The sequence below is a fragment of the Syzygium oleosum genome, unplaced genomic scaffold, assembly GCF_021117445.2.
Source record: "Syzygium oleosum isolate NSW1041296 unplaced genomic scaffold, Sole_v2.1 Sole_v2.42, whole genome shotgun sequence".
Classification (NCBI taxonomy): domain Eukaryota; kingdom Viridiplantae; phylum Streptophyta; class Magnoliopsida; order Myrtales; family Myrtaceae; genus Syzygium; species Syzygium oleosum.
This window is the reverse complement of record NW_026607526.1, coordinates 2,441,994-2,503,114: the sequence shown is the minus strand read 5'-3', so window position 1 is coordinate 2,503,114 and position 61,121 is coordinate 2,441,994. Positions and strand designations below refer to the sequence as shown.

General features: G+C 40.9%; 4 protein-coding genes and 1 pseudogene across 4 annotated transcripts; 3 read left to right on the top strand and 2 right to left on the bottom strand.

The window, feature by feature from the left end:
- The first annotated feature begins 5,054 nt into the window (after window positions 1-5,054).
- LOC115668365 (G-type lectin S-receptor-like serine/threonine-protein kinase LECRK3) lies at window positions 5,055-7,482 on the top strand. The gene has a single exon (XM_030589830.2). The coding sequence runs from the start codon at window positions 5,055-5,057 to the stop codon at window positions 7,437-7,439; it is 2,385 nt and encodes a 794-aa protein (XP_030445690.2). The 3' UTR covers window positions 7,440-7,482.
- Window positions 7,483-12,247: 4,765 nt separating this feature from the next.
- On the top strand, window positions 12,248-15,680 carry LOC130136134 (G-type lectin S-receptor-like serine/threonine-protein kinase LECRK2). Its single transcript, XM_056306209.1, has 2 exons — window positions 12,248-12,370; window positions 12,953-15,680. The coding sequence occupies exon 2, from the start codon at window positions 12,971-12,973 to the stop codon at window positions 15,347-15,349; it is 2,379 nt and encodes a 792-aa protein (XP_056162184.1). The 5' UTR covers window positions 12,248-12,370; window positions 12,953-12,970; the 3' UTR covers window positions 15,350-15,680.
- A 1,621-nt stretch (window positions 15,681-17,301) lies between these two features.
- On the bottom strand, window positions 17,302-22,804 carry LOC130136152 (calmodulin-binding receptor-like cytoplasmic kinase 3). The gene is made up of 7 exons (XM_056306260.1): window positions 21,533-22,804; window positions 21,158-21,406; window positions 20,746-21,050; window positions 19,881-20,046; window positions 19,720-19,809; window positions 18,325-18,623; window positions 17,302-17,816 (listed from the first exon to the last, which is right to left on the bottom strand). Exons 1-7 carry the CDS (start codon window positions 21,792-21,794, stop codon window positions 17,574-17,576), a joined length of 1,614 nt encoding a protein of 537 aa, XP_056162235.1. The 5' UTR covers window positions 21,795-22,804; the 3' UTR covers window positions 17,302-17,573.
- An 11,133-nt stretch (window positions 22,805-33,937) lies between these two features.
- On the top strand, window positions 33,938-37,004 carry LOC130136103 (heptahelical transmembrane protein 1-like). Its single transcript, XM_056306173.1, has 4 exons — window positions 33,938-34,386; window positions 34,564-34,656; window positions 35,906-35,960; window positions 36,054-37,004. Exons 1-4 carry the CDS (start codon window positions 34,070-34,072, stop codon window positions 36,735-36,737), a joined length of 1,149 nt encoding a protein of 382 aa, XP_056162148.1. The 5' UTR covers window positions 33,938-34,069; the 3' UTR covers window positions 36,738-37,004.
- A 17,586-nt stretch (window positions 37,005-54,590) lies between these two features.
- LOC130136133 (receptor-like protein 15) lies at window positions 54,591-60,394 on the bottom strand (annotated as a pseudogene).
- Between the last annotated feature and the right edge of the window lie 727 nt (window positions 60,395-61,121).

The window sequence follows — 61,121 nt, the reverse complement described above, 5'->3', positions numbered from 1 at the left end:
AAATTTAAAATTTTTTTAAAATAAAATATAATAATAATATAATAATAACGGGTCGGGTCGGCGAATCCAGGTCGGTCGAATCCGACCCGGGTCAACGAATCCGACCCAGGGCGTTGACGCGGGTCGGGTCTGTTGAGCCGGGTTGGTCGGGACTGACCCGGGTCAACGGATCCGACCCCGGGCGTTGACTCGGGTCGGATCGGTGATCCGGGTCGGGTTGACCCGTGTGCACGTATACACGGGTATCTTTGGCGAGCCAAATTGGCCTCTCGCCGGTGACCCGTGCCACCGCCGACCGAAAACCACCCCAGGGGATCACCAACAAGCTTCGCCACCCACCTAGGTCACCGTCCAACCGCCTGCTTGCCAGCCGGCAACCAAAACAAAACCGGCCTTATTGAAGCATTTCGTCGAACACCTGGCGTGTAGAGACAAAAAAAAGGAGATTTCGACCTGTTCCGGCGACTTGGTTGGCTCCGGCGGCCTAGCTTACCTTTGGCGACGACACACGGGCTACGGGGAACGACGGTATGGGCTGGGATTCGCACAAAATGGCCGGCGCGAGTTCCAGTCAAACCACGCCAAAAAAACAAGGGAAAACATAGCAGTCGGGACCCGGGAGAAGCTCACCGGTCGACGGCGCATCTAGGGGGTTTCCGGCTGGTCGAGGGGCGTTGGCGAGGCGACGGGCTTCCTTCTCACGGCCTAAGGACTCTTGGTTTACTCTCTCTCTCTCTCTCTCTCTCTCTCTCTCTCTCTCTCTCTCTCTCTCTCTCTCTCTCTATTCTCTCTTCTCTCTCTGTTCTCTCTCTCTGTTTTTCTCTCTCTGGCCGACCGGGCCTCTCTCTCTCTTCGGCTTTTATAGGCGACGACGACGGTGCCCCCCTGCTCCATTATGTCTGCATGACGACGGCTTGCACGGGCCTACTTTGTCCCGTGACTTTCGCGACCATTAGGCCGGTGCAGATGGGGGGCCATTCTGACGCTGAAGAAGAGAGGAAGAAGGGGGAGAGGAGGCCAGGTTTTCGGGGAGGATGGGACTGGCCATTAATGCCAGTCCCGTTGGCGTGCTTCATCGGCCATCATCTGACGTGATGGGGACAGCGCGGCCGCGCTCGTCCGTTCGTTGGTCTGGACGTCAGAAACAGAGGAGAACAGGGGCGGAAAAAGAGACGGTCGGCGAGGGGAAGAAGGAAGGAAGGGGCTGGGCCGGGCCAGGCCCAGCCCGCGCGGGGAGAAAAGGAAGAAAGAAAAGAAAAGCAGACCGGGCCCGTGCGGGGGAAGAAAAAAGAAAAAGAAAAGGGCCGGGCCCGTGCGGGGAAAAGAAGAGAAAAAAGGAAAGGGCCGAGTCGACCTGGCCCCGACCCGGCCCAACTCGATTTTTTTTTTAAATTTGAAATTTTTTTTAAAGTTATAATAGATCCTATTAATATAAATGTGCCTAATTTCTATATGCAATGCATTTAAATAGAAATATTTTTTTTGTTTTAGGAATTAAAAAAAATTAACTCCTAAATTTTGTGCAATTAATTTTTGGGCAAATTAAAATAGGTGTCAACACAATAAATCTCCGTGCACGGTACTTTTCTAAAAATGAATAATAAATTTAAGTCCCGATGGCAATATCATATGATGGTGGTCCAACCGACTGATGGTAATTTACAGACAATGTTAGCAATTTACACACATTAAATGCAAGAGTAAGATATCAATTGTCTTAGGAATATATCACTTAAAATGACAACTTAGCGGTAAATTTAATAACTTATTGACCTAGATCCGCCTTTAAGATAATAAGTTACCAGCAGAAAAAGGAACTTACCAACTTCAAGAAAATATAATTTACCACTCAAAATAAAAATTTAGCAGTGAAATTAGTAACTAATAACTTTAAGTTCATGGACCATTTTTATCATTTTTCTTAAATTGAAAAATACCTGACAATCAATTGATGGATGTTGGATTTGAGAACAGTATTATTCTCTCAATGGTAAATTATAAATAGTTCAACTGGATAAAAAAAGGGGTTAATTCTAAAAAAAAGCACAAATTTTATTTCGAGCGACAATTCTGACATGAATTTTTTTTATCTCATAAAAAAACACTAAGGCTGTGTTCATTTGGCAGAAAATATTTTCCGGAAAAATATTTTCCGGGTTTTCCGGTGTTCGAGGATGGAAAATAACTTCCTGGGGAAAATGTTTTCCACTAATGAAAAAAATCCTTCTACAAACTAGGGAAAATGATTTCCTCTTTTGAGAAAGAGGAAATCATTTTCCCTTCTTTCTTGTTTGCCCTCAAGCCCTCTCGCCCTTGCCTCCTCTCGCGTCGCTCTCTGTTTCCCATCTTTCTCAGGCCTTCTTCTTCTTCTACCTCAGCCAGTCGGCGGCCGGCGACCGGCGAGCTCGGCCTCGCCGATGACCTCGGGCGAGGTTCGCCGACGTCCAGCGACCTGGGCGAGGTTCGCCGACGTCCGGCGACCTTGGGCGAGGCTCGACCTCGCCCAGGTCGCCGCCGGATCTGGCGACCTCGGGCGAGGATCGACCTCACCCAGGTCACCGGATCTGGCGAGGCCCCAGCTCGCACGGCCGGCGAGCTCGGGCCTCGCCAGATCCGGCGACTTGGGCTAGGTCGAGCTCGCCCGAGGTCGCCGACCGGGTGAGCTGGGGCCTCGCCGGCCTGTGGCAACGCTCGAGCTCGCCTCTGGCCGGTCGCCGGACGTCGGCCGTGACTGTGGCCGGCGACTTGCCGGAGAAGAAGAAGGAAAAAGAACACGACCGGCGGCGATAGTTAAGCCAAACGCCGAAAAATATTTTCCGAAACTTTTTCATATTTCAAATAACACCGGAAAATTGTGTTCCGGAAAAACATTTTCTAGGAAAATGATTTCCGGAAAACATTTTCCAAAAGCACAATATTTTCCGCCAAACGAACGGAGCCTAACTTTCACTTAAATCTCAAATTTGGCCCGAACAATTTGAAAATTTCACCTTACAAGGTCAGATTTGGGACTCGAGTAAAAGTTGGTGTTTTTTATTCGGACTAAAAAAAGTTTGTGCCGGGATTGTCACTCAATGTAAAGTTAGTGCTTCTTTTTTTTTTTTTAACTAGCCAATAAAAAAGCTGCCACTCAACTTTTACGGGAACTTGTAACGGTGAACAAGTTCGGCCTTGGTAAAAACAGCTATCTACAATATCGTTTTAAATACATGTTTCCACTTGCACATGGCACAGTTCACATGTTTTGCATCAACAGCAGCATGAAAATCCACGAGAGGAAACGCCATTGCCGGGTGGAAGTAAGCAACAATGTTACAGGTCATGTAGATACAATCGCCAAGCAAATGCCAAATTGTTAAAAGCTTAAGGATCAGTTTTACATATTACTAGGGACGCATGACAGAAACACGATACTTTCGCCCGAAGAAATAACCGAGGGGGAAGCCCAAGTACGAGCTCATTGGCATCTTCAGTTGGACTAATCTTCATTAAAAAAACTTAAACCAACAAGTTATATGCCAATTAGAATATATCAACTCCTCCATATTGTGTCACATGCACGATGTGATACTTCTTTTCACCTAACATCCTCACACGTTCACCTCAACACGTATAATAGATAGCTGAATTCTAACAAATTGTTCGGCGAAACAGGAGCAAATTTCCGCGCAATATAATTTTCAATATGATCAATAAATTCTAAATTTTGTTAGTAAAATCATTTAACTGGCGACTTCTTAGTCAAGCACGCTGATGGTAATGTAACTTACAAATTGACAAAAAAAAACTTAGTACTGATACTAGTAACTTACCACGTAAATCCTTACAAGTTAGTAAATTTCTAATATAGTAACGATTTTGCCATTGGAAAGAAAATCAAGGGGAAATTACTCAAATTTACCAAACATTTGTGGATCCAATCATAATCTTCTCTCGAACTTTGGGATAGTATAGGTTTGCCCCTAAGCTTTCAATTGTTATCTCATGTTACAGCAGTTATTTTTTCGTTATGTTTATTATTAGCATGCGCAATGCACATACCTGTTAAGGGGTAAAATTGTATTTTCATCTCATTTTGAAGGAAACATTTTTGTCACCATTGATTTATGTAGACAATGGAAAAATAAAGAAAATGGAGAAATTAATATCATGAAGAAACAAATTTCAATAATGATATCAAATAAATTTCTTTAAATTTGATGGATATATTAATATAACTAATAAGATATTTTAAGAAAAAGAAACGAAACTAAGTAAAAAGGAAAACGGTCTCAACAACAAAAAAAAGGTCAAATTACAAAGCCGCCTACACATTATGTATTTTTTAACGGTTTATTAACATTTCGACAAAAAAAAAAGGTTTATTAACACAACTGATTGATTTGACAAATCATTTTCTTTCATGAGTTGAGGGCATCATTTCCTTTTTAAATTTTATAAATATTTTTATTAATTAATAAACTTATTGAGCAAACAATTTTTTTTCATTTTACATATTCTGTTATTGAGGCATTTTCTCTTTTTTAAATAGACTTTTTGCAAAGCTCCACCATTGAAGTTATTACATACAAGTGAAATTGGTGACTTACTAATGTATGCTCGCTTTTAGGTTAGTCACTATGAAATTTGGTAGAGTAAAGTTCAATACTAACCTTGTCAACCTATTTAGGAAGTTGCCACTGGAAACAAAATTTTACTGGTGAAAATTAACAAATCACTTGTGAAATTAGTGGCCTGCTTTTCGCTTAGTGGAGTTATATGAAATTTATCAACTTTGATTGGAGTAGTAAATTATTAATTTCAACAGATGGACAACTTGCAAAACATTAGAGCAGTTAGTATATGTCATTATTTTAGACATATGTAAAATAATGTTGATATGGACATCCCGAGTGCGATAGATTTGGTTTAAATGGAGAACGAGTCGTCACCTGTCTTCAACAACGGGACGTGCGGGAGAGACTCGGATAGAATAGAAAATTCTGTAATGAACGCCGGTCTCAATTTAAAGGTTGAAGTAGCTTCACTCAAGGAGCACACAAACTTCATCTGACATGGCTTCGGTAGTACTAGGAATCCTCCTAGTACTAATTCCGCTTCCACTTTCGGCCGAAGGTCAGACCCCCGGCAGCTTAACCTTGGGCTCCTCGTTGACAGCGAATGACAGGAACTCTTCCTGGCTGTCCCCGTCGGGCGAATTCGCTTTCGGGTTCCGGGAAATGGGAAGAGGAGCTCATTTGCTGGCGATATGGTTCGAGAAGATAGAGGATAAAACCATAGTCTGGTCGGCGAACGGCGATAATCTAGCACCCGAAGGTTCGACAGTCCAGTTGACCGCCGACGGCAGACTGGTGCTTGTGGACCCAAAAGGAAGTGAGTTGTGGTCTCCTCTCCCGACCGTCACTGGCGCAGCGTATGCGGCCATGCTCGACACGGGGAACTTTGTCCTGACAAGCCAGAACAACGTCGACTTGTGGGGGACGTTCAGCCAACCGACCGATACGATACTCCCTACGCAGCAGTTGGATCTAGGGACTAAAGTTAGAGCTCACTACTCTGAAGTGAATTACTCCGCTGGGAGATTCCACCTCATACTACAAGACGACGGAAATCTCGTATTCTATGCCACTCCTACCAAGCCGGTCCTGTCAGATGCTTACTGGGCTAGCAACACCCTTGGTACCGCCTTCCGGTTGATATTCAATCAAAGTGGTCAGGTCTACCTCACGGCAATGAATGGAACAGTACTAACTCTCGTCACCTCAGGCACCAACCCGACCAGCGGATTTTACCAAAGAGCGATCCTTGAATATGACGGGGTCTTCAGGCAATATGTCCACCCAAAGACAGCAAATTCGACTTCTGGCTGGGCAGTGGGCTGGTCGATGGTCTCTTCCCCGGTCCCTTCAAATATATGCATGAGGATCACCCAACAAACAGGTGGTGGAGCTTGTGGCTTCAACAGCTACTGTACTCTTGGAGATGATCAAATTCAGAGGCCCCGGTGCCGCTGCCCACCTGGATATACTCTGTTAGATTCGACGAACGAGATGAACGGATGCAGACAGGACTTCGCACCACAGAGTTGTGATGGAAGTAAGCCTGAAACAGACCAGTTCGCTTTGCGTGACATGCTCAATACAGACTGGCCATTGTCTGATTACGAGCTTAGCGAGCCACAAACCGAGGACTGGTGCAGACAGGCTTGCTTGGCTGATTGTTTTTGTGCAGTTGCTATTTTCCGAGACGGAAATTGCTGGAAAAAGAGGATCCCTCTTTCAAATGGTAGGATGGATTCTAGTGTGGGTGGAAAGGCTCTGGTCAAGGTCAGGATACATAACTTGACTTCAAAATCTACAGGAAACGGAAACAAGAATTCTACTCTGATTATCATCGGATCAGTGCTGTTGAGTAGCTCTGTGTTTGTGAACTTGCTTTTACTCCTCATTACCTATTTAATTTATAGAAACTTCCGATCTAGGGATTCTAAGTTTTCACGACCAGTCCAGATCAACCGAGCCACAGGCACACAGACTTTCACTTATCAGGAACTTCAAGAAGCAACAGATGGATTCAAAGAAGAACTAGGTAGGGGTGCTTTTGGAACAGTGTACAAAGGTGTTCTCAGATCCGAGGATACCAACTTTGTGGCAGTAAAAGTGTTGACGATGAGGACCGGAGAAAGCGAAAAGGAGTTTGAAAGAGAAGTGAGTGCAATTGGCCAAACTAACCACAAGAACTTAGTGCAGCTACTTGGATTCTGCAATGAGGGTCAACACCGACTGCTGGTGTATGAATTCATGAGCAACGGCAGTTTGGCCGATTTTCTATTTGGCGCTTCAAGGCCTAGCTGGTACAAAAGAATAGACATTGCCTGTGGTGTTGCACGGGGGCTCTCTTACTTGCATGATGATTGTACCAGGCATATAATTCACTGTGACATTAAGCCGCAAAACATTCTTCTTGATGGCTCTCTCGCTGCAAAAATATCAGACTTCGGATTGGCTAAGCTCTTGATGGTGAACCAAACACGAACCATTACTGGAGTCAGGGGAACCAGAGGTTATTTAGCGCCAGAATGGTTCAGGAATATGCCTATTTCTGGCAAAGTAGACGTTTACAGCTTTGGCATTTTGTTGCTAGAGCTCATCTGCTGCAGAAAGAACTACGAGCTGGAAGCGGAAACTGAAGATCAAATTGTGCTGGTCGACTGGGTGTATGACTGCTACCATGACGGGAACATAGTTGTGCTGGTGGAGAGTGACGAGGAGGCATCAAGTGACATGAGGAGGGTGAGAAGATTTGTGATGACAGCATTGTGGTGCATCCAGGAAGACCCAGCTTTGAGGCCAACCATGAAGAAAATCACTCCGATGTTGGAAGGAGCTGTTGAAGTCTCAGTCCCTCCAGATCCAAGCTCTTTTATCAGTTCATTATGATTTTGCTTATCGAGACAACTAATGTCTGTAATCATGAATAGTATTTGTATTGTCTGCAAGTGCTATTACGCCAGAATAAACTTTTTCGTAATGTCTTCGCACGTATCCAAGAGAGAACGGGTTGACGATTGTCAGCAAAAGGGATTGTCGAGTGATCAAGTAACTGTATCAAATGATGCAGAATCAATCGAGGTGAGGAAAATGATATCAAAGGCTCCAAATGTTCTCGTCAAGTCCAATCTCCCATGATGTAGCAAAAATCACAATCTTCTTAATTGCGATGAAATGTAGTGAAAAGCATGGATGTTAGATAGTGCAAATTCACATGTATTTTTTTTCTAAGGATTAATCCCTAATTTTGTGAAATGTTTTGAAAAGTTTAATAGGTGAATATTTAGGTGTCAACAATGAGTCTCCAAGCAAAAATTCGTGTCTGTCCAGCCCAATCCGTGAGTAAACCAAGCTCCGTTCAAGTTCATCCATCTCTAATCTTCATCACCTTGACGTCCTAAAAGGTATTAGGTTGTGGTCCATTCATCACATATCGAGCATCGTATCGAAGTTTCAAGTCAGAGTATACTTTCGACCAAAAAAAGATAGCCGAGTATGCTAGCTTGCCTTGTCCCAACGTGCGTCCATAAGATTTTTATTAAGTTATTGACTTGATACTTCATTGACCCTCTACAAGCTCTAAATGCTCTATTTTTTATGAGATAAGTGCACAAAAAGTCCTAAAAGCTATTGCAAAAGTGCAATCGAGTTATGAACTTTCATAAAGTGCAATCAAATCTTAAAATTTATCAAATTAGTTCAATCAAGTCCCTCTATTAGCTCTGTCAAAAAAAAAAATGTTCCTCTATTAGCTTCGTCCAATTTGGCTAATATAAACCGCTGGCGTTGCATGTTTTTTTTTTTCTGCCATTTTTTGAAGAAAGAGATGCTGATGAGGTTGCCATGTCAACCATTTCAGAAGAATAAAAGAAATTCAAAGGAAAAATTGATTTTAAGATTTAAAAAAATTAAAATCTGAAAAAAAGGAAAAAAAAAAAAGAAAGAATCAAACATAGGAGAAGCTGAGAAAGACGGTGGTAGTTCCAATTTAGGTGGAGGTAGCTTGGGGGTGCGTATGGTAATATTTTTGTTCCCGGAAATAATTTATGTTCAGGAATAAATTTTTTTATATTTCTATTTTCTTTCTGAGCAGAAAAACGTGTTTGGTAACTGCAGAAAATTTCTATTCACTGAATAGAAAAAGAACAAAAATGCATTTGGTACGACCCTAAAAATTTGTATTCGCGATTTTTTTTTCATTCAATTATAAAAATATCAATGGAGACTTAACAATTCATGTTTGGATAAAACTAGATTAGAAATATAATCAGAATATATTATGATATAGAATTGGATGACCTTAATACAATCATAAAAAAATTACTCCTTATAGACAAATCAAATACCGGGTGACGGTCGAGGAAATTGCAATTTAGGATTTTAGGTTTTAGAGTTTAGGGGTTTGGGGTTTAGGGTTAGGGGTTTGGGGTTTAGGGTTAGGGGTTTGGAGTTTGAGGTTGGGGGTTTAATGTTTAGGTTTTGGGGTTGTGGATTTAGCGAATTAGGGTTTAGGGGTTTAGGATTTAGGAAATTGTTTCTCTAAAATGACATTCTTTCTCTTTTTGTTCCTAGAAACAAAAAAGTTTTTTTTTACTTCTTGTTTTTGTTCCTAATCTATTCCTTAACCGCTTATCTATTCCGGGAGATAGAAAAATTAATTGACGTACACAAAAAAATTTCTTTTCTTTTTCTGTTGTGGGGAACAAAAGAATAGAAAAACAAGAGAAATAGAAATGTTATTAAATAGGCCCTTGGCAGCCACCAACACACTGGCGAGTTGATAAATGCGCTTCTTGAGAATCATTTTTTGTTTGATTTTTCTTTCTTTCTAATTTTTTTATTTCTCTAAAATATTGAAAACAATTATTCATATATTAATTGCAACATAGGACATTTGGCTTTTAATAACTTTTTAATATTGTTTTTTTTCTAAAATGGACGATGTGGCAACCACATCCATCAGCGTTTCTCTCTTTGAACAACAATGAAAAATTATATCAGTTTTTCCCGTTAGCCATATTGGTCGAAAAAAGACTTGATTGCATTATTTTGGCAAGTTTCAGTACGTGATTGTACTTTTTTTTTAATTTTTAATAATTGTATTTTTGCGATAAGTTTTAGCACTTTCGGTGCGCTTATCCTTATTTTTATGAACTCTTGTATGCAAATTTTCATAGAGTATATGTAGAATTATGTTGTTTCGTTATTAACGCAACTGTTCCTCTCCAAGCTGCGCAAGACTCATTGCAGCCTAAGCATCATATCATCACAACAACACGGATCACATCCATCGAGCGCATGTTTAACACGGGACGCCACAGCAAAATTTCCACATACATTCGAGCATCCGCAGCTATGATTGGAACGTTCAATTTCCACGAAGGGAGCCGTGATCGGTTTGATTTCATGGGGGAATGGATCAACTGGGGTCTCTCTGCATTCTTCTCCACCATTTTCAAACTCATAAAGTCTCCTCTAAACCTAAAAGATGTTTGGTCAAAGTCTTCTAACTTCGTCTGTTTTCTCCCCGGGAAATTTCTGGGTCACAGCAAAGCTTGATGGCCCTGCCCAAGCAGACTTTGCCTTGTTCTAAATTGGGTTCGTTTGCGCCGCCGGCCAACAGGTTCCGTGCACGGCACTTCTCGAATGTGACTATAATTTATAAATCTTGTAGGTAATATCATGTGACTTGTTGGTCCAAGTTCCAATCAACCGATGGTAATTTGCAGACCATGTTAGGAATTTGCCAACACTACATGCAAGGGTAAGTTATCACCTTCCTTAGGAATTTATCGCCCAAAATAAAAATAAAAAAAACTTAGCAGCGAACTTAATAACATATCGGTGAAATTAATAACTTATCGACATAGATCAACTTATAATAAGATAGCAAGCTTCTGGCGCCGGCAGAGTAAGGAACTTACCAACTTCAAGTAGAATATAATTTACCACTCGAAATAAAAAACTTGGCGGTAAAATAAAAAGCTTGGCTGTAAAATTAGACCGAAACCGATAAATTACCAGCATGGGTCTCCCTACGAGTTAGTAAGTTACTAACAAAGTAAGAAATTTGCTATTGGAAATAAAACCTCGGTTAGTAACTTACTTTGGAAATAAGTAACTTACCAATGTAGACCAGCTTTTTTTTTTTTTTTTCACCGCTGGAATTTGTCCCAGTGGCCACCCTTCCTACTTGGGAAGGAGGAGGTGGGGAGTTCGAATCCCCACCTTCTTAGGAGGGCTAGGGGTGGGGACGTGTAGTTTCAGACGTAGATTTTGACTCTCACGCACTGCACAAAGTAGGGCAAAAGTCTGAAAGTAAGTTGATAGTTAGAGTATGATAAAAAAAAATGTAGACCCGCTTTTAATATGGTAAGTTACCAACATTTTGAGAGATTTAATAACACCAAACTCAATCTCAAATTGTAAACCTCCGCCATTAAAGTTAGGGTTGATACCACGAAAAACCCCCAAACTGGTATGCTTGTAACAAATTTACCCCAATTTATTTTTTTGATCACCAAAAATCCTAAACTAGTGCACCAGTAATAAAATTACCCCAAACTAATTTTTTGACTACCAAAAATCCCAAACTGGCACACTTGTGACAAATATATCATCTGTTAAATTGGATTAATACCACGAAAAATCATAAACTGGTAAATATGTGACAAACAGATGGGTAAAACCTTAAACTTGTACACTCATCAATTGCCATGTATTATCCAACTTAGCAATTTGATGGTAAAATTTAACGGAAACTAATAGAGGATAAATTTGTCACAAGTGTACCAATTTGAGATTTTTGGTAGTCAAAAAATTAATTTTGAGTAGTCAAAAAATTAATTTTGAGTAAATTTGTCATAAGTGTACCGATTTAGAGTTTTTTGTGATATTAATCCTTAAAGTTAGTAAGTACAAACGAAATTAGCAACATGTCTCCTCGCTTCTAGGGCAGTTAAGTATCACATGAAGTATGAAATTTATTAAAGGTCTTACTCAACAATAAGTTCATTTACCTATTTAGGAGGTTGTCTTTGGGGACAAGATCTTACCAGTACAGTTAAGGACTGTGAAAGTAGTAATTTACCAACTGAAGCTCCCTTTTAGCTCAGTAAGTCACTACCGGTGAAATAGTGAATTATCAACTTCTTTAGAATTTTTTTACAAAGCACATAGCTCTCGATTTTTATACATCCCTCGCCGTAATAATATCTCGTATATCTACTATACTAGATTTTAGGACCGTGAAATCGTATTTTTGTTGATAATTTACCAGTTAATCGACAGGCTCACTTAAACAAATCTAAAACACTCGGTAATCTGCTGCTTGATGTCAACGTGGTAGGATTCATTATCTTGCTGACAAGTGACGGGCTACTTGTTAAATCGAAAAATAGTTGGTAATCTACCAGTAGATATTAGATTTGAGAAAGGTATGCTTTCCTTATAAAATTATTTTGACTGGATAAAGAACTCTGGCAATCAACTTTTACACGACACTTGCAAATGTTCAACTTTGACACGACACTTGCAAATGTGAACGATAATATATAAAAAGAATGGAGAAAAATAATTTGATTAAACAATAAATAGAAAAATAATCAATGATATGAAAAATAATTTTGTTATTAATTTGATGAATGTATAATAAAACTAATAAGGTATTTTAAGAGGAAAAAAAACGCAATTAAGTAAAAAGGAAAATGTCTCAACGACAAGAACGTTGACAGATGGAGCTCTTAATAAAACTTGCTGATTCACACATGAGGCGCTGGTTTTCATCCTTAAGGCTGAAGTAGCTCAACCTCAAGGAGCACCTGAAAGTTTCTACATCGAGCCAGTATGCAATTATGACAAGAGTCTTAAATTGTTGAGTGATCAAGTAACTACATCGATTGCTGCAGTATGTCACTGAAAAATCTTAACTCGCAGGCATTATTGTTATGAATCTCTTAGGAATTCTTTGCAGATCATATCCTGTATGTCACGGAAAAACTAATGTGGCTCCATCACAGCATTTTCATCAACTATTTTGCTTCACCGAAATTGCATTTGACACAGTAGAAGAGTATCTCAACCTGATCTAAGCAAAATAGACCTTATCTGCTAAATTAGACTGATGAGAACCATACGAAACTTGCTGATCCTCAAGTCGTGGATTGGTGCCCTGAAATCCCAATTTCAACAGTTCTGCTGCATTTTTATTCATACAGAACGACTCTCACTTCCTCTAGCTCACCAACTTCTTTGAAATGAGTCAATAAAGCCAACGTCTAGCATAAATAAGATTTGTGCAAATCCATAGTAGGCACATAATAGTCAAAGGTGTTGGTTTGAGAAGATGCATTGCTCTGGGTTAAAATAAAAACCTACCTCGGTTGACTACTTTCAAGGAGCACCTGAAAGTTTCATCTCACATGGCTTCAGTGATGCTCGGAATCCTTCTGCTGCTTGTTACGCTTCCACTTTCCGCCAAAGCTCAGACCAACAGCAACCTAACCTTGGGCTCCTCGTTGACGGCGGATGACCGGAACTCTTCCTGGCTGTCGCCGTCGGGCGAGTTCGCCTTCGGGTTCCGGAGAATGGGACAAAGAGCTCATTTGTTGGCTGTATGGTTCGAGAAAATAGAGGACCAGACCATCGTCTGGTCGGCAAATGGTGATGATCTAGCGCCAGATGGTTCGAAAATCCAGTTGACTGCCGACGGCCGGCTGGTGCTTGCCGACCCAAATGGAAGAGAGTTGTGGTCTCCTAGCCCGACTGTGACCGGTGTAGCGTATGCAGCCATGCTCGACACGGGGAACTTTGTCTTGGTGAGCCAGAACTACGTCAACTTGTGGGAGACGTTCAGCCAGCCGACCGACACAATACTGCCTACGCAACAATTGGATCAAGGGACTACAGTTAACGCTCGCTACTCCGAAATGAATTACTCCACTGGGAGATTCCACTTCATACTACAAGACGACGGAAATCTCGAGTTCTATGCCACTCCTACCCCGTCGGACCCCTCAGATGCTTACTGGGCCAGCAACACCCTGGGTACCGGCTTCCGGTTGATATTCAATCAAAGTGGTATGGTCTACCTCACGGCAATGAATGGAACGGTACTCAATCCCGTCACCTCAGGCACAGTCCCGAACAGCGGATTTTACCAGAGAGCGATCCTTGAATATGATGGGGTCTTCAGGCAATATATCCACCCTAAGACGGCAAATTCAAGTTCTGGCTGGGCAATGGCCTGGTCGATGGTCTCTTCCCCGGTCCCTCCAAATATATGCACGAGCATCTCACAAAATATCGGTCCTGGAGCTTGTGGCTTCAACAGCTACTGTGCTCTTGGAGACGATCAGAGGCCCCGATGCCGTTGCCCACCTGGATATACTCTGTTAGATTCAACGAACGAGATGAACGGATGCAGACAGGACTTCTTACCACAAAGTTGTGACGGAAGTAGGCCGGAAACAGACCAGTTCACTTTCCAATACATGCTCAATACCAACTGGCCACTGTCTGATTACGAGCGTAGTGTGGTGCAAACCGAGGACTGGTGCAGAGAGGCTTGCTTGGTTGATTGTTTTTGCGCAGTTGCTATTTTTGGCGATGGAATTTGCTGGAAAAAGAAGATCCCTCTTTCAAATGGAAGGATGGTTCCTAGTGAGATTGGAAAAGCTCTGATCAAGGTCAGGATAAATAACTCGACTTCAAAATCTACAGGAAACGGAAACAAATATTCGACTCTAATTATCATCGGATCAGTGCTGTTGAGTAGCTCTGTGTTTGTGAACTTGCTTTTACTCCTCATTACCTATTTAATTTATAGAAGCTTCCGATTTAGGGATTATAAGTTGTCACGACTAGTCCAGATCAACCAAGCCACATGCACGCAGACTTTCACTTATCAGGAGCTTCAAGAAGCAACAGATGGATTCAAAGAAGAACTAGGTAGGGGTGCTTTTGGAACAGTGTACAAAGGTGTTCTCGGATCCAAGGAAGCAAACTTTGTGGCAGTAAAAGTGTTGGCGACAAGGACCGGAGAAAGCGAAAAGGAGTTTGAAAGAGAAGTGAATGCAATTGGCCAAACTAACCACAAGAACTTAGTGCAGTTGCATGGATTCTGCAGTGAGGGTCAACACCGACTACTGGTGTATGAATTAATGAGCAACGGCACTTTGGCGGATTTTCTATTTGGCGCTTCAAGGCCCAGCTGGTACAAAAGAATAGAAATTGCCTGTGGTGTTGCGCGGGGGCTCTCTTACTTGCATGACGATTGCACCAGGCATATAATCCACTGTGACATCAAGCCGCAAAATATACTTCTCGATGGCTCTCTCTCTGCAAAAATATCAGACTTCGGATTAGCTAAGCTCTTGATGGGGAACCAAACACGAACCACCACCGGAGTCAGAGGCACCAGAGGTTATTTAGCGCGAGAATGGTTCAGGAATATGCCTATTTCTAGCAAAGTAGACGTTTACAGCTTCGGCATTTTGTTGGTAGAGCTCATCTGTTGCAGAAAGAACTATGAGCCGGAAGCAGAAATTGAAGCTCAAATTGTGCTGGTCGACTGGGTGTATGACTGCTACCACGACGGGAGCGTACTTGAGTTAGTGGAGAGCGATGAGGAGGCATCAAGTGACATAAAGAGGGTGAGAAGATTTGTGATGACAGCATTGTGGTGCATCCAGGAAGACCCGTCTTTGAGGCCGACCATGAAGAAAATCACTCAGATGTTGGAAGGAGCTGTTGAAGTCCCAGTCCCTCCAGATCCAAGTTCTTCTATCAGTTCAAAATGATTTTGCTTATTCAGACAACTGGTGTCTGCAATCAGGAATTGTATTCGTACGGTCTATAAGTGCGACTACGCCAGAATAAACTTTTCCATAATATCTTCAAATGGATCCAGCTTAAAAAAGCTAAATCGTCCTGAAGTTCAATACTCCCTCGCATGTATCCAAGCGAGAAAGGGTTGACGATTGTTGGCAAAAGGGATTGCAGGCGAGCCAGTATGCAATTATGACAAGAGTCTTAAATTGTTGAGTGATCAAGTAACTACATCGATTGCTGCAGTATCTGTCACTGAAAAATCTTAACTCGCAGGCATTATTGTTATGAATCTCTTAGGAATTCTTCGCGGATCATATCCTGTATGTCACAGAAAAACTAATGTGGCTCCATCACAGCATTTTCATCAACTATTTTGCTTCACCGAAATTGCATTTGACACAGTAGAAGAGTATCTCAACCTGATCTAAGCAAAATAGACCTTATCTGCTAAATTAGACTGATGAGAACCATACGAAACTTGCTGATCCTCAAGTCGTGGATTGGTGCCCTGAAATCCCAATTTCAACAGTTCTGCTGCATTTTTATTCATACAGAAAGACTCTCACTTCCTCTAGCTCACCAACTTCTTTGAAATGAGTCAATAAAGCCAACGTCTAGCATAAATAAGATTTGTGCAAATCCATAGTAGGCACACAATAGTCAAAGGTGTCGGTTTGAGAAGATGCATTGCTCTAGGTTAAAATAAAAACCTACCTCGGTTGACTACTTTCGAAAACTATTACTATAGATCAACATCGGAGTTGGCCCAAACCTAGGCCGTGACGCTTCTTCTTGAGTTGAATTGAAGTTTGACTTTTGCAATTCCTTACATAAGGATTTTGAAAATACCGGATCTCCGCCTACACAAGCAAATTGTTGATAAAGCTCCAAAATGAGACCAAAGAAATCACAATCCGCAAATCATGTAGTTTGAAGCACAATCAAACGAACTTTTTTCTTGATTCATCCGTCGAGAAATTGAAGGAAGTGGCGCAAGGCAGATAATATTCTGAGCATACGTAAAACTTTGCAAATGATCTTTGGAGATCTCGTATAAACCACTCAGTGAACCACAGGTAATGCCATTTGATAGCGGGTCCCAACAGGAAAAAACTGGAAAATATACCGAAATAAGACGATGGAAAGATCCCGAAGATCAAAATCCAAAATTCAATTTGCACGAACGGCTAAATACATAGAAAGAATATGTTTTGGTTAAGGTCTTCGACTTTTGTTTATTTCACTTTGGAAAAGTCTGCTGGCGTCAATTCTGTGTAAGCAGACGAATGCCCATCAATGCACCTGGCGAAGCAGAAATTGGCGGGGAATGGAAGCATGGGAAGCTTGGACGGTGAGAGCAATGCGAGCTGCTCAAGGTATAATCCGCCTTCAACGGCCTGAGTGGGCCTTCTCTTCCATGTTTTCCTATGACACTGGCCTGAGGTTGTACAGCATTGTAACAATGATCAATGTACTGCATGTTTCCCTTCGTTTCTTTCTTATATTAATGCGCGCCGGCGTGATTACTGCATCCACCTTTGCGTTCAAAGTAACACCAAACGGTGTATATGTCCTGTCCTATGACACTGGCCCGAGGTTGTACAGCATGATACCAAAAAGTCCTTCAATAGCATAGCATGATTTATCTACTTTCTGTGTTGATATAAGGACGGGTAAAACATATGCCCACAAAACACGTAAGTAGGCTGATGCACATCTATATTGGCTAGTCTTCTGAAATCCATCATTCAGGTTCTTATAAGGGAGAAAAAACTGGAAACTCCAGGTAGCATTTATCTCACTCGTTAACATAATTTTCTTCTCCATAGCATACTGGGGACTAAAGTTGGCACGTGACAACTAGACAAAGGATGAATCAATGAACAATTGATAGGAAGGAAAACAAATGGGGCAAAGAAGGTAGAACGACACAATGACAATGTGCCGCAAGCTACTAACTTTTCCTCGTAGTTTGCTCGGTACTTAATCTGGCAAAGTTCTGTCATAGAACAGTAAATTTTCACAAAAGCAGGTGAACTATTTCTTCCCATGAAATGGCCATACACAATGCAATGAATACATCTATACACGAGTAGCAAATTAAACTACTACTGCTGTCCTTGAGGGGAGAAAACCTGTGAAGATCGTGTGATACTTTAGAAGGGTAAATAAATAAACTGCGCGCCAACTGCTTCATACCAGGCCCACTTGCCCAGATTTCGATCCGTGCCCCCTCCTTGCAGTCCTAACATAGTCTGCCCTGATTGCCCACAACTGCTCGCCAACTGCTTTCATATCAGGCCGATCAGTCCGGATGGGTGCTGCACACTGAATGGCCAACCCAAAGATTCTCACGAGTATCCCTGCATCAACTACTTCTTCCAATCTTGGATCCACAAGGTCGTTGACCTCTCCCTCGTCGAACTTCTTGAAGGCCTGCACAGTCATGTGTCCACTGAATTTTCTGACTAAACTATTAATTCATTCAATTAAGGATAGAAGTTTTAGGTCAATGAAGGTAACTGACAAACTACTCTCAGACATGCATCAAGCTAGCATGATCATTTTTCTGATGTAAACCTGACTATAATGACACAATGATCTCATCTTTTTCTTTTAACAAGTTATGTGATCTAGTTGAAGAAAAGCTTAACAAGGAGCGGCTCATCTAACCAAGCTTGGGTGCAATTCAGCAGTTGGTGAAAACAATGGGAACCACCGGATTTTTTTTTTCTTTTTCATTTTTTCAATCACGAGTCGTCTCATACTATATAGTTATCCCTATAGCTATTACCCATCAACTGGTGCTGTTCTGTATTGATGAAGGTTTCACTGTAATTCAATATCAAAAAAGCATACATGCAATGGAGTCCGAGTTTTCTCACATTATGATGAATATTCTAGTAACTAAACCGTTTGTTTTAAGAAGGTGAGATTAACATACCCATACAAGTGTCACGCGTTCTTCAAAAGGCCGCTTTAGTTCAACAGGACGACGGCCCGTCAGCATTTCAACAAGTAAAACTCCAAACGAGTACACATCACTCTTGGTAGTAAGCTTATAGGTCCTCATATACTCTGGGTCTAGGTAACCAACTGTCCCTTTCACGTTTGTTGAGACATGAGATTCATCTGAATCCACAGCACCAAGCCTTGCAAATCCAAAATCAGCTACCTTAGCCCTCAAGGTCTCCGTCAGAAGGATGTTCGATGATTTTACATCGCGATGGATAATTTGCCTTTCTATTAAGGACAACAGAAGATAAGATTTGATTAGTAAGGAAAAGACAAAAGAATGGTATTAAAGCTACAAGAGCCGCGTGTGGCCAGCAAGGATCACAATGCATGAATCACATGATGGTTATGTCATAGTTTTTCCGTGGACAATGGCTTCCAAGAAAGTGTGAAGAGGAAACAATTGATTTGAAGGCTAAAGATAGTATTAGTAACCATGATAGGATGACATGGAGATTGCAGATCCATGTCAGTCGCAATAAGCAATAGAAGAACAGAAACTATCAGCCCTTTCCCTTCTAGTCCTTGACAGCCTTTTCATCCCTCCAGGTGAAATTCAAATATCAAATGCAGTAGGCTCAAGCTAGGATGCTGTTTCCCTTCCTAATTTGTCCCTATATGCAGCGGCTACAAGTAGAGAAATTATAGCTGGTAAATCCGTAGGTGATGTTTAAATTACTCTTTGCTCTTTCAAATCTGTTTATCGCTGTCTATATGAATTCCATCCTTTTGATATCTGAGACAAATCGAAGAAATTGCTAATTCCAGAGGATGTTTTCTCCACCAGAAATGCTCTTGCAAAGTTCCACAATTGTAAAGGGTGCAGAGGAATTTTATCTGTGAACAAGACTATCAAGAATGGCTGAAGTATTACCCTAAAAGAAAAAGCTTATATTTCCTAATACATGTTCGGATTTTCAAGGAACAGCTCCCGTTCATGACCATTGATCAAGAGAGGCAGTATGTTTATAGCATTTAGCAGCCTCTAAAAGGGAACAGAGTCGAGAATCAATGGAAAAGAAGATTAAAAGATAAACTTGTTGAATATCGCCCTCATGGTTCTGTTCACACACTGACTAACCTGTGAGGATTAAGTCATATTCGTAACTTGCTTGACAATAGCACTCGGTCACTTATGCTCTAACAAAACTACATGTACCCATGCAACCATGCCGACCAACTCGAGTAGAATGAGACATTTTAGATGATTTTTATCATGCGGAATTACTAGAAGAAGGGGTAATAGACGTACGGCTACACTTCTTGATGAAAGATTCAACAAAAAAAAAAATATAGTGTAAGCTCAAAAGAGAAGTTCTATTACCTGCATATAGATGGAGATAAGTCAAGCCGTGAGCAATGTCGATGGCGATTTCAAGTCTTTGATTAAAATCCAGAATCCTACCACGACGTCCTGCAAGGATCGGGCATAAGTATTACCTTCGAAATGAAAAACTAGTCCAAACTCAAGTTTAGAGATCTTACCATCCAAATGTTCCCTTAGAGTACCATTTGGCACATACTCTGTGATGATAAGGCGTTCGTCTCCATTATCAACATACCCAAGCAGCCTCACCAGATTCCGATGATCAATCTTAGCTAGAAGCTCAACTTCACTGCTAAATTCAGTTCGCAAACCCTTAAAATGCTCCTGCAGAAAGTGAGATATTCTCACGTAAATTACAAGTCCATGGTATAATACAACGAAAAACAATTTAGGTTGGCGAACCATCTTTAAACCAGTCTGACAACACTAAATAATGCCATGTCAAACTAGATCATAGCTGAATATATTAAATCTTGGTTTCGGTAAAGAAGGCAAACTCTTCGCTTTCTTCCATAAGAAACTTCCACCCACTCATAAGTCATAAGGACCAACTGTCTCAGTTGGACAGCATTAATATATCTATAACATTAAACAGAACGAAGCGGAGTCATTTTATGCCGCAGGCATACATTTTGTAAGAAACATCCGTCTTTTACTTCATCTTAGGTAAAATCTTAGATGGCAACAAACTGTAACCGAATTCTCTTTTTAGCCCACTAGTTCAACTGCTTATCTTGGGACAATCATACAAACATAAGAACAAGCTCCTCCATTATAACAATCCTCTCAGGAAAAAAACCACCTCTTTCTAAATGATGACATCAAAAGCAAGTATACACAGACCACTTAGTCCTATATCTGCAATTTGGTATTGCAATATCTAGAGTATGGTACCCCACGGGAACTTAAAGCATATAATTTGCTAGTAATTCTTATAGGCGTATGCTCGTGGCTCATCATATTTCACACTGGCAATAATTATGCAGGAGAGGCTATGTTTATTACATGAAAAAAATCACCCACCCTCTTTGCTCTTTTTATGGCAACCACCTGACCATCATCTAGTTGTGCCCTGTAGACAGTCCCAAAGCCTCCTTTCCCTATTCGAAATGAAGGTGAAAAACTGTTTGTTGCTTTAGTGACCTGATTGAAATTGAGATGCAGCGATCCAAGTCTACTCAGTCTTGGAGATGGGGACATTGAAAATCTAGGACTCTGTGGAACCCTCATTGGACTAGGGGGCACCCGAGCTGGACTGCCCAGGAACTTTTCATGGGAATAAACCTTTTCTGAAACAGAGTTCCTGTCGAAGGAGGAAATTGAATCCACTGGGAGGAAAGATGTGTTAGAATCTAAGACTAAGAAAGAAACAAACAAACAATACCAAAGTAAATAACTTTTGGTTCATATACCAATGATGATGTACTGTACTTACTTGAATTCAGGTCCTTTGAAAGCATTGTGTGAGCAGATGGTTTCCTTTTCCCATAGAACCAGGCACAAAGTGAAACACAACAGACAGCAAAAGTTCCCGGGACTACCACGCCAATAATTTTGGAGGTTGATAGAGGTTTATCATTATTGTCAATGCTATCCTCTGTCAAATTACTCTTATGGTTCCCTTCAGATTTGTCCATTGTATGTTTCTGCAAAAGCTTTCTTCCTCGGCCAAGATGCAAACGTGCTGCCAATAGAAAAGGTTTGGAACGATTACGGACATTTTAAGTATAAAGCTTCCGCACTCAATAGACCTCCAAAAATCAAGCCTGTAAACAATGAAATTATACACCATGTGAGTTATAAGTAGTACCTTGCGGAAGGTCGAGTTCACATTGAATTACTCCAGGGTATTCCTCAAAGTCGCAACTGTTTGCGCCGTAGCTTTTGAGGGCCTCGCAGAACACAAATTTGTCGACTACACCCCCATTGATGAAAAACAATTCACGACCTAGATAACTCGAATATGCTATTTGATCAGCACCGCAAACCCTCGACTTAAGAACAAACCCTGAAGCTGATGCTCTGAGAAATTGCACGAACAACAACAGCTGAGTAAATGCCGAAATTGACATCTAGAATTCTTAGGTACCTCCAAAATCTGTCATGGAAGCTAAAACCTTTGGGGAATCACCCAACTTCTCCAATTACCAGCCAAAACACAAAGAACGGAACACGAGAGGACCTGGAGCCATCAGAGCCGATCGAGATCCCCTTTGTATTTGCTTCAGTGTTAAATGCAAACTCTGTGGCCTTCGAAGGTTCTTTAGGTAAGAAATTTCATGCGCTGATGGTCATTCCAACCCACCAAGCACATGAACAAGAGAACCAAGGACCAAAATGAGATGATCGACCCAGAAATTTGTTCAAACCTCACATAGTCAATCCTTGAAAAGTCAGTTCTCGCAACCCAATGTCCCGGGGACCACCCCTACGGTCAAAAGACCAAACCTTTAGCGCATACTTCAGTCTCTTCACCCTTGCAGTCTATGTTTCGAGGCTTCGAAGCTCGATCCGCCTGATCCCCAACTTGAATTTCCCACTCCTCACCTCGAGACTCCAGACAACCCCCACCCCCCAAATACCACGTCGCTTGACTTCACCACCCTGCGCAACAGCTCACTGCTCACTCAGCCAGCACACCCGTAAACTTAAGTATCTCGATCAGCGCAAGCCGAACCCGCCAGAAATCCCGACAAAAAGCACGATCTCATCACGGAAACCGAATCACCACGAACCGGGCGGTCGCGGCTTCCGAAAAAGGATCGACAAACAGAGCCGAAAGCGGATCAGCGAAGACGAGAGTTAAGCCCGGAAACCTGTACTCCACCGGCAAAACCTGCCGGAAGAGACGGAGGCGATGCTCGGCCGGCAACTTCGGCTTGTCGCCTCGCTTCAGCAAATGGAGGGCAGAGAGAGAGAGAGAGAGAGAGAGAGGTGGGGTTGATGTGACCGGCGTAGGTACAAGAAGACGAGGAAGACGACCAAGGTTGTCGAGAAAGGACGTGGGAAATTGGGAGGAAAGGAATCCGCACAGGAGCATGAAGAAGAACTTTCGCTGCTCATACAGCGCAGCGTTTGCGTTGAAGTCGTAGGAGGAGGAGGAGGGAGTGGCATTTCCGTCATTTCGGGCCGGCGGGAGCTTTTGTCGGAAACTGGCGAGCTGGAGGCGTTGACTTCTGACCTCGGGTTTCGGGGGTGGGGGGTGGTCGGGTGGGGCCGGATGATCCCAGGGCCAGAGGTGTCGTCCGGACCAGGCTAATCTCACGTATTTCGATCGAATTATTACGTAATCGCCGAATAATAAATTAAAGAGTCACGAAAAAATGGCACAGACCGTCTCTGCATTAATTCCTAATACTTTAATTTGTTATCCATGAACTAATATTATCCATAAATTAAATTATAAACGCTAAACTTTAACTCAATGTTCAATATGACCATTGATCTTTTAATTTGTTCAATGTGGTCTATAGACTTTTGGTATATATTCAATGTAATCTTTCAACTATATGAAAATGTAATGTTTAATATAATGTTCGAGGATTACGTTGAACATGTATCAAAAGTTCAAGAAATCACATTGAATAAATTAAAACTTTATAGATTATATTGAATACTGAACTAAAGGTCAGGGATTAAAAAGTTTAGAAATCACGTTACACGGTCGGCCAAAGTTTAAGGATTTGCTTACGTTTTTATTCCGAAAGTGATTCAAAGGGCAAAAGAATCTTACGTTTAAAATTCATCTTCTTCTCAGCCGTTCGTCTTCCGCGATGGGCGGTGGTGGATCATCGACGGGATCAAAAGGCTCCCCCTGCCGTCTCTCTCTCTATCCGTCTCTTGGTCTCGGGGGCGCGTGCACGACACGTCGGACGGTGTGAAACGGTTGGCACGTGCCGTGGAAGATTGGAAACAGTTCCCCGCGAACTGCGGGCCCCACAATAGACTAATGTTACCTTCGGGAGAAGAAGCCCGAATAAAAAAAGTCGCATGATATTGTCGGGGCCCACACCCTTCGTTCCGCCTTTTTTGGGTTTCCTAAATCTTCCGCTAAAAATTAAGAAATTAATTATTTAATGGAGAGAAATTGCTCGCAAAAATAAACTTTGGGTTGTGACTGTAAACTCTACTTCGCATGTCCCCAAAAGGTTTAGCTGCCGCCTTTCAACGATTAAAATAAAAATAAAATAACAATCGATCGGCACGCTCGTTTAGCCCGATCCGATTTATCCAGATATCATCTATTGGTTCTTTTCTTTTCGATAAGACTTGATCGGATAACAATCTTAGCACCGATTAATTTGCAGCATTTTCAGAAGAAACTGAAATTAAGAAAGTGCAAAGATCAAGTTAAAGATTTTCATTTAAGGATTGCGATATTTAATCACTCCGCAGCATATATTAAAAATTGATTTCGCGTATTTTATTATAAAATATGGCCGGAAGGCATAATTTTTCTCTCTCTCTTTTTTGTTCTGTCGGCATTTAAGGGTTTCTCGTGATGACGTAATATGTAAGTTGCATACGAACGACCGACACTACACATAAAAGCAATACAAATACGTAAATTTTTTTTATTATAAAAGCTCAATAAAATCTATGGTGGGTAGATTATTCATCATATTAAAATCCAGAAGTTAGTGGGTAGTTCTCAACCATGGCGGTGCGAGGACAAACCTTCATACAATTAGAAATGGTGCTGCAATCATCGTCAGGGTTAGGTGAGATTAGGCCTAGGGATAATCGGTCGAATTGAAAGTCAGTCGAATTTGGACTCTAGGGATAATCAAAACACAAATAGAAAGTGATGGGTTTCATCAACGCGTTTGTTGTCAATTGCAAAACCTTGGGCAAGGATTTGACAATAACGCTACACGAGGAATTGCATCGATATTAATATGTGTTTGGTTAATATTTGAGGTAGACAAGTAACCTCTTAAAAATAATGACTTGATGCGAGTTTTGCATCGATAACTAGTCATGTAAAGATATTATGATCTCGAGTCATCGGGCTGTGCCAGCCATTGCTTTGTTGTTGACAAGCGTAGAGAAAAAAAAAAGTACATTTGAGATGGTTTCCTACACATCGTGACAATGAATCTTCGAGAGGCGTCGATATGTCATGCCCCAAACGCATGTTCACCGTAAGATCCTCCAACTAGCATTACAGAGGCCGATGGTCGGTCAGGGGTTCAAGAAACAAAGAGAGTATGTGTACGAGTTGCATATGCAGCAACGAGAAGAAGGGAAGACATACGTTGAAGTCGAATTTTTTTGATATACTCCATTAAATAACTTTCTCATTTTTGCAAAGATATCTGAAAAAAAAAACTTTAATGGAACGGTATTCCGCGAAACTCAATCTTTTTAGAATTACATATTTCTCACACCAGCTGATTGGAAGTAATACTTGGCCTATCAAATTACCAATCATAAAAAAAAAAAAAATTGAGGTTGTTCAGTTGACTTCGGGTTAAAAAAGAATGTTAAAAGAAATGCCGACTCTAATCTTGATCATGATCATTTTCATGATCCAAGAGAACGGCCCAAAAACCTCCATTCTAGGGAGTAAGTAAGCAAGGCTTGGGCCTTTCACAATTCGACTAAGACGTAAAAGCTAAGACTCAAACCATCTGGATGTTGTCTGGCCCATCAAGAGTTTCATAGAATAGCTATCAAATTGAATCTTGCATAGTTCACACCAAAATCTTCCGTTTCACCTTTTGATCTTCTATGTTGTCAGCTTTTTGTAAATGGTTAATACCACGAAAAACCCTAAACTGATACACCTGTGACAATTTTACTCCGAACTAATTTTTTGACCACCAAAAATTTCAAATTGGTACACCTGTGATAAATTTACCGCGAACTATTTTTTTTATCACAAAAAACCCCACACTGGTACACTTGTGATAATTTTACCTCAAACTAATTTTTTGACCACAAAAAATCCCAAACTAGTACACCTGTAACAATTTTATCCCAAACTAATTTTTTGACCACTAAAAATCCAAAACTGGTACATTTGTGATAAATTTACCATCTGTTAGTGTCCATTAAATTTGATTAATATCATGAAAAATCACAAATTGACAAACTTGTGATAAACAGAGGGGTAAAACCTCAAACTGGTACACACGTCAACTACCACATGTCATCAAATTTAGCAATTCGATAGTAAAATTTAATGGAAACTAGCGGAGGGTAAATTTATCACAAGTGTACCAATTTGGGATTTTTAGTGGTCAAAAAATTAGTTCGGGATAAAATTATTATACGTGTACCAGTGTGGGATTTTTGGTTGTCAAAAAAATAGTTCAGGGTAAAATTATTATAGGTGTACCAGTGTGGGATTTTTTATTGTCAAAAAAATAGTTCGGGGTAAAATTGTCACAGGTGTACCAGTTTGGGGTTTTTTGTGGTAAAAAAAATAGTTTATGGTAAATTTATCACAGGTACACCAGTTTGAGATTTTTTGTGATATTAACCATTTTGTAAAAGTTCATATGCATTGGGTTTTACTGTCATATACCCTATTTACGCGTCCTGGCACCACATGACAGTGACATGTAGAGAAACAAGTCGATCATATATTGGTTTTCGAAATTCAAACGCAAAATCTGTTACTAGGACTGTTGTATAGGTGATGCGATCGATCAATTACACCACACCTCACTTGGGTAATCGATACACTTCTAAGATATACTCCCTGCTACCAAAGGGCCGGGCCACTCGTTGCGTTGCTGAAAATGTACTCTACAGGAAACTTCCTTGCACATACCTTTGGTGTTCAATTATTGTACGAGAGGGGTTTAGATGCACATTTAAGCCTGTAAAGTGAATCTAGATCGAAGACCAAAGCTGTGGTGGAGAACGCACCGGATACAAACTGAAACATTCTTTGGTAGTGTATAATTTGAAGGTACGCCTTAATTTGATAAAGATGGAGTCATGTACATTGCATTCTGGTATTAAAACGGTCGCGATTATTCTCTTAAGCACAATATTCTTCCACTAGTAAAAGATGAGCTCGTTTAGATGAAATGAAATATTTAATGAAATGAAGTATGTGTAAGATTTATGAAAATATTTCAAACACTATTTTAGAAGATGGATGAAACTTTAAAATGCTTTCGGAACATGATGTTTTTGTCTGCGGTAGTCAATTGTCACGTTCGAATTAATTACAGCTTAATTTAGAATGATGTAACAGTATCTTGTGATATTATTAGCAAGAGGTGATTGACTTGAATGGACGTTAAAATCGTATTTTGAGAATACTAAACAGATTATCCTACTTAGGAAGGGTCCTATAAGGCAAATATCACGGGTCTCTCATCCAATTCTCGTTTACTTATCTTGTGTGCGGACTTAAAATCTGTAGCTATATCTATTTATATATTTAAGTCTAAAGCCCATTTTGTCTCACTTTTAGCTTTTCAAATTTAACCTTGCACCATCTACACTATCTTTTGAAGGATATTAAAGCTCTCCTTTTTGGTTTCCACCTTAACTTATTTCTCTCCTCAATTAACTATCATCAAAAGTCAAGACTGTAAAACTACCGAAAATAGAGAAGTACCCACTACTTTTTAAATCGAGAAAAAACTATCTACTACTTAAAACAAATATTACACGCGTTTCCAAAATGCACGTGGCGCGAGTCGATTCTAATCCCCAGAAAGTCAAAATAATATTTTGTTAAAACACAAAATTAGGTCGAAAATTTCAAACTAATACATGAGATGGCCTAACTTTTTTTTTTTAAACTGAACATAGCCTCCGATAGTCCAGCAATCAAGAGTGTTTTCGAAACGATGACGTGAATCCGATATGGAAAAGCAAATAAATTTGATTTGGCTGCACGTCAACCTTAAATTAAAAAGAGCATAAAAAAAAACTGGAAAAGTAGCTGTTTTATCTATCTTTGCATGCTAAAAAGGAAATTCTGTCGAAGTCTTTTGCAACAGTGAAGTGCAACATCGAGAAACCAATTCAGTCTGGGAAAGTTGTTAGCATCAGGTGAAAGCGTAATCAATTTGCATGGCCCCGACATCAGATCTGGTAGATGATGCTTTCCTAGACGATTCACGATCTTCACAACAACTTCGTGTTTTAATGAGTAAACTTTCCCGTGTGGGGAACTCCAAACAGATTGACCGAGGCGTGACGATGCTGTACCATATTTCGTGCTTCGTTTGTTATTTCCAGTTTCTCTGTGATGCTTGTCAATCTGTGTTTCCATGATCTCGAGGAATCGGTTTGATTCAGTGCTTGATTTAGATGCAATGAGTTTTGTGTCCTGAACACAATGTGCTCTACTCATAGGAATGTTAATTAGGGCTTTGCCCGTATCCTTGTGGGTGGAGTCTTATCCAATGCACGTGGATTGGCAATTTGTGTGCTTTCGTATGGAGTAATCGATCCACGAGGTTCGGATACCAAGTTTTGACAGAATGTGTGGTTTGGTTGGTAGTTGAACATTTGCCACGACATCACATCACAAATGTACTCAACCTGTTTAGTTCGCATGTAACGGGTAAGACTCCATTCATAGAGTGGTAGACATGTCTTATCCTGTGCACGTGTCTTATTCAAATATACTCAACTGGTGGGTGAAGCCTTATCCTATGCACATGGATTGGAATCTATTTGCTTCCATACGGAGTGATCGATCCACAAGGTTCGAATACCAAGTTTTGAAAGAATGTGTGGTTTGGACGGCAGTTGAACATTTGTTACAATATCACATCACAAATGTTCGCATGTAGCGGGTAAGACTCCATTCATAGAGTGGTGGACGTGTCTTCAAGTTTAACTCTAAGTGAGAGACGCTGTGATGCGATTGTGAAATTAGCAACATTCAAGCTAACTGCTCTGATCATTCAACCAATCTCTGGAGGCTGATTTTGATCACAGGAAAGCCATCTTAAGTAAGTTATGTTATAGGGATTCGAAGAGATGAAATTTTCAAGTTAAGGTGTATCGATGATTTTGTCTTAAATACAGTGATTTCGTGATACAAGTTAGTCAGATTTCGATAGAAATTCTATTCCCAAGATACAAAGACCTTGCCTTAAAGAGTTGCTAACATAATATATGTATGTATGTATGTACGTACGTACGTACGTAATTTTATGCCTATCACCTATGTGGTTTCATTCCAACGGAGAAAACCGATTCCTACACCAACGGCGATAAACGAACTATAGATAAAGAGTAAATCAAATGGTACAACCGCCACAAAAAGACCAACCGGGACCAAGTTTATTAAATTAATTAATTTTCTATAGAAATTCACGACATTCCCCTCCATTTCCAAGAAAAATAACTACACCGCGAATTATTGACAATTAATACAATGGACGACCCATACGTGGATATCCTCGAACCTATGTTGAAACAAAATTTTAACAGTTGAGAGGACCAACGTTGATCTCTAACTACTAATCCGATTTTGCTCATATTGCACAAGACTTGTCGGATCTTTCAAGACTCTGCGTTGTGAGCACTAATCGGGGTTTAACGAAAAGCTTTAGAGCGGTACCATGGCTCATCGGAAACGACCCTGGCTTCCACACTCGCGAAGGCGAATCCTTTCAAGGCGGATCCCATCTTATTGGAAATCTACTTGTTCTTGGCTATAGATGCAAAGGAGCATGCGTAAAAAGTAATATTTCTCAATAATCTCCTAGCCCAAGTAATTCCAGCTAATGACATAACAATATACTTGCATTCCGTTAGTAGATTTATATTTGTTTGAAGCCCGATTCGCTTCCGAATAACATTCAAATGAAAGAGAAGAAGCATAGTAGCACAATGAAAATTGCATGGTTATTTATTTTTTTTTGTCGAAAGAAAATTCTATTCATTGCTTGAAAGGATACGTGAGAAGTACATTGACTTTCATGGTAAAGAAAATCGAAGCATAACAAAGCTCAAAATACAACAAAACAAAGCAAAATCTAGAAAATAAGGAGGAGCAACATAGCACCGGCAGGTTAAGCACATATTCATTTCATAAAAATGGATTTGTCAAGCAAAATAATCGGTGGCCGATAATTGAATCTCGTATTACCATCAGTGATGAGCACATGCTAGAAAGTCCTTTTCTAATAACTACGGCATTGCTTGTTGACGGTATATGCCTAGGTTCGATTTCCTCTACACCATTATTGTACGGAGACAGCTAAAACGGGTTGAAAAAATACAGATATAACTTTTGAAAAAGCAAATCTTCGTGGTTCAGCGAGACACCGAAGTTCCTACGATCATCATTGAAAATGGAGACAGAGAACCTGTATACAGACAGAGTACGGGAGTATCAAATCCCCGAAAATATTATTAAACTCTCAAATCTAAATTGTGAGAGAAAAGTTCTTAGATCTAGAATTAAATCAAGAGAGTTCATACTTTCAGATCTAGAATTATATCGGGAGAAGAGAGCTCCTAGATTTGGATCGGAAGAGAAGAAAAAACAAGAAAAGAACAAAAATATTCGGACAAAATCAACAGGAGGGGAAGGTTTGAGCTAGTCTCATCCTCCCCATAGCTGAAGCTTGAGGAAGAAGATGGAAAGAAAAGAAAGAGAAAAACTTTTCGGCTTCTGGGTGGTTTATAGTAACTAATTGCATGGTTATTTAAATTATTCCACTAATCTATCAATTTCCTTCCAATGAGATGCACAAGGAATAGAAGTCAATTTAATCAATTTCAATCATTGCTTAAGTATGTCTTATTTAGTCGATTTACTATTTCCGTGTATGGGCAATATATGTTTAGTTTTTGGTAAATATATCGACAAAAACCAAAATTTTCATGTGTAGTGCCCCGGCGGTGGAATTTGGATTTAATAATACCCTAATCATGAAACAAACCTCTCTACAGTAGCCATTAGTGCCGGCTTAGCATGAAGTTTACCTCCTTAAAAAAAGAAAGATGGGGACATACTTGGGTCACTTCAAGAAAGCCATTTTTCGTTCATTTCCTCCCCTTATTTTGCGTGTGGTTTTGATTGATAATCAATCGTTAAACTCAACAAGTCACACCCGTTGGAGCCGTCGGAGCAAGCAAAGTAAACTAATTTGCGGACACGTTTGAAGTTTCTTAACGGCAATCCGTGGAGTAAAATCCAGAAAAATTTGAAGGAGTCCAACGTTTGGCCACCTGTCCCCTACTGTCTCAAAAGACGTTTACCTAATCAGTCAAATTTCCCCCCACCATCTAAATCTAAATCTCACCAATAAAAACACCGCCTGCCCAATTTCAATAATCTCAAGATTAAGCTAATGGGGTTTGCATTTATGTTGTCCAACACGAAAAAGGGTATGCCGTCACCTTCGTATGCAGAGCATATTCCATTGCAGAAACTTTTATTCTTGAAAGCGTTGGGACTGTGTAAGGATAATATAATGTTTTGTCGTGTCTTTGTGTTGCATTAAAAATCATATGACAACAATATGAAGGTTGACCAGTTCAAAAAATTTAAAAAAAGAAACGAAAAATCAAGAAATTGTGGAAAGACGCATGTCGAAATTTCTTTGGATGCAATTGTTTCGAGAGGAGATGTGTATTGAATGGGTTAATTTTATATTGTGAGATTATCATAATTATTTCACTTATCGAATGGCGAGTGATAGCTAAAAAAAAATTAAGGTGAAAAAGATTTTTACTAGATAGTTTTTGATAGAATGCTTTCCATCAACTTACATATATACGGTAGGTACTTATAGAACGAGATTATTTTAGGAGGATTTCATGAACATTGCAAGGCCAATTTGTAGCCAGGGGGATCGAGGAAGTTTGTTGACGAATTTAATGGCTAGTTGGTGGTTGGACTGGCGGTGGGGCCGCCGCTATTGGCGGTGGCAGCAGTCGTTGTCCGGCCGTGTCTTGTCATACGGACGACGGCATGCTAGCTGCAGAGGGCTTCTGTCCCTCTGGGGGCAACGTGACCTCGGCCTATCTTTCTGTACATTTATTATATCATTCAATCTTTTTGATCTGTCGGAGCTAAGATTTTGCAAGTTTTTCATTTTCACTTTCCTTTATGATATAATTTTCACGTGTTCGCAGCGAACTAGTTGATGTTGGTGGTAAAATTATATTGGAATTTATACGTGAAAATGATGAAGCATTCTTTTGCTTTTTAAACTAGCTAATTCAAGAATTGGAGATTTGATTATCTCGAGACCCATGAAATACCATGTATATTCCATTAATCGGTAAGTTTTGGCCTTTTGGGTTGTAGGTATGGCTCTGTGTACATAACCTTAACTTGAGTTGAAAATCTTCCAATGCCTCAACAAATCGCGTCAATCTTTACGGTTGGAATGTCGTTCTCCTCCGCAGAGAAACACATCACTCCAATCATTCTCTTGGGATAAATCATGAGAGTCAAAAGGAAACCCGCATATTTCGACATGACAAATTTGTCCTCGGTCTTGCGTTACCAATGACTAGGGATAATAGAAATGGGAAGTCAAAGATCTGGAAAAAAAATTGGATAATTCAACAAAAAGCAAGGGACGAATCGTTTGAAAACCGCTTTCCGAATTATTTTTGAAAATTACATCAGAAAATGCCAATTTTGCATGATATACATTCACCACTTCTTGGAATAAATCTAATAACTCATGCAACATTGGTATCGCATGGCATGTTCAAATGATAAGAAGAAAGGTCAAGCACGGCCCTCATTACTTTATGGGTCATACGTTCTCTATGCATTAATTCAGCTCCTATTCATGGCAAAACCTATGAACGGTCGGTCCCCATTGACCAGCCTCATCTGCATGAGATCAGGTAGGTTGGGGGATTGGGAGCATTAATTCCATATTTTCCCACCTACATGAACTATATATATATAATGGGTCGATGACGTCACAATTGCAATTAGTTAAGGCGAGTGCTGAGGGGCCAAAACGATTTTTGTGCTCATAACGTAGGACAGCTCATGTTTTCCACCACATTGGAAGTTCAACAAATCACCATCGACGGTTAGCTGATGAAATTAAAAAGCTAATAAATGCGTTGATAAAGCAAAGAAATGCACGCAATCTTCTTTATCCTTAGAAGGAGATGTAAGAATTTAAGAGGTATATAATCCACTACATAAAGTGGCAACGAACACAATCCACAAAAATTGCAAAAAAATTGTCATCAGACGGCTAGCACTGACTAAACCTCTACACCAGTGATTTCCGATCAAAATTAGCCGGAAGGATTAAATTGACAAATCGTTAAAATGTTTAGGACTAAACTGGCACAATTGAAAAGTTTAGGGTTAAATTTGCAAATTGTCAAAAAATTTTAAGACTAAATTTGTGTAATTGAAAGGTTTAGGATGAATTGACTGTCTTACAATAGATTTAGAATTTTCTGAACAATTTTCCCTAATATTTTAATTAAAATCTCTTCTTAATTTCGTAATGAAACCTACAACCCAATAAAAAAGTTGTACACTTCCCTCCATTTAATATATGAGTCTTAATTGAACATTTTGAACTCGCGAAATGGTTCAAATAGGGCCGCATCAATAGACATTATTAAAAAAAAAAATTATCAACAAACGTCACCTGGTACTGTATCGTCCATCAGTTGATGTATGATTTATCATTACGGATGATAATCCACCATATGTTCTCTTCTTTCATAAAAAAAAATAAAATTATCCCACGTTACATTATCACCTCTATTCTTTCACCAAAAGAATTCACTTTAACTACACTTTTTTTCTCGTAAAATTTTCACTTATAAGCAATCACGTCATAAGCGCATGGCGACGCTCATCTAATGCTTTCTCGACACGGTGACAACTCGAACGGCATTGAATACATTGCGGCGCAACGTTTTCATTGTATCCCACTCCCGATCACCTATCTCATTCACCCACATGGATCTGTTGCTTCCTTTGCCTTTGCCTTTGCCTTTGCCTTTCCCTCTCGTTTCAAGCAAATCAAACCACTAGCGTCTAATTAATCTAACGAGAGCGTTCCGTCGCCAAAGGACAAGAACGGACCTTCCCCCGCCCATATTTATGGATGACCAACCTCCCTCTCTCCCTCCTTCCCACGCCAAGCCAACTCCCTCCTCCCTCCTCCCTCCTCCCTCCTCCTTATGGCTCTTTAAATGCTCCTCCACCCAATTCGGTGGATGTTGCAGTCGCTCCTCCACCCACCCCTTCCAACCTTTTCTCTCTGTCTAAGGCACGTTCAAGAACACGTACAGAGAGAGAGAGAGAAGCGAAGAAACCCTTCGTGTTTGCTCGTTTCTTGATTCTTTCCTTCGTGGGGTTGTCCCTTTGTCGCTTATATATTGTCGTCGGAGGGGGCGGTTTGTGCGGACGATGAGTGCTGGCGAGGGAGAGACGGTTGTTTGCAGGAGGAAGTCGGGAAGTGAGGCCATGGATCATCAAAAGCTCGGCGCCGGGTGCTGCTCTTCTGCTGATGATGATGACTGTGCGGCCGCCAAGAACGGATGGAAGAAGGCGGCTCGCGGGAGCCCGAAGAAGGCGAGGCGATACGCGCTGGTGTCGTTCTGGGAGCTGCCGGAGTACATGAAGGACAACGAGTTCATCCTCCGCCACTACCGCGCCGACTGGCCGCTCGCCGAGGCTGCCCTCAGCTTGTTCCGTTGGCACAATGAGACGCTCAACGTTTGGACGTATGGATGACTGATGTGTTTTTAGTTTGATTTGTTTTTTCATGCGAGGCCAACTTTGTTCATATTTTCTTCTTGAGTTCATCTTTATCTTTCTCTCTGTCTCTGTCTCTGTCTCTCTCTCTCTCCTTTGTGATTTGTGGTGATCTCTTTTGCGTTCTGTGTGTGATGGGGGAGCAGGCATTTGATTGGGTTTCTGGTGCTTCTGGGATTGACGGTGGCCAATTTTGTGGACGTGCCTCAGGTTGCTGATCTTCTCGGCCTATTCTCAAGGTGTGTTTTGTACTATTCAATCCTATACTAGCGTGCACATTTTAGTGAGTTCTGATTTATTGATCGTTTGTATTTGGCAACTTGTCTGTCCCAACTCAATGACATCGGATGGAACCCATAATTTCTAGTGAGGAATTTGTCAGTAGCAGCTCCATCTGTGTTGACTATCATATCTCGATTTCACTGTCTCAAGTGTAATATAAGATGAGGCTTGTAGGTGCGAGTTATAACTCACCAGAGAGCTTGCAAAATTGCTCATTTAGTGAAGATGTTTGAGTTACCCTGTTTTGATCAAATCCTCCATAACCAGCTTAAAATTGTTGAATTTCACAGTCACAACCGCTTAGATTTTTCCTACCTGTTTATTAGCAGACCGGCGCTTTTAGTATGTACAAGTGAATGTAGTATTGTGATATCCGTGGCTTGTTACCATACCGAGCAACCGACCATTTTCATTAGCTGACCTTTCTTGCAACCAGAAACCAAAATTGCCATTAACCTTCATTTTCTTCTGGTGCTGTATCGAAATTGCAGGTGCCACAGATGAATAACTCTGAGTTTGTGACATTAATTGCAGGCACATAAAATTAAACTAAGAAAGTTTGTTTCATAGGAATATACAAGGGTCGTGCTCGCCATTTTTATTGTTGCTAAATTTCAGGAGTAGTAGCCTGACAGTCAAGACAGTCTTGCTCAAATAGCAAGTGCAAAATTAAGATGGATAACAAGGGTCATCTGTGATTACTTACCATGATGGATCAAAGTACTAATAGAAATTTCTATTCTTTTCAGAAAGAAATAAACGATCAAACCCATCGGAAAATCTCTCTCTGTTCCTGGTAATACAACATGCATTCAGTCAAACCGTCAATAGATAATCATTTTCCACGCAAGTAGCACTGTGTGTCTAGAAAAAGTTCACACATGGTGGACCTTGTAATAAACTATTGCAGAATGCTCTGAATGTTGATTGCTGCTAAGATTTTTTGAACGAAATCATAATGGTAAATAGCTTTTATAGTGAAGAGTAGTACACTGGTTGTCAAATTGAATTTGAAAGAATCAGCTTAAGCAAGCTATATAGTTCTTCAGTTAGTGCTCTGCCCATTCACTTTCACCGTTTTGGCCTACCCTCTCCCTTTGGCAGACAGGATCGAACCATGTTCTATAAATTATGATCTGAAGATTGGACTCCGACTAGTGTACCATAGATTATGCAATGGCTTGATATGCAAACCCACTTGTGCAGGTCAAACTCTACTAGTGCAGGAAATTATATCTCTTACTCAAAGGAATTGCTTTTGGTGAGTGGCGTGGCAACGATGTTTCATTCAACTTACGAAAAGAATACTCTCTTTTGAAGTCTACAGATGTATCTAACACAACATAGTTTTCAGGGTACAAATTCTTTGCTTAACTTGAATCAGATAACAGAAGAAGATTTGAAGATCACTTCACTCCAACCAGCCGCAACACGGTGGCCGTTCTTTGTCTTCTTAGGCGGATCCATGTTCTGCCTCCTCTCAAGCAGCATTTGCCACCTTTTCTCATGCCACTCACACTGCTTGAACATCCAGCTGCTGCGGATGGACTATGTCGGCATCACGGTCATGATCATCACCTCATTCTTCCCCCCAATCTACTATATTTTCCAGTGCGAGCCCCATTGGCAACTGATCTACCTTAGTGGAATAACGGCGATGGGGATGTTCACCGTCGCGACACTGCTTGCCCCTTCTCTTTCTTCTGGGAAATTCCGGGCATTTCGGGCAATGCTCTTCCTGTCCATGGGGTTATTTGGCATTGTTCCTGCGATCCATGCCTGTATTGTGAATTGGAGTAATCCCCAGCGCCCGATCACTCTTGCTTATGAGTTGGCCATGGCACTGTCTTACATTACAGGTACTTTGTTTTATGTTAGCAGGATTCCTGAGAGACTAAAACCGGGTTGGTTCGACCTTGCTGGTCACAGCCATCAGATATTTCACGTTTTTGTGATCATGGGTGCCTTGGCTCATTATGGTGCTACTCTGTTGCTCTTACAGTGGCGAGATAGAGTCGGGTGTGATAGAACTGTGTAACAATACAAAAATTAGTCAAAATTCGATTCATTTCAATTGAACTGAATGCAAGCGATTTGCTGGGGTTTCGTGTTATTATGTTGTTAGTGTGTGTACACCCCAAATCAAAAAGCCTCAAGGAAAGATGGCGTCCCATGACAGAGGAGTTGCCTCCATTCAAAAAGAAGTGGAATGCTCATTGTAGTTGTTATATTTTTCTCATTTTCCATGGATGATTTGATTTACAATGTGATCATATTCGGGTAATAATCTTTTCTGCTTTCATCTTGTTTTCAGTTGTTTGTGAGTAGTTGCTCTATAATTTTAGTTTGACCACTATTACTTTTTTTTTTTTGGCTAAAGAATACTACCACCACCACCATGAGAATAGTTTTATAAACGCTATATCGTCCTCTGTACGAAAGAAAAAAAGCTAGAGCGGGAGGATGATGAATTCTTTGTGTGGTTAATTTTAAGAAGACAAATTATGACCCAATACAACATATAGAACTGCTAAGAGTCTACCTAATAGGGTTCGGGAAAAGGCAACAGATGTCTGACCAAAAAAAAACAACAACAGATGTAAGCAAATAGAAATTGCAGACGTGGAACTTGCTTTAGCCCATTTGCAATCTCTGCATCCATCAAGAAGGAGGCGTTGTTAGGAAGGAAAAACTCAGACGATGTAATTTCCACCTTCAGTGACGTTTCATTCTGGCAGTAACGGTACTTGCTCTCGAAGAAGAATCAGTTAAGTATTGGCAAAGTCAGTTGACAGCCGATCTGGCTTCGGAAAAATCAGCCACTTCAATGGTAGCGTAAAAGAGTCATGAAAAAGATGCGGTTAGATATACTGGCGTACCTTAGAGACTCTCAAGGAAAATCAGAGACGCACTCGTCAATCTGTGATGAAAAGTCACGGCCATAGCTATGAATTATTATTCTTCATGGTTATTGTATCTGTGATCACAGTGATCTTTCCTTCAGTTCACAATCAAAAGAAAATCTGACGATACTCCATATCCAAATTTGTAGGCAAAGACAGACAATATGACGATCCGAGGGTTCAACATGCATAGTGGAGACTCGAGATGTTCAAATGCTCGCAAGCATGCATGAGGTCTGCTAAGGAAACAATCAGATATCCTTACAAACAAAATTTAACACGTTGAGATAGTAGGAGTTGAAGTAGAGAAAAATAACGACCCCACCAAATGCCGCCACATATGATCCGGCGAAACTCCATAAGAAGTCTTCTTTTCGGGACTCATCATCTTCGCCTATGTCAACAGTCGACACAGTCCACGGACTGTCATTTGAGCTTTTATAACTTATTAACGGTGGTCCACAGAGAAGAGGGTTACTTTCATAAATTGCTTGATAGAAAGTTGAATTGATAATTTCTGTCTGTTGTCTTGCCTAACAAGTTGTGAGCAAAGCTAAAAAGTGAGTGCGTATAGCTCTCTCACTTGCGGAGGAATCAGACCAGTTAATTTGTTGAAGGAAAGGTCCAAGCTCTCTATATTCCTTTAATTGGAGAATTTTTCTAGAATTGATCTCGTCGAATGATTATGCGACAGATTTAAGACATATATTTCGTTCAAATAATCGATTTTAGAGGAATAAAGCCATCAAATTATTGTGCAAGAGATCATTCCAGGCAGATATTCTAGAAAGTTGCACTTTTAATATTTCAATCTACTCTTTGATATGAAGGTCGCTTTCTCCTAGTTCATCCGAAAACGCATCTGTACCGCTACCATCATAGAACAATTATAAGCCAAGTTTTCCCTCGTACTAGTAGCGCTGCCATACTCAGCGTTTTCACTTAAAGTAATGAATGTGCTATTAGATACCCCACCATTTCCAAATTGAAAATCTTAAAAACAAGAAGGAACTTCTCTAGAAAGGCCTATATAAGAGAGATCCAGTATGCTCATCTTGATCAACTGACAAAGAGCCAGAGGAATTGAACCTTGAAAGTGATTTCCTTTCAGTAGAAGAAACAGATCCAGTTGAGCATCTCACCTGTCAATGCATTTTTCGTAGAGACGATGGACGAAGATCTAGGAAGAAACTAAGGAAAAAGCCTAGTGAGCTCAACTCTTTGTAGATGCAATAACCTCATAAATCTGACATTGGCACGGTGGGGTATATTTGGACCGAAATTTGTTAGTCCAAAGGTATAAAAAACGAGAGGATTCAACTTGCAAAAGCTCAATAATAAAGGACCACCCATAAGTTTCCGACAACGTTAGAAATTCCAAAAGTTGAATATCTCCAATCCAGTTTGGTGTTGGTCTGGACAAGAAATTATTGCCTAAATCCAAAATCCTTGAGTCTGAGCTATCCCAAATGCCAAGTGATGCATCCCAGTGAATTGATTGTCATCCAGATACAAATATTTCAACCTTGTAAAGTTAGTGGTTATTGGTAGCATTCGGCCACGCAACTTCTGGCCTGACAATTTTAGTATAGATAGTGTGACACAACCTATGGCCAGTGGCTCTGGCATCTCCCTCGGGAAGCTGTTATTTGACAGATCTAACGTTGACAACAATTTCATATCGCCTACAGATGGAAAGATTCTAACTCCTATCGAGTTCCTTGACAGGTTTAGGTACTGCAAATTCGAAAGGATGGAATCAATCTAAGATAGAAGCGCTCCTTCGATCCTATTGGCAAATGCATTGAACCAACACATATTCACAAGATTTGACTAAGATGGCCAATGAAAAACACCCGGCAAGTTGTTGCCAGTGAGTTTTAACGAGATTCACCTTATTTTGCAATAACCAATCTCAACACCACTGAACTCCACATGCACAGCACTAGCAAAGGACACTTCATGTTTTTCTGTTGAACTGTTGCATTGCGTCATTGCCTGATTCAGTACCCGTTATACATGTAGCTCAGCATTATGTTCTCTGTTTTTTTAAGATGGCTATTAATTTAGCTTGACCCAAATTACTTCTTGATAAAAGGTGTGACTAGGTTGACCCTTGACTAATATTCTATGTTGGTTTAGTTTGAACACGACACCAAGGTGATGGGAAAAGAAATGCTGGCACAATCATTGATCTTGATACATATGTAGAAGACAGTCGCTCTTAAATTTCTGCCAGCAGAGTCGAACTTATTTTCCAGGTAATTTTGCATCAAGTATGTTGCGGAAGCCAAGCGATCGAACAATAAAATTGACAGAATAAGAAAATAAATCGGACACCAGATTTACGTGGTTCGGTCGTAGTGACCTACGTCCACGGGGAGAGCAGCACGGAATTCCACTATAGATCAAGCGATACAACGGAGATTACAACCACACTCGAGTCACTCAAACACTCTCAGTGTTTCCCAAGCCTCAATTACACCCAATAACTCATGCAGTGTTTAGCCCCACAATTCCTTACGAAATAATCTCTCAATCTCGTAAAAGAATTGTACACAAATCTTAACACAAGATTTAATCGCTACGAACACTTGAATTCTTGGTGTAATTCCACGAACAAAATCACGAACCCACGAACAAGCACTCGCTTTCGGAGCGGCGCTTCAAGAAGTCTTTTCTTCACGTATTTATCAACAACTCTGCGCCCAAAGTGCCCACTGAATATATTTATAGCCAAAAGAAGAACACCTTCAGAAGCCCACGTCAACATGGATTAGGAAATCATGTTATTCGGTCAACTAGTCAAAGTTTGAACTTTCCTCTTTTAATTGTTTCCACACGAAGTCCAGCAAATCAACCAAGAAGAAAATCCCACCGCCTGAAGATATTCACAATTTGGTCCAATTCAAATATACGTTGGACTTTCCAACTTCGGTGGCCGAAGACTCCAGCACATATTAGGAAACCTTATTTCCGAAACTTGGTCTTGCATTAATTTATATTTCCAAAATTCAGATTTTCGCTTCGGGCTTAAACTCGAGACATATTTTCAACAATCTTCACCTTGGCTCGACGTTTGAGCCAAATCACAATCGCTTTGATAGAATCCGAATTCCACTACTACTCTTCCATAGCCCCAATGGGCTCAACCGCCACAGACATCTTTCAAGTCCAAGCCTTGCTTGAACTTCGCTATAGCCGTGGACCTCATCAGAATACCAACTCCACATGCACCTTTAACCGCTCCACAAGGATTTTCCGACACAATCTCCTCAATCGCAGATAAAGCAAAACCATCGTTGCATCCATATCTATCAGGAGATCGAATACGCACCTTGTCAATTTCAGCAGTTACAGCAACCGTTGGCTCAATAGGCTCCACCTCGCTACAAGCACCATCCGTGTCGATTATTTCGCTAGCACCCGCTACCTCGGGAGTTTCTGGTTGCAACTCCACCTCAAGCCGAACACCGTCCGATCCGTATAAACACCGCTACTAACACTCCTAGCCGAAGTAATCGGAGACTCACAAATGTAACTTCTCTGCCGATAACAGTGAATTTAATTCCGGGCACCACAACTTATAGCCCCGCTCACCTTGTGCATAACCTAGGAACATGCACTTCATTGTCCTTCCATCGAGCTTACCATCACTAACTCGAACATAACATGGACAACCAAATATTCTAAGAATAGAATAATCAGCAACGTTACTGACCACACTTCTTCTTGAGTCCGACATTCAATCGCGATCGATGGAGATCTATTCTTCGGGTAGCTCGCCGTACTAAGCGCATCCGCCGAATCTCCTAGCCATACCAGCACTAGAGAGCATTTTATGGGCCGTCTCTAGTAATGTTTTGCTCATCAACTCTGCAACATGTTGTGATTTATTGGCACTAGTGCGGTGTTTCACTATGCCTTCCTTCATGCAGAATTCATTTAACAGCTTCGAGCAAAACTCCATACTATTGTCAGTCTGCACCTGCTTGATCGATTTACCAGTCTCCTTTTCGATCAAAGCTTTCAACTGCCTGATCCTGACAATAGCATCAAACTTGTGTCTTAGCACAAATACCCAAGTCTTCCTCGAGTAGTCATCAACAACTATTAGCATAAATCTGGCACTCTTCCTCGAAGGAAACCGTGACAACCTGCGAACATCTAAGTGAATCAATTCTGCAATTCCCGTGGTTTCTCTGACAACCGTACTAAACTGCACTTTCCGCCGTTGATCTAAATCACAGCACCTACATACATTCAGTTCGTTAGCCACATAACCGCATAGCAAATTTCTTTCACTTAGAACCTTTAGGCTTCTCTCGCTAATGTGCCCCAAACGCATATGCCACAATTCGGACTCTCGAACCGATGCATTCGACATCTCCGCAGCCGAATTCCGTCACCGTCTCACCTTGAAGCTCATACAGGTCACTGTGCTTGATTCCTTTCATTATCACCAAGGCACCTCGAACAACTTTCAGAAGTCCACATTCCGAAGAATACCGACACCGAGCTGAATCCAGGGCACTCAAGGAAATCAGATTTTTCTTCAACTCTGGAACATGCCTCACTCCAGTCAATGTCCACACGATACCATCATGCATTCTAATTCTAACGTCACCAACACCAACAACATCGCATTCAGCGTTGTTCCCCAACTGCACTTTACTACTATTCGTGCACTGATAAGTAGTAAACCAGTTCCTGTTTGGTGTAGCGTGAAAAGAACAACCGTAATCCATAATCCATCCATCAAACGATGAATTTTCAAAGGAGACAAGACAAAATCAGCATTATCCGAATTACCGTCGAAGCATAGCCGCAACATCATCCGCAGGGATCAATTCTAATTTCCTTACCCTTGTCGTTCTTCACTTAAGGCAATCCTTTCTAAGATGCCCCTTCTTGCCACAACTCCAACAGACAACACCACCAGTCCTAGACTGACTTCGTCTATTTGAGTTCATACTACTTCTGCTAACACGTGTACCAGTTCTTCCTCTTCTTTCACCTACTAAAGCAGCAGATACATGTTCACCGGATTCTCTTCTACGGATATCTTCACTTAGAATTAAATCTCGAACACCATCAAACGTCAAATTTGTTGACCCGGAGGAATTACTAACAGCAAGAATAAAGTAGTACTCCAACTATCGTGCAATGAAGATAATAGAATCAAAGCACGTACCTCATCTTCAAAGTCAATATCAAGCTGAACTCAATTGACTAACAATCACATTGAATTCATTAATATGATCAGAATCGACGCACCTTCGCTCATCTTCAAGTTAAACAGACGTCGCATCAAATAGACCTTGTTGATCGCAGAGGGCTTCTCGTACATGTCTGACAGGGCTTTCATCAAACCCGCAGTGGTCTTCTCATTCACGATGTTAAACGCGACGTTACGGGCCAACGTCAACCGAATAACACCCAAAGCTCGTCTATCCAGCAATTCCCAATCAGCTTGCTTCATCGTCTCTGGCTTCTCCCCAGACAGGGGCAAGTGCAGTTTCATCTGATATAGATGATCCTCAATCTGCATCTTCCAGAAACCAAAATCTTTCCCATCAAATCTGTCGATTCTCACTTTTCCTTCTTCTATCGCCATCGATTCGCTTCAACTTAGCCAAATCTAGCTCTGATACCAATTGTTGCGGAAGCCAAGCGATCGAACAATAAAATTGACAGAATAAGAAAATAAATCGGACACCAGATTTACGTGGTTCGGTCGTAGTGACCTACGTCCACGGGGAGAGCAGCACGGAATTCCACTATAGATCAAGCGATACAACGGAGATTACAACCACACTCGAGTCACTCAAACACTCTCAGTGTTTCCCAAGCCCCAATTACACCCAATAACTCATGCAGTGTTTAGCCCCACAATTCCTTACGAAATAATCTCTCAATCTCGTAAGGAATTGTACACAAATCTTAACACAAGATTTAATCGCTACGAACACTTGAATTCTTGGTGTAATTCCACGAACAAAATCACGAACCCACGAACAAGCACTCGCTTTCGGAGCGGCGCTTCAAGAAGTCTTTTCTTCACGTATTTATCAACAACTCTGCGCCCAAAGTGCCCACTGAATATATTTATAGCCAAAAGAAGAACACCTTCAGAAGCCCACGTCAACATGGATTAGGAAATCATGTTATTCGGTCAACTAGTCAAAGTTTGAACTTTCCTCTTTTAATTGTTTCCACACGAAGTCCAGCAAATCAACCAAGAAGAAAATCCCACCGCCTGAAGATATTCACAATTTGGTCCAATTCAAATATACGTTGGACTTTCCAACTTCGGTGGCCGAAGACTCCAGCACATATTAGGAAACCTTATTTCCGAAACTTGGTCTTGCATTAATTTATATTTCCAAAATTCAGATTTTCGCTTCGGGCTTAAACTCGAGACATATTTTCAACAATCTTCACCTTGGCTCGACGTTTGAGCCAAATCACAATCGCTTTGATAGAATCCGAATTCCACTACTACTCTTCCATAGCCCCAATGGGCTCAACCGCCACTGAGACATCTTTCAAGTCCAAGCCTTGCTTGAACTTCGCTATAGCCGTGGACCTCATCAGAATACCAACTCCACATGCACCTTTAACCGCTCCACAAGGATTTTCCGACACAATCTCCTCAATCGCAGATAAAGCAAAACCATCGTTGCATCCATATCTATCAGGAGATCGAATACGCACCTTGTCAATTTCAGCAGTTACAGCAACCGTTGGCTCAATAGGCTCCACCTCGCTACAAGCACCATCCGTGTCGATTATTTCGCTAGCACCCGCTACCTCGGGAGTTTCTGGTTGCAACTCCACCTCAAGCTGAACACCGTCCAGATCCGTATAAACACTGCTACTAACACTCCTAGCCAGAAGTACTGGAGACTCGTCAAATGTAACTTCTCTGCTGATAACAGGTGAATTTAATTCCGGGCACCACAACTTATAGCCCCGCTCACCTTGTGCATAACCTAGGAACATGCACTTCATTGTCCTTCCATCGAGCTTACCATCACTAACTCGAACATAACATGGACAACCAAATATTCTAAGAATAGAATAATCAGCAACGTTACCTGACCACACTTCTTCGGGAGTCCGACATTCAATCGCAGTCGATGGAGATCTATTCTTCAGGTAGCTCGCCGTACTAAGCGCATCCGCCAGGAATCTCCTAGCCATACCAGCACTAGAGAGCATTTTATGGGCCGTCTCTAGTAATGTTTTGCTCATCAACTCTGCAACATGTTGTGATTTATTGGCACTAGTGCGGTGTTTCACTATGCCTTCCTTCATGCGAATTCATTTAACAGCTTGAGCAAAACTCCATACTATTGTCGATGCACTTTGCTTGATCGATTTACCGTCTCCTTTTCGATCAAAGCTTTCAACTGCCTGATCCTGACAATAGCATCAAACTTGTGTCTTAGCACAAATACCCAAGTCTTCCTCGAGTAGTCATCAACAACTATTAGTATAAATCTGGCACTCTTCCTCGAAGGAAACCGTGACAACCTGCGAACATCTAAGTGAATCAATTCTGCAATTCCCGTGGTTTCTCTGACAACCGTACTAAACTGCACTTTCCGCCGTTGATCTAAATCACAGCACCTACATACATTCAGTTCGTTAGCCACATAACCGCATAGCAAATTTCTTTCACTTAGAACCTTTAGGCTTTTCTCGCTAATGTGCCCCAAACGCATATGCCACAATTCAGACTCTCGAACCGATGCATTCGACATCTCCGCAGCGAATTCCGTCACTGTCTCACCTTGAAGCTCATACAGGTCACTGTGCTTGATTCCTTTCATTATCACCAAGGCACCTCGAACAACTTTCAGAAGTCCACATTCCGAAGAATACCGACACCGAGCTGAATCCAGGGCACTCAAGGAAATCAGATTTTTCTTCAACTCTGGAACATGCCTCACTCCAGTCAATGTCCACACGATACCATCATGCATTCTAATTCTAACGTCACCAACACCAACAACATCGCATTCAGCGTTGTTCCCCAACTGCACTTTACTACTATTCGTGCACTGATAAGTAGTAAACCAGTTCCTGTTTGGTGTAGCGTGAAAAGAACAACCAGAATCCATAATCCATCCATCAAACGATGAATTTTCAGTGACAGACAAGACAAAATCAGCATTATCCGAATTACCGTCAGCAATAGCTGCAACATCATCCGCAGGATCAATTCTAATTTCCTTACCCTTGTCGTTCTTCAGCTTAAGGCAATCCTTTCTAAGATGCCCCTTCTTGCCACAACTCCAACAGACAACACCACCAGTCCTAGACTGACTTCGTCTATTTGAGTTCATACTACTTCTGCTAACACGTGTACCAGTTCTTCCTCTTCTTTCACCTACTAAAGCAGCAGATACATGTTCGCCGGATTCTCTTCTACGGATATCTTCACTTAGAATTAAATCTCGAACACCATCAAACGTCAAATTTGTTGACCCAGAGGAATTACTAACAGCAGTAACAGTAGTACTCCAACTATCAGGCAATGAAGATAATAGAATCAAAGCACGTACCTCATCTTCAAAGTCAATATCAACTCGAACTCAATTGACTAACAATCACATTGAATTCATTAATATGATCAAGAATCGACGCACCTTCGCTCATCTTCAAGTTAAACAGACGTCGCATCAAATAGACCTTGTTGATCGCGAGAGGGCTTCTCGTACATGTCCGATGGGGCTTTCATCAAACCCGCAGCGGGTCTTCTCATTCACGATGTTAAACGCGACACGTTACGGGCCAACGTCAACCGAATAACACCCAAAGCTCGTCTATCCAGCAATTCCCAATCAGCTTGCTTCATCGTCTCTGGCTTCTCCCCAGACAGGGGCAAGTGCAGTTTCATCTGATATAGATGATCCTCAATCTGCATCTTCCAGAAACCAAAATCTTTCCCATCAAATCTGTCGATTCTCACTTTTCCTTCTTCTATCGCCATCGATTCGCTTCAACTCAGCCAAATCTAGCTCTGATACCAATTGTTGCGGAAGCCAAGCGATCGAACAATAAAATTGACAGAATAAGAAAATAAATCGGACACCAGATTTACGTGGTTCGGTCGTAGTGACCTACGTCCACGGGGAGAGCAGCACGGAATTCCACTATAGATCAAGCGATACAACGGAGATTACAACCACACTCGAGTCACTCAAACACTCTCGGTGTTTCCCAAGCCCACTTACACCCAATAACTCATGCAAGTGTTTAGCCCCACAATTCCTTACGAAATAATCTCTCAATCTCGTAAAAGAATTGTACACAAATCTTAACACAAGATTTAATCGCTACGAACACTTGAATTCTTGGTGTAATTCCACGAACAAAATCACGAACCCACGAACAAGCACTCGCTTTCGGAGCGGCGCTTCAAGAAGTCTTTTCTTCACGTATTTATCAACAACTCTGCGCCCAAAGTGCCCACTGAATATATTTATAGCCAAAAGAAGAACACCTTCAGAAGCCCACGTCAACATGGATTAGGAAATCATGTTATTCGGTCAACTAGTCAAAGTTTGAACTTTCCTCTTTTAATTGTTTCCACACGAAGTCCAGCAAATCAACCAAGAAGAAAATCCCACCGCCTGAAGATATTCACAATTTGGTCCAATTCAAATATACGTTGGACTTTCCAACTTCGGTGGCCGAAGACTCCAGCACATATTAGGAAACCTTATTTCCGAAACTTGGTCTTGCATTAATTTATATTTCCAAAATTCAGATTTTCGCTTCGGGCTTAAACTCGAGACATATTTTCAACAATCTTCACCTTGGCTCGACGTTTGAGCCAAATCACAATCGCTTTGATAGAATCCGAATTCCACTACTACTCTTCCATAGCCCCAATGGGCTCAACCGCCACAGACATCTTTCAAGTCCAAGCCTTGCTTGAACTTCGCTATAGCCGTGGACCTCATCAGAATACCAACTCCACATGCACCTTTAACCGCTCCACAAGGATTTTCCGACACAATCTCCTCAATCGCAGATAAAGCAAAACCATCGTTGCATCCATATCTATCAGGAGATCGAATACGCACCTTGTCAATTTCAGCAGTTACAGCAACCGTTGGCTCAATAGGCTCCACCTCGCTACAAGCACCATCCGTGTCGATTATTTCGCTAGCACCCGCTACCTCGGGAGTTTCAGGTTGCAACTCCACCTCAAGCCGAACACCGTCCGATCCGTATAAACACTCGCTTACTAACACTCCTAGCCGGTATCGGGAGACTCGTCAAATGTAACTTCTCTGCAATAACACGTGAATTTAATTCCGGGCACCACAACTTATAGCCCCGCTCACCTTGTGCATAACCTAGGAACATGCACTTCATTGTCCTTCCATCGAGCTTACCATCACTAACTCGAACATAACATGGACAACCAAATATTCTAAGAATAGAATAATCAGCAACGTTACCTGACCACACTTCTTCGGGAGTCCGACATTCAATCGCAGTCGATGGAGATCTATTCTTCAGGTAGCTCGCCGTACTAAGCGCATCCGCCAGGAATCTCCTAGCCATACCAGCACTAGAGAGCATTTTATGGGCCGTCTCTAGTAATGTTTTGCTCATCAACTCTGCAACATGTTGTGATTTATTGGCACTAGTGCGGTGTTTCACTATGCCTTCCTTCATGCAGAATTCATTTAACAGCTTCGAGCAAAACTCCATACTATTGTCAGTCTGCACCTGCTTGATCGATTTACCAGTCTCCTTTTCGATCAAAGCTTTCAACTGCCTGATCCTGACAATAGCATCAAACTTGTGTCTTAGCACAAATACCCAAGTCTTCCTCGAGTAGTCATCAACAACTATTAGTATAAATCTGGCACTCTTCCTCGAAGGAAACCGTGACAACCTGCGAACATCTAAGTGAATCAATTCTGCAATTCCCGTGGTTTCTCTGACAACCGTACTAAACTGCACTTTCCGCCGTTGATCTAAATCACAGCACCTACATACATTCAGTTCGTTAGCCACATAACCGCATAGCAAATTTCTTTCACTTAGAACCTTTAGGCTTTTCTCGCTAATGTGCCCCAAACGCATATGCCACAATTCGACTCTCGAACCGATGCATTCGACATCTCCGCAAAATTCCGTCACCTGTCTCACCTTGAAGCTCATACAGGTCACTGTGCTTGATTCCTTTCATTATCACCAAGGCACCTCGAACAACTTTCAGAAGTCCACATTCCGAAGAATACCGACACCGAGCTGAATCCAGGGCACTCAAGGAAATCAGATTTTTCTTCAACTCTGGAACATGCCTCACTCCAGTCAATGTCCACACGATACCATCATGCATTCTAATTCTAACGTCACCAACACCAACAACATCGCATTCAGCGTTGTTCCCCAACTGCACTTTACTACTATTCGTGCACTGATAAGTAGTAAACCAGTTCCTGTTTGGTGTAGCGTGAAAAGAACAACCAGAATCCATAATCCATCCATCAAACGATGAATTTTCAGTGACAGACAAGACAAAATCAGCATTATCCGAATTACCGTCAGCAATAGCTGCAACATCATCCGCAGGATCAATTCTAATTTCCTTACCCTTGTCGTTCTTCAGCTTAAGGCAATCCTTTCTAAGATGCCCCTTCTTGCCACAACTCCAACAGACAACACCACCAGTCCTAGACTGACTTCGTCTATTTGAGTTCATACTACTTCGCTAACACGTGTACCAGCTTCTTCCTCTTCTTTCACCTACTAAAGCAAAGAGATACATGTTCGCCGGATTCTCTTCTACGGATATCTTCACTTAGAATTAAATCTCGAACACCATCAAACGTCAAATTTGTTGACCCAGAGGAATTACTAACAGCAGTAACAGTAGTACTCCAACTATCAGGCAATGAAGATAATAGAATCAAAGCACGTACCTCATCTTCAAAGTCAATATCAACTGAACTCAATTGACTAACAATCACATTGAATTCATTAATATGATCAGCAACTGACGCACCTTCGCTCATCTTCAAGTTAAACAGACGTCGCATCAAATAGACCTTGTTGATCGCAGAGGGCTTCTCGTACATGTCCGACAGGGCTTTCATCAAACCCGCAGTGGTCTTCTCATTCACGATGTTAAACGCGACGTTACGGGCCAACGTCAACCGAATAACACCCAAAGCTCGTCTATCCAGCAATTCCCAATCAGCTTGCTTCATCGTCTCTGGCTTCTCCCCAGACAGGGGCAAGTGCAGTTTCATCTGATATAGATGATCCTCAATCTGCATCTTCCAGAAACCAAAATCTTTCCCATCAAATCTGTCGATTCTCACTTTTCCTTCTTCTATCGCCATCGATTCGCTTCAACTTAGCCAAATCTAGCTCTGATACCAATTGTTGCGGAAGCCAAGCGATCGAACAATAAAATTGACAGAATAAGAAAATAAATCGGACACCAGATTTACGTGGTTCGGTCGTAGTGACCTACGTCCACGGGGAGAGCAGCACGGAATTCCACTATAGATCAAGCGATACAACGGAGATTACAACCACACTCGAGTCACTCAAACACTCTCAGTGTTTCCCAAGCCCCAATTACACCCAATAACTCATGCAGTGTTTAGCCCCACAATTCCTTACGAAATAATCTCTCAATCTCGTAAAAGAATTGTACACAAATCTTAACACAAGATTTAATCGCTACGAACACTTGAATTCTTGGTGTAATTCCACGAACAAAATCACGAACCCACGAACAAGCACTCGCTTTCGGAGCGGCGCTTCAAGAAGTCTTTTCTTCACGTATTTATCAACAACTCTGCGCCCAAAGTGCCCACTGAATATATTTATAGCCAAAAGAAGAACACCTTCAGAAGCCCACGTCAACATGGATTAGGAAATCATGTTATTCGGTCAACTAGTCAAAGTTTGAACTTTCCTCTTTTAATTGTTTCCACACGAAGTCCAGCAAATCAACCAAGAAGAAAATCCCACCGCCTGAAGATATTCACAATTTGGTCCAATTCAAATATACGTTGGACTTTCCAACTTCGGTGGCCGAAGACTCCAGCACATATTAGGAAACCTTATTTCCGAAACTTGGTCTTGCATTAATTTATATTTCCAAAATTCAGATTTTCGCCGGGCTTAAACTCGAGACATATTTTCAACAATCTTCACCTTGGCTCGACGTTTGAGCCAAATCACAATCGCTTTGATAGAATCCGAATTCCACTACTACTCTTCCATAGCCCCAATGGGCTCAACCGCCACAGACATCTTTCAAGTCCAAGCCTTGCTTGAACTTCGCTATAGCCGTGGACCTCATCAGAATACCAACTCCACATGCACCTTTAACCGCTCCACAAGGATTTTCCGACACAATCTCCTCAATCGCAGATAAAGCAAAACCATCGTTGCATCCATATCTATCAGGAGATCGAATACGCACCTTGTCAATTTCAGCAGTTACAGCAACCGTTGGCTCAATAGGCTCCACCTCGCTACAAGCACCATCCGTGTCGATTATTTCGCTAGCACCCGCTACCTCGGGAGTTTCTGGTTGCAACTCCACCTCAAGCTGAACACCGTCCAGATCCGTATAAACACTGCTACTAACACTCCTAGCCAGAAGTACTGGAGACTCGTCAAATGTAACTTCTCTGCTGATAACAGGTGAATTTAATTCCGGGCACCACAACTTATAGCCCCGCTCACCTTGTGCATAACCTAGGAACATGCACTTCATTGTCCTTCCATCGAGCTTACCATCACTAACTCGAACATAACATGGACAACCAAATATTCTAAGAATAGAATAATCAGCAACGTTACCTGACCACACTTCTTCGGGAGTCCGACATTCAATCGCAGTCGATGGAGATCTATTCTTCAGGTAGCTCGCCGTACTAAGCGCATCCGCCAGGAATCTCCTAGCCATACCAGCACTAGAGAGCATTTTATGGGCCGTCTCTAGTAATGTTTTGCTCATCAACTCTGCAACATGTTGTGATTTATTGGCACTAGTGCGGTGTTTCACTATGCCTTCCTTCATGCAGAATTCATTTAACAGCTTCGAGCAAAACTCCATACTATTGTCAGTCTGCACCTGCTTGATCGATTTACCAGTCTCCTTTTCGATCAAAGCTTTCAACTGCCTGATCCTGACAATAGCATCAAACTTGTGTCTTAGCACAAATACCCAAGTCTTCCTCGAGTAGTCATCAACAACTATTAGTATAAATCTGGCACTCTTCCTCGAAGGAAACCGTGACAACCTGCGAACATCTAAGTGAATCAATTCTGCAATTCCCGTGGTTTCTCTGACAACCGTACTAAACTGCACTTTCCGCCGTTGATCTAAATCACAGCACCTACATACATTCAGTTCGTTAGCCACATAACCGCATAGCAAATTTCTTTCACTTAGAACCTTTAGGCTTCTCTCGCTAATGTGCCCCAAACGCATATGCCACAATTCAGACTCTCGAACCGATGCATTCGACATCTCCGCAGCGAATTCCGTCACTGTCTCACCTTGAAGCTCATACAGGTCACTGTGCTTGATTCCTTTCATTATCACCAAGGCACCTCGAACAACTTTCAGAAGTCCACATTCCGAAGAATACCGACACCGAGCTGAATCCAGGGCACTCAAGGAAATCAGATTTTTCTTCAACTCTGGAACATGCCTCACTCCAGTCAATGTCCACACGATACCATCATGCATTCTAATTCTAACGTCACCAACACCAACAACATCGCATTCAGCGTTGTTCCCCAACTGCACTTTACTACTATTCGTGCACTGATAAGTAGTAAACCAGTTCCTGTTTGGTGTAGCGTGAAAAGAACAACCAGAATCCATAATCCATCCATCAAACGATGAATTTTCAGTGACAGACAAGACAAAATCAGCATTATCCGAATTACCGTCAGCAATAGCTGCAACATCATCCGCAGGATCAATTCTAATTTCCTTACCCTTGTCGTTCTTCAGCTTAAGGCAATCCCTTCTAAGATGCCCCTTCTTGCCACAACTCCAACAGACAACACCACCAGTCCTAGACTGACTTCGTCTATTTGAGTTCATACTACTTCTGCTAACACGTGTACCAGTTCTTCCTCTTCTTTCACCTACTAAAGCAGCAGATACATGTTCGCCAGATTCTCTTCTACGGATATCTTCACTTAGAATTAAATCTCGAACACCATCAAACGTCAAATTTGTTGACCCAGAGGAATTACTAACAGCAGTAACAGTAGTACTCCAACTATCAGGCAATGAAGATAATAGAATCAAAGCACGTACCTCATCTTCAAAGTCAATATCAACTGAACTCAATTGACTAACAATCACATTGAATTCATTAATATGATCAGCAACTGACGCACCTTCGCTCATCTTCAAGTTAAACAGACGTCGCATCAAATAGACCTTGTTGATCGCAGAGGGCTTCTCGTACATGTCTGACAGGGCTTTCATCAAACCCGCAGTGGTCTTCTCATTCACGATGTTAAACGCGACGTTACGGGCCAACGTCAACCGAATAACACCCAAAGCTCGTCTATCCAGCAATTCCCAATCAGCTTGCTTCATCGTCTCTGGCTTCTCCCCAGACAGGGGCAAGTGCAGTTTCATCTGATATAGATGATCCTCAATCTGCATCTTCCAGAAACCAAAATCTTTCCCATCAAATCTGTCGATTCTCACTTTTCCTTCTTCTATCGCCATCGATTCGCTTCAACTTAGCCAAATCTAGCTCTGATACCAATTGTTGCGGAAGCCAAGCGATCGAACAATAAAATTGACAGAATAAGAAAATAAATCGGACACCAGATTTACGTGGTTCGGTCGTAGTGACCTACGTCCACGGGGAGAGCAGCACGGAATTCCACTATAGATCAAGCGATACAACGGAGATTACAACCACACTCGAGTCACTCAAACACTCTCAGTGTTTCCCAAGCCCCAATTACACCCAATAACTCATGCAGTGTTTAGCCCCACAATTCCTTACGAAATAATCTCTCAATCTCGTAAAAGAATTGTACACAAATCTTAACACAAGATTTAATCGCTACGAACACTTGAATTCTTGGTGTAATTCCACGAACAAAATCACGAACCCACGAACAAGCACTCGCTTTGGAGCGGCGCTTCAAGAAGTCTTTTCTTCACGTATTTATCAACAACTCTGCGCCCAAAGTGCCCACTGAATATATTTATAGCCAAAAGAAGAACACCTTCAGAAGCCCACGTCAACATGGATTAGGAAATCATGTTATTCGGTCAACTAGTCAAAGTTTGAACTTTCCTCTTTTAATTGTTTCCACACGAAGTCCAGCAAATCAACCAAGAAGAAAATCCCACCGCCTGAAGATATTCACAATTTGGTCCAATTCAAATATACGTTGGACTTTCCAACTTCGGTGGCCGAAGACTCCAGCACATATTAGGAAACCTTATTTCCGAAACTTGGTCTTGCATTAATTTATATTTCCAAAATTCAGATTTTCGCTTCGGGCTTAAACTCGAGACATATTTTCAACAAAGTATTGGATAAGCTTCGTTCTCTTGCTATAAATCTTCATCAAGCAGTGACCATGAAGGTGGGCCCAAGCTGCATAACAGTGGTCCTACAATGCATGCCTTTGTCATCAAATAGGAGCAATTCCCCGCGCCCAATCCTTTATGTTAGAAGGATCTTGTCTTGATACGCTAAAACCCAGTTGGTTCGATGTTGCTGGTTGCAACCATAAGATATTTCACAGCTTGGGTAACAATTTGGATTCATTTTGGTTGTGAAGTAAACTATCCTCTCTCAATTGACAGCCAAATCAGTTCTCCTATTATTCAAATTAGCAGGACAAGGAATACAATATGAGCACTCTAGGAGCCAAGCGTTCCCAATCCATAATAAAGACTCAAATGCTTACAATCGTATTAAATAAAGGTTCTCCATTGTTTCATCATATTTTTCAATCACAAAATAATTAGAAGAACAATCTCTAAAGGGGAAACGATGGGATAAGCTTACGAACAAGCTCGAACATCACGCACCGATAGTACGAGTTTAGGCAGAGAAAAAGAACTACCCCAAGGAACGCCACCACATATGATCCTGCAAAACTCCACAAGAAGGCTTCTCTATAGGAGTCATCCTCCCTGGTATGATTAAAAGGTGGTTGTGTCTCCTGTTCCTGATCGGAGTTATCACAGCTAGTTAATGGTGCTCCACAAAGAAGAGGGTTACCTTCATAACTTGCTTCACCAAAAGTTCCAAATTGATATTTTTGGTCTGGTATCCTGCCTGACAAGTTGTTGTGAGCCACACTAAAATCTGATAGCATGCAAAGCTCTATTAGTTGTGAAGGGATGGGACCAGTTAACTTGTTGAAGGACAGGTCCAAGCTCTCTATGTTCTTTAACTTGGAAAATGTTTCCGGGACCGTTCCCTTCAAATGATTATGTGACAAGTTCAATGCTCGAAGTTCACTTAAGTAGCCGACCTTTGGAGGAATAAAGCCAGTCAAATTGTTCTGCGAGAGATCCATTCCCGACATGAGTTTTAGAATGTTGCCCTTATAAGATTCCAACCTACTCTTTGTCATGAAGTGTACTTCGTCGAATCTCTTCATATAAGCATATATGTCACTATACGAATAATCAAAACCGGATCTGCCAATATACTGTATGCCATAATATATAGCAAAGAACGAGGTAGCAAATGCCTCCGTAGATACCCCAACGTTTCCAAATGTCAAATCTTTCAAACAAGAAGGAATTGTTCCAGAAAGATTATTATTGGAAAGATCCAATATGCTCATATTTTTCAACAGACATAGATCCAAAGGGATTGAACCTTCAAATTTGTTTCCTCGTAGTAGAAGAAACTTCAAGTTCCGAAGTGAACCGATCCAGCTGGGGACCTCACCTGACAATACATTATCTCTCAAATCCAACGTGACAATCAATGAAGCTCCCGAAAGAAACTTAGGAAAAGGCCCGGCAAGCGTGTCATTTGCTAAATGCAAGAACCTCGTAACTGTAACATTGACACAAGGGGGTATATTCGGCCCAAGGTTGTTACTTGAAAAGTCTAAAAGATCGAGATACCGTAAGTTGCATAAGCTCAACGGTAAAGGACCTCCCAATAAATTACTTGACAGTATAAGTGCTCTCAACTGTTGAATATATCCAATCCAATTGGGAAGTGTTCCAGATAGGGAATTATCACTTACATCTAAAACTTGCAAGGAGGAGATATTTAATATACCAGGCGATATGCTCCCTGTGAAACAATTGCCATCCAGATACAATATTTGCAAGCTTGTCAAGTTAGAATACCTCGGTAGCATTTGGCCGTGCAAATTGTTGCTTGACAGTATCAACATAGAAAGTGACGTACAATTTTTAGCCAATGTCTCTGGTATTTCTCCTGTGAAGCCATTATTCGACAAGTCCAATATGGACAACCGGTGCATATTGCCCATTGAGGAAGGGATTCCACCTTTCAAATTGTTGTTTGACAGGTTCAAATAGCCCATTTTGGGGAGGATAGAACCAAGATGAGATGGAAGCTCTCCTTCAATAAAATTAGCAGACACATCGAAAATCCTTAAGCTGACAAGATTCGAATTGGAAGGCAAATAAAATGAACCTGACAAATTGTTGCCTCTGAGTATGAACTGCTCTAGATTTACATTGTTGTCCAATAGCCAACTTGGGAAATTTCCTGTCATTCCATTGTGGCTGAGTTGAACACTGCTCAAGTTATACTGTTTTTTCAGAAAGCTGGGAATTACGCCACTTGCGTCTTTGTTGAGCACACAGTTTGATAAACTAAACGCCTTAAGTTGAAATGAAGGAAACCAAGTGGGCTCTTCTGTATTTACTACCAAACTATTATTACGGTTCTTCATGAGGTGGAATTTCTTAAGGTTATGATTATTAGCCAGGGAAGCAAGTGAAAGTGATCCTTCAAATGCATTTCTAGATAACGCAATATATTCAAGTGACTTGAGATTATAGAGGAGAGACGAAGGAATGGCCCCGCTAAAATTGTTATTTTGAACATCAAGCGCACGGAGTGAGGTCATATTGCTGAAGCATGAAGGAAGAGAACCCCAAAATCCATTAGTACCGATATCCAACTCTTCAAGGTTCCTCAATCCGCACAAGCCTATTGAAATGGACACTGCAATTGTGAGTATCATCACTAAATTGTACTTTGCATGATTAAAACACTCGAGGTCATGGTTTGTGTCGAGAATGGAGGATAGAAAGAGCATGCAATCTAATATCCAAAAATACAAACAGAAAAATTGGTAAGATGGAGCTTTAGAGTGGAGTCGCACCACCACGATGCTTCATCTCCACTATTCTTCACATTAAATTAATTACTTCCGGAGTTTGACAAATTTTGAATTGGATCGGAAATGAACTCTAAAGTTGATATTATTCCTAAAATTTATGGGTTAATTGCATGGGCAACCTCTAAACCTTGGCTCCATTTTCGTTATAGTTTCTGAATTTTTTTTTTCCAGTTTAATTATGTACTTTTCAAAATCAATGCAATGTGATCCTCCATCTAGTGCAGCGAGAGATCACTGTGATCTTTTGGCTGACATGCTGCCATGTCAGCAGTGGAGGCCCCCCAAACATTATTTGGACTCGCAACTCACCATCGCAACCTGCCGCCCCCCACCACCATCCACATTATCGTCCCGGTTTGCTGTCCATCACTGCCACCTCGCTGCCTGTCCATTCCACCCTCCGGGCCTTAGATTTGAGACACGTGACCTCAGTTTTGAGCATATCACGGCCTCAAAATTGAGGACACTTTAGATCTTAGGTCGTCGTAGTTCACACCAAAGGTCATGCAGGGTCTTATGGCGGTAGTAATGGCGACCGAGCTTCGTGGTGTGATGATGGGCATGAGCGCCGCGGTGGGCAGAGGCAGCAATGGACATTGGTGCAAAGAAGCCGAGGTTTTTTTAAGGCCGAATGAGTTTTTAATATTATAATTATTTATTCTATTCTATACATTGTTTATCTTAATGGAAAAACCATTTTTCAAATTAATTAATTTATCCATTATAAGAAATGCTTTCTTTGATTGATTTTATGCATCTTAGTTTACCGATATGAATTTTCAGTTTCTTATATAATTTTCATGGCCTAGTTGAATTTATTAACACTTGCAATCCCTAAAGTTTGACCACCATTGTGGTTTAATATGTAAACTGTAAGGAATTTTTGGATTTTGATTCCCGATTAACTTTTGCATTTAATTTTATTATGATTCCTGCACAACATTTGAACCTCTCTGGTATATTGTTATTTTGACTATTTTTATCTTCTTAGCAATTACTCCTTGCATCTGTTATGTTATCGCACTATTCTTCAGATTGGCCAGTAAAAAAGTTTCACAAAAGTAAAAGCATGGAGCCTAAACTTCAATATTTAAAGATTTGGGATTAAATTGAAAGTGACCAAATTTTTTAGGATCACCGACATCATGATCCCACTATAAAGACATTGAGCATGACATGAGTTTATTTATGCCTTCCATAGACATTTAACTAAATCCTTCCCACTTCAAGCATAAGGCAAACAACTATATGATATCATTTACTTAGATGCAAGTCGTTGGCGCTAAGTTATTTGAACAAAATGTGCGGCCAAAATAAGATCCAGAATACGTCAAATATAATGTAATCATGCATTCTATGTTCAAGACAATCTTATCTTATTTTCTCTTAAGAAGGTGATAAATGAAAGCATTTTCAGAGAAGTACCTTCCAGTAGCTTCGAAGCATTCAGTCGACAACTACTAAGGTGTAAGGCCTTAAGAGATGTTATCCTCGCAATGTCCGTAAGGGAATCATTCACCAAATTGTTAGCAGAAAGCTCCAGCGCCTCAAGATTAACACCTGTAACTGACAAAAGGTTCTCAAAATCGAACTTTATATATATCAAGGCATGGTCTTCTATTTTACATGTACCTTCAAGCTGATTGGAAGATAAATTTTGGGCCTCCACTAACTGTTGCTTGTACAACGAGGGAACTCGTTGTAGATAATTGAAAGATAGATCTAGGCTCTTCAATTTCCTCAGGTGTAGCGTTCCGTTTAAATCTGGTTAAGAAAAGATTCATGCATATCCGATGGTTAATTAATTCTCTATAGATATCAGATGTCAAACTACCTTAAATTTATCGATAATAATTATATGCTCATGATGAGAAGAATTGGTTTATAAGCAGAAACTAGCTGGTTCGACGTATTCAAGCATGAAAAAGGTCTCTGTCACATGAATTTGTAAACTAATTGAGTAAACAAGTAACTTCAATGTCGATCATATGTAGTTAACTGGCACTAGTAGACTTGAGAAAATGTACCCTTATTTTATTGTTTGGATACTAGAAAAAGGAATGATCTAGAGAGAAAAGAAAAGAAAAGATGCATTATCACTTTATTGTACTTTTATGTATATATAATTTATATGTATTTACAATTTGAAATGCATCAAAGGTATATGTGGGAAAGAAAAATGATGTTTGATGAAAGTATTGGTCCCCCTTAGTCCCTCCAAATCCCCTTATATGGGGGATTTAAAAGACACATGACTATACATAATTCCTCCTAATAGCTTCTACTCTTTCTTTTCCTGTCCCTTTCTTTCCCTCTATCCAAACACTACACTACCTTTAAGATCCTTTCTCTTCGCTCTAAATTAATCCCCTCTATCAATCTACTTTTCCCGATTTTTTTATTTTTTGCAAACCTTATCACTCTCGCAATTTGACTTTTAATTATCATGAAACGCTCAAAACATTTCCAAACATGTAAATATTAGTACGTAGAATTATATATAGTTCTTTCATAATCTGATGGAACTTGATTTTCTTTTTCTTATATTGAATCTTGAGAGAAAGTCACAAATAAAAGCATTAAGTAGATTTTAGTCCACTTCCAAACAAGTGCCCTTCAAGTCAACTTTCTTGGGGTGCAAAATACAAACAAGTCAAGACTCTTTATGATGGCAGAAAAGTCAGCATTTGGTAAATCATTGCCCACTGAGATGATTCTATTTTCGCTCTTCGCACCTATCCTGATTGTGGAGATGAGTCTCCTAATTATTTTATGACATGTGCAATCTACTACTTTAAGAATTGCATCATTTGTGCAATCATGTGTTTGTCATTAATTCACTTAATCCACTTTGTTGTTTGGAGCACCCACGTATGACATTTTTACATTATTCAGAAACGGTAAGTAAACGATTATATAGAGACATAATTGAAAAAAGACAAAAGCAACAAATAGCTGAGAGAGAGAGATATTCACCTGAGAGAGAATTCCAACTTAAATCCAACTCTTGAAGTTCCTCCAGAGGAAGGAACAAAGACGCGTCCATAACCCAAGGCAATTCCAAAGCGCGTATATGCCTCAAATCTAGTTGAGTCACTCGCGAAATGGTGTTATTGCACTCCACACGTTCCCAGTTGTTGCAACAGTCACCATCGTCGTCTCGCCAAGACGGAAGAGCAGACCCATTCGGGTGGTTGAAGGCGGCCTTAATCTTGAGGAGTGCTTTCCTCTCTTCTTCCAAGCACCCCATGCTTCTTCCACTTCCCATCAATACCAAAAACACCCAAGTCCACATACACGATAAAAGACACTTCATGTTTGTTTATAATGGTGTTTTGTGGGTTATCTGTTTCTTCTGCTTCCCCCTGTGCAAACTTAAGAGGGTCATCTACTTCATTTATACATGCGGAGTCTTTCCCTTTTGAGTGATTATTACGGTTGGGCCAACTCCACGAAACAACCATGGGCAAACTCAAAGTCTACTCGGACCAATTCTTCAGAACACGTGATTCTTGCCGTTGACTTGACCCAGAACTTCTCCAAAAGAGAGATGAAAATTATAAGATGAACGTTGTAAATTGATTAAAAAAAATGATTATAAGCAGATCGACAAAAAAAAAAGTCACTAGTGATTTCACCAAAGTTATAAAGTAAATATGCATTCCCCAAGTATCGTTTCTAAAAAAGAGAGATAAATAACAAAAACTTGATGTTATTAATTTTTAGTATAAATATTGTTTTGCCAAGAAATATTACACAAATTCGTATTTGTTTGGACTCATTGAAGAAAAAATAAGACAACTTCGTTCAATTTAATAATGTGATCAAAACAATACTGATCAACGTTCAATATATCTTATATTTAACTTGAAGTATCAATGAATGCAAAATTGATTAACTATCAATAATTTAGAATAATATAAAAAACGTAGTCTTAAACTGTTATGATGCACGGATAATCTTGTTAGTATTATAAAAATCCACAACATAAGCAGACCGATTTGGGTTGTTTAAGGCAGATTTAAACAACTTCCACTTGAGCTTCCACTTCGCTCCGACATCGACACCACCCAAGTCCCCACGCACATGTTCAGTACAGATGGAGGACCCTTAAT

What these genes read in the sequence shown, in the direction of transcription:
- LOC130136152 (XM_056306260.1), bottom strand. Translation starts at nt 21,794, where the DNA reads ATGTCAATTTCGGCATTTACTCAGCTGTTGTTGTTCGTGCAATTTCTC. An exon ending in CCATAAAAAGAGCAAAGAGG is followed by an intron (nt 20,047 to 20,745) that starts GTGGGTGATTTT and finishes CACTTTCTGCAG; the next exon opens with GAGCATTTTAAGGGTTTGCG. An exon ending in AACGCGTGACACTTGTATGG is followed by an intron (nt 17,817 to 18,324) that starts GTATGTTAATCT and finishes ATGACTGTGCAG; the next exon opens with GCCTTCAAGAAGTTCGACGA.
- LOC130136103 (XM_056306173.1), top strand. Translation starts at nt 34,070, where the DNA reads ATGAGTGCTGGCGAGGGAGAGACGGTTGTTTGCAGGAGGAAGTCGGGA. An exon ending in GAGACGCTCAACGTTTGGAC is followed by an intron (nt 34,387 to 34,563) that starts GTATGGATGACT and finishes ATGGGGGAGCAG; the next exon opens with GCATTTGATTGGGTTTCTGG. An exon ending in CTTCTCGGCCTATTCTCAAG is followed by an intron (nt 34,657 to 35,905) that starts GTGTGTTTTGTA and finishes CCACTTGTGCAG; the next exon opens with GTCAAACTCTACTAGTGCAG.
- LOC115668365 (XM_030589830.2), top strand. Translation starts at nt 5,055, where the DNA reads ATGGCTTCGGTAGTACTAGGAATCCTCCTAGTACTAATTCCGCTTCCA.
- LOC130136134 (XM_056306209.1), top strand. Translation starts at nt 12,971, where the DNA reads ATGGCTTCAGTGATGCTCGGAATCCTTCTGCTGCTTGTTACGCTTCCA.